The sequence below is a fragment of the Micrasema longulum genome, unplaced genomic scaffold (assembly GCF_059751315.1).
Source record: "Micrasema longulum isolate JH-2025_06_02 unplaced genomic scaffold, ASM5975131v1 h1tg000091l, whole genome shotgun sequence".
Taxonomy (NCBI): Eukaryota; Metazoa; Arthropoda; class Insecta; order Trichoptera; family Brachycentridae; genus Micrasema; species Micrasema longulum.
The window spans coordinates 311031-383119 of record NW_028277297.1 but is presented as its reverse complement, the minus strand read 5'-3'; the positions used below and the strand labels follow the sequence as shown (position 1 = coordinate 383119).

Genomic DNA, 72089 nt, shown 5'->3' with positions numbered 1-72089 from the left:
AAAAAAAAAAATATATTGTGTTTTTTTCAGATATGATGGCTGTCTTAAATAATTGTAAAGATTTTTATTTTAACTTTACTTGTAAAGTGTTTAAACACGATTGTTGAAAATGCAACATGTTTTTTTTTATTCAAAACAATAAATACACAAAAATATATATTTTACGCGTGTTCACAAAACCTCTCACAATAATACAAGGCTAGAAACAAAATTATTCACTGTTCCCCTCTACGCAAGGCATTGATTTAATTACCTAATCAATGTTCTCATATACACGTAACGAGGCTGGGATTCAACCAGGACACGACTGACAATACCTTCATTTGACAAGGACAACTTTATCTACTATGTCGGATGTCGTACATACGACAAATATATGAACTTTAGGAGTGTCTATAGAATTGGTAAACATGTTTTGTCGCACGAGTGCCGTATCAAGCTGACACTGCGTCATTTGATGTAACCTTTGTGTGATTTGGGTATTGTGGTAAAATTTCAGATGATTGTCAAAAACGAATTGTGTTGTAGAACTTTGTTTCAATACAAATGTAGGTACGATGTTATCAATAGTAAAAGCGGATAACTTTCATCAACAAATATTTAAAGCGAGACCATTTTGAAGGCTATTTAAGAGAAGTAATACTTCTCATTTAATCCACCCGTTCATGTGATGTAACCGACGCGCGGCGTTGCAAATTGCACTTAATTAAAATATATCTTGGCAACTACTATTTATACCACCATGATGTATTTTTGTAATCTTCAAGTTAATCTTAACACGTAAGAAAAAAATAATGACCTATTTTAGAAAATTTTCATTTTAATATTTTGTCTATTAGGATCTTAAAAAATTACAAAATATCAAGTACCCTGAGACAAATATGTAAAACATTCTAAACTAATTAAATATGTTATGATGAAATACTTCAAGATGTCCTTCACCTTTTGATACATTGCCCCTTTTTAGCTTTCGTTCCTGATTAGTCCACCATAAAATATTCCTCCTGATCCCAATACTTTATGATTAAATAGAAGTTTATCAAAAGCAGAAAAATCCAGTTTTATGAATTATAAACTTTAAATAATTAATGCAACTCCCATTTAATAAAAAAAATATATATATATATATATTATGAGATTATTTAGCAAGATATACGAGTACGTATAATTGAAAAAAATATGAAAAGAGAAGGTAGTTATCAGGCGATCATTTCCTAACCTCAGGTTGTCACACAGTGACTCGAGGGAGTTTTTTCGCACATATGTTAAAGGTTAACTCTATAAAGCGGTTAAAGGTGAACTCTAAAAAATAACAATCAAATTCATTAGACGTATTTGCAATAATATTGCAACAAAAATTTTACACCGCCACGTGATCGTCACCGTCCGCTTCGTTTCCTTTTAAAAAATTATCTTATAATCACCTGTAGGATTTTGGTAGTTGAGAGTTGGAGCTCCTACCCCAGTAGAGATTAACATAAAACATGAGGTTGCTGTTAGATACGTATTTATTGCATGACAAATAAATAGTCAATTGTATTGCGCGAGTGTAACGACGATGATGGTTCGAAGAGACTGCACTTGAACTACATGCTGGAACTGTTTATTCAGAAAAAAACACTTTTCAATGTTTCCCATAACGTAAAAAAAAAAACAATTCTTGTGTGCATAATGGGGTGTGACGTCTTACAAAAATGTGTTTATTTTATTTTCATTAGTAAATATTTTCAGCATCAAATGTTAATTATATAAAAAACAGTGTTTTCAATCAGCTCTACACAAAATAGTAAAAAAAGTGGAAATTAGTCGGCCACATGGTTTAATGGTTATTGCGTTTACCTGCTACTAACACTAGCGTACCAGCGCTTAAATTTTTATCGCAATTCTCGCGCGGCCTATTATAGTAGGCCAAAACTGTGTACATTTTTTTTTATTGTTTCGGGTATTTTTTTTAATAAAAAGTATACATATGCGAAAACATATTTTTATTCGAAGTAAAAAAACAAAACATAAATTGTTAAGAAAATTAAACATAACCTCAAATTCTAGGAGCATGGTTATAAAACCGCCAGCACCTGTAAAACTCGTAATTAGATGAATGTTGTGTCATTGTGAATTGAACATATCATTTTATATTTATATTAGGATACTTAATTAAACAATCACTTACGTCATTAAAAAAAATTAAACAGGGATTGAGAACATTTACGAGGTGGGAATATGTAAGTCTAGGCATTTACAGGGCTTTTGACTTGTCGTTGGCTGGTTAAAATGGCCACTTTACACACTGTGTAACATTAATTATTGTTCCTGTATTCGAACACCAATATTTCTTCGATTCTTCTATTGTTGATTTTACTAAAGTTGAAGAGCTGAAACCTTTATTTTAAGAGATTTGTTTGATCAAATTGTTTCACATACTTTGCCACAACTGAACAAAATTTTCAAATTTTAAACTTCTTCTTGGACCAGTTGGTGGTTCTTCTTGAAAATGTTCTCCATCCTCGTTGTTATTTGTTATTTTTAATAACTCCCTAGGGGGTGAAATCCAGTCTTTTGTCCACAAACAATTGGGCAAACTCAAAATATTGTAATAAAAATAATCAAATCGTCCGTTCGAAGAATTTCGGAGATTTGAAGTCTGGCTGACCACACAACATAAAATATGCATTTGCAGAAAAAATACATATCTAATATTAAATGATAGCTCAATATTAAATGCATGAGGTGACATTCTATATTTAAACATTTTTTTTTACAGCAGGTATTTTTCAATTAATGAATTAATAAAACTAATTTACTTACGTATTTATCCATTTTTATTTATTAAAGAGAATCAGATTTCTTGAAGCATTAATTTTCCCATAAACATCTATGCCGTAAGATGTTTCTAGTGCTGTAGGTTTTTTTTGCAAATTGAGAAATGCCGTTTTTGTGATCAACACTATTTTCAAAAGGTGATTGTTACAATGTTTTGTATGAAAACAGCCTGACTGTTTTTATCAGAACATAGATTGACTTTACTGCACCCCATAACACTAATATCTCATTATTTTTAAATTGTCAACTGTTTTCTGTAAAACTACATTCATTTTTCCTTGAAGAATATACCGACGCTTAATTCCTTATAAGTAAATGATCCAATAGTGTACTGTCAGTTCCAGGATGCAGAACTAAGTTCGCACAGACGCACTCCTTACATGTTGGTCCAAGATCCTTCAATCTTCTAACTAAAGAACTATAAAACATTAAATCACTGGTACAGTTTAAAGTACATAGGTCTGAGATCTTGGATTAGCATGGAAGGATTAGATAGACACATTAAAAAAAAAAAATGCATACTGCAAATATTTTTTTCTTTTCTTTTCATAGTCATGTCATATCATATATATATGCTATAATTTTTTTTTAATTAAAAAAGGAATGGCCCACGCTCAGACGCTGAAGTCATTGTGGGCATTTTTTCCAATTCATGTTATAGCTTAATTTTAAGATGTATTTTTCTTCATTGTATTTTTGTAATTATATTTCTGTGTAAATAATAAATGTTTGGAAAAATAAACAAAGAAAATAAAAAAAATGTCTACAGTTGGAAAAAATATTGGTAAAAGTGCCACCCTGGATTATTATAGTGCTCCGCGCAAGTACTCTAGTGTAAGATAAAAAAATAAAAAAATGTTTAAAAAAAAATTAATATCAATCCACCCTATGTTATTTTCTCGTGCCCTGTAGATTTTTGCCATGCTTTGAAATGGGCTCGAAGCTGGCGCGTCAAGCATCGCGCGTCGGCTTCAATTAACAATAATTCATGGTATTGTGTATAGTCTGATTATTCAGAATAGCCCGCGTCAAGTGACTGCCTGTGTTACGGATGAATAAATCAACTTGCATATAAATGTGACTATTGCTCGTGTTTGGTTTCAATAGCTGATACGACTACAACAGGCCTCCGAACAAAGGTAAACTGTACTTTGTGCCAATGACAGAGTCAGATTGATGCATTAATAATAATTATAATTAATACATTTTAACATTACGTCGGCATTCAATATAAAAAAAAAACATATGATGCGAAATAAATATATTATTTTTATCAAACTGTGATATAAACATATTTTTTCATTTTGAAAACCACAGCCATTACAAAAAAATACATATTTTACAAGTAAAATAAAATATTAAGCCAATTAAAGGTTTATGTATATTACTAAATGAAATACCATAATCGAAAAAAAACAAATAACGTACTTGTAATGAGCCATCTGTATCACTGCATTCCAAATAAATAAATCTTTTAATCTGTGTTAATTTTGCGGAGTAAAAAAAATGCCCTGCGTGGAGATGGAAAATGCGGATAAAAATAGTCAGCGGTCAAACAAACTACAGCAAACAAAAAAATATGTATTTGAAAAGTCAGAATTAAATTCATAGCTTCCCAAAAAAATTAAAGAAATGAATCGTTTTAAAAAAACCTGTTAACTGTGTTTGTAATATATATTGTTTTTTATTGTATAAATTAATATTTAGCAGATGCAATTGATACAATTTAAATGCATGAAATGGAAATAACGTAAGTAATTGACACCATAATTGTATATTCTATTTATTTTTTTATTTACTGTTTGTATTTTCTTAACGGTTTATTTATTAACTTCATTATTTCAATATTTATTTTTTAAATTTTTTATTATTATACTTTTTTCAATGACTGAATGAATATTTCCGTTGTAAATTACATTATATATCAACCAAAAATTTTCCCTAGGAACTCGAATAATTTAGAAATATGATATACGACGTTAAGTGGTATTATGCAACAAATAACCAATAGATAAAATATGCAACTGACTAATCACGTTTTGTAGAGAGAAATCAGAGTGCAGCAACTCCCAAATCCACTAAACTCCCTGATTGACAGAGTTTGAATTTGCTACGCCACCATTCTCCGCCCGCAATTGGCACATACGAGGTTTACTCCATCGCTTCGTTATCGACATTGGCCATACAAAGGGCTTAATTTAAATTGAACTAACAATGTTCTTTTTCAGTGGTCTAAGTCAAAATTGATACGATTTTTAACAAAATTTTATTCATATTCTGATGTTATTTTATTTAAGGAATAAATCAACCCGCTTAGTTTCTATATTCAAGGCTTATCAGCAAGAATTAAGAAAATAGAGGATAAGAAAAGAAGTTTTTAAAAACTGACTTTACCTTTGTACAACAGGTCAATTACAGTTGTAATTACAATATGGTATTTTAGGATGGGGTGGTGCATTTGCCAATATATTCGAGCATCTTAAAATAGTTCAAAGATTAATTTATAAATTAAATAATTGATTTATTTATTCACACTTTTTATCAAAATACAATTCCATGTTCACTTTGCCCGGCTAATAAGGGTACATTCCCCGTTCCAAGCTAGACAATTACATTTTAATATATTATAATAGTCAACAAATTAATATAGATCAATCTTCTATAACTAACTTATACAAAAAAATATTCATTTAAAAATGTGAATTGAACAGGAATGTTGCGTCTCATAAAATGAAATAATACGGACCAAAATGGACACCAAGTCGTTGGAACAATAGGCATAATCCCCCAGTCTACACACGTGCGTTTCCAGAAATTCTCCAGCAGCCTAGTGGACCACATGGTGACGATATCTACCTACTGTCTATAAAAGATTCTCTTCGGACATCTATCTCCCTTTGTTAACCATGGAGTTGATACAGTGCTTTATTTATTTAGTTTTTTATTGCTTAGTTCTTGGCATGAACACTTGACAAACTTACTACTATTCTCTATTTTTTATAAATTTATTGATATCATTCTAACTTTGCTAGAATTCCACTCGTCCATGCGCTTTGTAGCTGCACGATGATTGGTTATCTAGCTTTCATATACCAACTTAAAAATACCTAAATTTTATAAATGGGGTCTAGGATTCCAATCATCTATGCGCTTAGTAGCTGCAAGACGTGTTGTAATCTTACTCCTTTTTATTATTCATATTATTTTTTTATTTTTTTAGTATCATTAATACACAAAAATTATTTGTTAATTTTTAAAATGTGTAAATAGGGGCTAAATTTCTAACTGTCTATGCGCTCTGTAGCTGCAAGACGTCCTGTAATCTAGCTCCTATCCGTGTTAATTTTTTATCGATCTTAATTGAAAACGAGGAACTAGAATCCCAACCGTCCATGCGCTCTGTAGCTGCAAGACGTACTGGGATATTTATTAATTGTACAGCGCCCTTGAGGTGATTTTCACAAAAATGGTGCTATATAAATTATCCATCTATATATATATATATATATATAGAACACAGACAAACAAAATATAAACTTATTCGGATACACGTTTTGATATATGTACATACAGACAGACACATATATACACACATATATATATATATATATATATATACACATAAATACACATATACCTACACACACACGTACATACACTCATGCGCATACACATACATACTTTCATAAAAACATAGACAATTTATTTATGCGAAACTTCATGGTTGTCATCTATAAATATATATTTTTAAATTATTCCTTATTTTTTATATTTCATTTTTGACATCCAGTAAGAATCTCTAATCCGTGGCATGCATCAACTGTTCTGACCCCCTACGACCAATGTCATGAAAGAACGAGGTCAACACCTTCCCTTCCGTAACTTGACTTCCGTAATTATTAAAGTAATTTTAAAGAAACCCTCAACATTCAATACGGAAAGTCTACATTACGTGTTTAAGGTTCATACAGTAGACACTCTTTATAAAATAAATTCCATTATACAAATTTATAAAGAAGAAAAAATAAAATAATTTGAGATGAATAAGTCACTCAGATACCAAAATAATATTAGAAATTTTTTGAACACGTATAAAAACTGCATTAAATGTTAATTAGTATGGATGTATTGTTATTTTATATTTTTTTCTTTATTTAAACTTTTTTTTCTCATAAACTCGTATATTCAAAATTATTTAAACTCTTATAAATAACAACTACAACAGTGTATGTCACTCTCCAAGCACAAGAGTAAGTCTCTTTTTTTGGAGAGTTACAGTGATAACATTTACTCAATGTATAAAAGTAGATCTGTATCGAAATTTAAAAAAACATGTACCTTTCATGAAATTAATTAATAATAATTATAATAAAAAAACACTGGACAGAAAACTCGGGTGTAAGAATTAATTTATTTCACCGGAAATCGAACCCGGAACCCTTCGTGCGTAAGACAAGCGTCTTAGTCGCTATACCACGAGGGCTTGTTTCGTTGAATGTTTAGTTTATTCCTATTGCGATTTATCAAGTGTATTTTTGGATAAAGTGATTAACTGATAGTTATCACTTCTACGTCACTATCATCATCATTTCTTTAACGGAACCTAATGGTGCGTAAAACACTGCATTGGTATATCATTGCAGCATATTTTTTTGTGTAAAAACTTTTGCAACTTCTACAATAGCTGCCTAATTTAGTCATATTATCATTATCAAACCCTTAACCACACCTGATGATGCATAAATAAATATTTCATCTTGACTCTCCCAGGAATCGAACCCATGACCTCAAGCATGGTAGACAAATACGTAACCATTATACCACGTGGCGGACTTTTCTTCATTCTCAAGAAGAGTTTAAATACAAAAAACCACAACCACAAAGTTTAAAAAAAAAAAATATTCGTTTATTTCATCGTAAAAGTAGACTTGAAAATTAAGATACATAAAAAAGGAATACACCTAATGAATTTAAAAACCTCACCAAACCACTTTTTGTGTCTTGTTGGTGAAGTTTACTTAAACAAAAATAATCCTACTTAAAAATAAATATATTGAGTTTTTCTACTGACATTTCTTGGTGGAACTGCATTTTAACTATAATAATAAAAATACTTTATAGTTTTATTCCACTTTTAAAACTATAAAGTGTTTTTATTATTATAAATAAAAATAAATATGTTTACATAAACAATTACAGTCAAAAGAAAGATTGACATATTGATAAAGAACATTTTAGTGAAGGTAATATAGAAGTCTGGGCATCTACAGGGTTTATGCTTTGACATTAGCTGGAATAATTAACACTTTACACATTGTGTAACATTCACCATGTGCTTTTGCTTGAACATCTATACCCATTCAACTCTTTCATCTGTTGATGTTTGTAAAGTTAAAGATTTTAACATAACCATATCATTCATATCAATAGAACTAAGTACGTACACAAACAAAATTGTAACAGTGATATAAATTTCACCCAAAAAGTGTTGATTAAAGTAATCCATTATTTAACGAAATAACGTTTAAAAGGATATTAACTAACAGAACAAAATATTGAATGATACACAATGGAAATAACGATAAGGAAGGAAAGCAAAGAAGGATACAAATAATTAATTTATTGAATTAATTAATTTATGTGTTTAAGAAAATTTTAACTTTTCCTGAACCTCAAACAATTTAGTAACCTCGTCTTTATTATCAAAAAACTTTGATTAAAGCACTTTTTGCAATAGTTACAAACATAATAAGCAAAAAAATCTTCTAACAAAAAAAACCTTCTGCGATCTTTAATTGCAAATTGCGCATTAATTAAAAGAATGTTTTATTAAGACATCTTCATTTATTACCCATGAATGTTTCTTTAACTTTAATTACTAAGTTTATAGTAAATCTAGATAACAGAGAAAGATAACCTTACCATTTTATTGTATTATTAAGGAGTAAATGCCAACGTTCATTCACGAATTCGTAAATCTTAGGCCCCTGGTATTAGTACCGTTTTACGGCTGGATATAAAGAGAAAATAAATAAAAAAAACGTCAAATTTCATTAGCTTCGCCCTATCTACCGAAAAAGATAAAAAAAGCGTTATTTTTATGAGACATAAATCATTATAAATGCCTGTTTATTTAACGATATAAATATTATATGGAACGAACAAAAGTTCTCAACTTTTGAAAACATCATTTAATAATCATGATTAAATTATTTGGTTTTGTGACCAGACAATATTTGTAAAAACTTTACCTGTTAAAAACATTTAAATTAGGCTAAAGTTTTTTCGTTTATTTACAACCAAACGGAAGAAAATAAAACAATTATCAATTAATCGGGTCCGGACCTCACTTTACCCCGATTTGATTCCAATTTTCTAACTCTGGCTTATTTACAACTCATAAAAAATGGCCTTAAATGTTGAAATGTTTGGGTAAATCATATAAGAACAGAAATATGAAAATTTTTTTTTTTAAATATAAATTATAAAAAAAAATACTTGCATATAATCACTTACTGACCTTTCTACGATTACTAGTTTCAACAAGCCCCCGTCTTTTCGTCAGGGCACAAATTACTTTTTATACACCTTCACCATTATAGTTGCCCAAAAATATAAAACCGATGCGACATGATGGTAGGACGCATGCTACTAGAAGCTAATACCTACGTGCATGTCTTATCAACATGTTGATTTTATATTTTAAAAATGGTGATTTTATTTTTTATTTTTTCCTCTTTAAAATCTTAAAACAATTTTATCGATAGTCTATATCTCTTGGAGCGTATTTCAATCAATTGTCCCGTAAAGTCAACACGACAAGTTCATTTTTTTTAAATATTTCATTGCCCCAAAAAAAATATGTTCAAAACTCGTTTATTTATCGTAGCTGCTCCAAATTTAATTTACTGTGTACCCCTTTAGGTATTTTTAATACAAAATTTTGTGAGTTCAAAAAAAAACTTCTTGAAACACTGTAAAATGAAACATTTGTCAGTGTGTAATAAATTTTTGTTCCTTTAATTATGTTTATTTTATTATAATACCAAAATTTTTAATTGGTCATTTATATTATGAAAATCCTTTTCCTCCACTCCTTCACTCTATTTCCTCATCCCTTAACCTTCTTACGAGCTCTTTCTTTCTCATGTCTCAATATATTATTTTTCTCTTTACTGGGTAACATGTTCTCTCATTATATTTGTGTAAAATTAAACTGAATGTATGTACTTTTTTTTATATTCTTATATAACATTTGTTATTTTTCCTTAATAAAAAAAGTTAAAATATTTTTGTGTTACTTCTCATTTTTGGATTTGCATGTTAGTGTTATTATTGTCCTGACAAACAGACGGCTTCAACTGAAAACCGTTAGGAAAAAAATTTGGACAAGTGGTTTTATAGAAATATTTACTATTGAAAAAAATATTTTTTTAAAAATATTTTTATTACTGTGCACACAGGCAGCGCTATATTGGTACTATACTATAAAATTATTACAAAATAAAAACACAAACATAACACAGCACCAATTACGTTCACAACACAATATATAATATTCTTTTCTGAAAAGGACAACAAGATGTAATGAGAATGTGAGTAATACGTGGTTTGATTAGTGTTTTTATTATTGTGAACATGGAGTATGGTGTATGGAATAATGTGTGTAATATTGGGTGTTAATGTTATGTTTATTATTGGAGTAGATTTAGGGTTTTCCATTTTTAATAACATCATAATATATGGAAATATTTGACGCAAAGTTTGATAACACTTCAACTTTTTGAAGCACTTAGCGGGTGATGTAAATTTTTCAATTGTTGATTTCTAAAATGTTTGTCATTATAAATCATTATTTATGTTTTTTGAATCCTAGATATTTATAATTCGAATCAAGTCGTTTTAATCTATTCTATTACATAAATCAATAATATGAACTCTAGTTGCTTAGGTATAAGTAATTCAATTCTATCCCAGAAACATTGTATAATTTCGTGCTTTCTGACAATTCCCTTGAAAGCGTAACAAGAAGAAGATTTATTCTATGCCTTAACCATTCTAATCGTGAAATATGGATCCGTTATATATAATATAGAGGGTGCTCTCCTAATATACTCACAGTTCACAGATATTTTTTTTGCATTTTCGTGGTCTATGGAACTCATTGAAGTAAATAAATTAAAATTTATTTTCTTAAGTACGAGATCATAATTCTATCACATAGATTGAAATAAATAAAAAAACAGTGAGTTATATATTTTTGGCACAACCTTCTAAATACTTTTTTTTTTTTTAATAAACACAAAACATCACTCAACCCTTCCGGGCCTAAGTGGGGTATCTAGGGTGCCCCAGATAGCATATTATATTTTAAATATTTTTTTATAAATAATCATATTAATTTCATTCATTTATTCATTCCATTCTAGTTTTTTTCTCATTTTATGTTTTTTGAGTTATGACGATGAGTTTTTTTACTCTGCCTATTCTTGATTTTTTCTTTTTTTTTGATTTTCTTTTTTGTAAAAAAAAAATTTGGCTGATTTTTCTATTTCGTTATGAACTACAAATACTTAGATATCTCTGTATAACAATACTATGAGTTTGTCTAAATTTTTGTAGACAAGGACTGGATTCAACTCCCTGGGGAGCTGTTTATATTAACATATTACAACAGAGATGAAGAACATTTAAGAGAAGGTAATATAGAAGTCTAGGCATCTACAGGGCTTATGACCCGTCAATGGCTGGTTTAAGTGGCCACCTTACACACTGTGTAACATTCACCATTCTGCCTATATTTGAACATCTATATTCCTTCAATTCTTCCATATGTTGATGTTTGTGAAGTTAAAGAGCTGAAACCTTTATTTATGCGGATGAGATTCATCTAATTGAATTATTTCACCTACATACTACCGATAATAACAACATATTGTTGATCAATTACCTGGTCCATGAAAAAGTATAGAAATTGAAAAAATAACATTTTTAGGCATTCCTAGTATGTAGGTAGAATAATTCAATTAGATGAATCTCACCAGCATAAATAAAGGTTTCAGCTCTTTAACTTCACAAAACATCAACAGATAGAAGAATTGAAGGAATATAGATGTTCAAATATAGGCAGAATGGTGAATGTCACACAGTGTGTAAAGTGGCCACTTAAACCAGCCATTGACAGGTCATTAGCCCTGTAGATGCCTAGACTTCTATATTACCTTCTCTTAAATGTTCTTCATCTCTGTTGCAATATGTTAATTTCTGTATGAATTTGTTTTTTTATAGGCTTGTTGTATCATATACACTTTTTTAGAGCCAGACCGTGAAACTTCAAAGGAACATTCCTCAAGGAAATATTTATTTATTTTTTCCTAAAATTCAAAATAATGTCAAAATGGAGTTAACCTTTAATTTGTACTAGCATTTCTCCCGCAAACACCTATCCCTCCCCTACGAAAAAATGAGACAAAAACGTATTTGACTAACTAAACAATAGGCACCAGACGCGGATAAGAAAAGCGGCTGGGTAGGAGAATAGTAGGGGTTTGTGAAGAGACTGTTTGTCCAAGAAATTAAGGATTTACTCCATTTTCAGGTTTTAATTTTTAATTTTCTTTTTATGGTAGATTTTTTTCCAAGCTTACCATGAGGAATATTCCACTGAATTTTCAGGGTCTGGCTCTGAAAAACCGTATTAATGTCAAATATATTTATGTCCTATAACTACAGAGCAATAAAAAAAATACGGCAATCGCCTCCGCTCAGACGTCGAAGTCTCTTCATCAATTTTAAGACGTATTTTTTCGTTCATGATATCATATTGTGGATAACTTGTTAGGTAATGTTCTTTGGAAAAATATATAAAAAATATTTTTTGTAATCCTATCCCATAATGTTAAGAATGTATCAAAATCATTAAAATATTTGTGTGCTAAATTCTTTCAAAATAATAAATATTTGTTATTTATTTCCCTCGTGCAAACGGCAGAGATAGCAGCACGATTAGAGCATTCTTTCGCAACACTATTTTGTGGATAAAGTAATGTATCATACACCACTACCTCTGTTATTTTTTTGAACTGGAGAGAGTGTAGTATACCCCTAGGCAAATAATAAAAAAAACATCAGCTCTATATTGAAATGTCATTTTTAGTAAAAATTGACATGACGTTTTATGCCTCCCGGGTACAAATATATATTTATATACATGTGTATATATTTCTAAATATAAAGGATGATTAATTTAAGACATCAATAATGGCTGTGAATGTTATTCGTTTATATATATATATATTATTTTTTGAATGGATTGCAAATATGTACGTCAAAGTGACGAGTACATCTTGAAATCGGTAATATATATATATATATATATAATCGGACATACAAAGTCGGTAAGTGGTTATGAACTAATGTTTACTTACCGCAGTGAAAATGTTTGACTACAGGGTTAATGCTTTAAACAATATATTTTTATTTTTTGTTTTTTTTTATTGGCGGGTTATCTAAAAATAACTATTACGAATAAAACTTCTTTTTTTTTCTAATAACTGGGATTAGGTTTTAAAGAGTTTCAAAAATTTGGTGAAGTTAAACTTATAAATGATGTATTAAGCAGTAATCAACTAGCCAAAAGGGTTGAGTGGTTGATTAAATATTCAAAATGTTCACCCAAACTTTAACTTTAAAATTTCGGGGATAATAATTATCTGAGGGCTGACTAAGAACCTTTGCTGTATATTTCATGGTAACACAAATTATACAAAGTTAAATTTTTAAAAAAAACAGGTGATTTAAAATATATGGTCAGAACTCAGAATGCTTGGCGTGCGTGCATGATAAGATGCATGAATGTTGAGAAAGTAAGGTTTATATGAAAAATCAGTCTGTTTCCTATAGCGTTTTAACTCGCAACATTAGAAATAATAGAATACTGTTTCTCGGTCGTCACAAAACAATCAAACTGAATTTATTGCAACAGAGAGAGAAAAGACTTTTGAGAAGGGAACGTGGAAATCTAGGCATTTTTATGGCTTATGACCTGTCATTGGTTTAAGTGGCCACCTTATACACTGAGTAACATTTACCATTCTCTCTATATTTATATGTTTTTTAACAATTTATGTATTACTTTTTCGCACACATATTCGTTCAAATCGTCCTTCTGATGACTTTTGTCTAGTAAAAGAGCTGAAATCTTCATTGACGTGGATGAGATTCATCTGGCTGAATCATTTCACATACTCAAGAGCAAAATATGTAATGCAAGTTCAGGACCACATGCAACAAAATCCTTCAGGTGAAAGGGTGAAAGGATTTTTTTTTGACAGCAAGAGGATAAGACATTTATAAATTATTAGGAAAAAAAAGAAGCCTGATCAGAAAATTATTTGCGAACCAAGTTCGATTACTTTAGACCATGCTACATCAATATCTGGAACAGGAAAATCTATTTCATGTTTGGTTGTCAATTATTTTTTTGACAATAGTTTAGAATAACAAAAAGTACATGGGTTGCGATGGGACTGCGTGTAATATTGTTTGGAAAAATGGAATAATTTGAAAAATATAATCGATATTATAAAGGTTTACTGGGCCAATAAGATGCTAAAAAATTACCATTAAAGCATTTGTTAATCCACCTTGATGGTAAATTATATTCTAATTCACTTTTAAAAAAATTGGTGCTTTGTTAATGCTTACCTATAGCTTTTTTTTTTACCTGTACCAAGAAACCAACCATATATTGAGGAAGAGATTGTAACTGGTTAAAACTGGAACTAAAAATATTTGTATGATTTTGTTAATCTATTAATATTGGATACTGTTCGCCAGAAATTACGAACCGTCAGCCGGAAAAATTGTTCACTTTCGATGCCTTACAACTTCATTTCATGTGTTTAGGCTCTACGTTTGCAGTTGAACTTCATTTAATAGTTTAAAAATACTCGTTAGCTATAAAGTATAATTATTTTCTCCAGTTATGGTTCAGTATTAATGAAAAACATTGTGTGAGAATTGAGAAAAGCATGTTTATGAATAAGTTAATTTCTCTGGGGGCTTTGTGACGAAAGAATATCAATGTATGATCCTGTCACTTATAGAAATATATTTTTGGGCATATTAAAAATTTACTTTCAGCAATGCTATCGGGTTCCAGAACCCACATACGGGAGCTTAGCTTGAGAAGAATCATCGAGGCTCGAAAGAAATTAAATAAACAAACAAACAATAGTAAAGGTATTGAGACTACCAAAGCCTAATTTTCAAGCTACAGACTATATTAATATAATTATTACGATTAAATCCCATCTTCACTTTGAAATTAAATATCAGAATGCTTTTTGGGGAAAATTTGAATAAATCAAAGACCTTTTCTTAATTGCTACCTCTTTCTCTTACCACACGCAAAATACGCTACGTAAAGATGGTGACAGGACTTTTGATATCAGTAATTTGGCAGAATGCAAGATATGATGTTATATGGACAAAAATAATACTAAGAATTATTGCCGTTATTTGAGAGTATGAAATAGTACAAAGCGTAAAAAATGCTTTCATTACCATACTCTCCCCTATGTTGATAGATACGTGTGTAAATTTCGTGTTTTTATGATAATTTATAGTTAAAAATTAAACACATGGTACAAATCAAATATTCTAAATATCATGCGTCTTTATCTGAATATAGAAATAAATTGGAGCATGTATATAATACTTGGAACACTAGTTTAGATGAACTCGCTCTCCCTAAATTCAATAATAAATACGAGAAAAGAACACTAGAGTACAATATAACAAAAATGTATAATATGCTCCCATTAAATATAAAAAATCAAAAAAAACTTATGCGGCTCAAAAGAAAGACGTCTGCTGAGAATTTGGCCTTTAGATCGTGGTTTTTTATGTTTAATTTTTTTTAGTTTTCCTTTTTTTTGGGCAATTTTTGATTTTCGAAGTACATTTTTTTTCCATAGTTGTAAGAGTTTTTACATTTTTATAGAATTTATGAGATAAGATTATGTATGTATAATAGAGCTTAACTATAAGCACCTGCTGACGAATTGCATTTTGTGCAGTTCAGTAGGACTTGATAATTTATATGTTAATTTTTGTATGCTTTTGATATATTTTATTTTTTTAAATGTTTTTCCAAGGCAATTGTTGTTTTTCTTACTAACATCACTCCTTTTATTTCCATATCAAAGTGAAATTTGATATTTTGTGATTACTGAAAATTTAATTGGAAAATACCAAAATTTATAAACTTCAAACCTCGGTTGAGGGCCAAAGAGAGTTTGGTTTTTTTTTAAAATAATGTTTTCGTTCAATGTGATCCAAAATGCGACTGTTTAGAAAATAAAAAAAACTTCATACATCATCGGCCCACTAATAAACATGGCCTCATTTACTGTATGGTCTAGTGGTCTCCGTCTTACGTGCCTTTACATTGGATGTATTGATAAATTAATAAAAATTTTGAATAACCTAAATAATACAAACGCCTATAATATTTTTCATGGGCTCGCTTATAATAAATGCCGTCGTTCATTCATTTCCGCAGTGCTCGCGTTTGAACTGCAGCCGAATTTTCGTATTATTCCAACGTTCTGTTCTGCGTGGCAGTTCACGGACCTGGGATAAGACAATATTATCTTATTAATTGTATTGTTCACACGTAAACAATACTTAAAAACGATATATGTATTTTTAAAGACTATGAAATAATATTTATGTCAATAATCAATGCTTATACAATGCATTAAAAAAATAAAGAATAATTACATAGCAGTGAAATACATATTAACAGTAAAAATAGAAAACAAAAAAATGCCTTTGTGGGATTTTTTAGTTTACTATTCTTACTATTAATATGTATTTCATTAATATGTAGTTATGGTTTATTTTTTTAATTCTCTGTTTTATCACTTATGTTTATTGTAAAATAACTAAAAAAAAAAATTGTAAAAAATGGCCACTTGAACTATTTTGAAAAAATTTTTTTTTTGCACTTTTGTCTACAAGTACGCTTTCATTAAATTAATGATAGAGATATAAAAAGTTTCATTTTAACTCTAAACTGGTGGGTAACCTAATTTGGTGAAGTAAATAAACGAATAATGGTGACATGGTTAACAATGTCCTAGCGTTTCTCCACACAGGTATGCAAATATATGTATACAACTAGTGTCTGTATTAGTACCGGTATGGTGCATAAAGCAAGGGATGGTTGTCCAATGGTGGGTGAAATTGCTGCGCATCCCGCGGGTGCCGTACCGCTGATTACGTCACCGTGAGATGTATTATTTTATAGACATACTGTAGACCAGAGCTTCTACTTAACGCTCATGAATAATTCGATTTTGCGTACACAAAATGTGATCATCATAATTTCCTATTCACACCCAGTTGTGCATAGGACACTACATATGATGGACGTGAAATATTACTTTTAAAAGTGGCTGGCCATACAGCAATATTTTATTGTTCCTGAACTGTGCCTCGATTATGAACGCTATCTTTATATGTATCTATCGAGACGGTATCCTTAACTTCTGTACTATCTGTATCTTACCTCGGTATGTTCTACCTAGTTGTCATATCGGCATCATATTATCGAAACAAGCCAACGGAATGACCGCAAACAAGTTAGTCGGCGTTCCTTACGTCATTAACATTAAAAATAGTTCTCATTTATGTTCTAAATAGGCTACTGTAATAAAAGGTGATCAGTTCAAAACGATTGTAAACTCCAATAAATCCCAATTCAAGCAAAATATACTAGCTTGAACATGAATTTCGCATGACTTTTTGAAATCTCCTAGACGTTACCCTTAACGATCGTCTGTATGCATCTACCTATTGACTACAAAGCCGGCTCTTATAACGTCTCCATACATACACTCGGAAAAATTGTAAAACAGATGAAAAAAATATAATAAACTTATTATTTTTTTAGAGTGGTAACTTTCTGATGCATAAAATCTGTGTCTGACGCCTAGATACTCTTATTTGTTAATAGGAGAGAACCTAGCCACATTATTTTCACATCTAGGCGTTTGTTTTATTAAAGCGACAGTTATATCGAAATTTAATTTGACTTCAAAACTTACTTGTTTCTCTCTCATATTTTTAATTGGCTTTCAAGAAAAAAAGGGCCAACCTTAAAACGATTAAAATTTTTAATTAATCATAATTAAAGGAAAAATTGCTCGATGGAACAAAAATTTTAACACTTTTAATGCACAGATAAATGTATCGACCGGTTCTAGACCCGTCGGTATAAAATGATGTACTTACATCAAAACTTGATGATGGGCGGGAGTATCCGTACTTTACCTTTGTAGTCGGTCGGGAGACTTTTTTCTTCAAGTATGACGTCATACTGAAGCTATGTCATTTAAGAGCGTAAATATGTGTACCGTGACGTACGCTTCCCCTTGATTTATATCGATAAACCTTCCCAAAACTAGAAGGTGGGGGGTCGGTAGTATATCTTTACAATCGCTAGAGGGAATTAATCTTCCACTTTACCGTCAAGGTGAAGGTATGACGTCTTTATCTTCCCATCATAATCGAGGCCCTGGTACCTGAAGCAAACAACGACCTTCTTTGCCTATCAAGCAATTAAAACGATCCATATACGCAGCAATTAGAGTAACGATAAATTGCCCTATGAACCACTGGGTTTGGTTTAGAAAATGGTGATGATAAAACTTTCACTAATTTCGGGCTTCTCATACTTCATCAAGATATGATTTTTTTCAAAATTAAAATATATCTTAATAGGCAAAAAGTATTTAAAGAAATTTGTTTTTCACGATTTTTTTATTGTGATACATGTAAACAAAGTTCAGTTATAGTATGAGGTATGTGAGGTATATAGTCTTTCAAATATTTCAATGATTTTTCAGGAGTTTAAGTGTATTTCAAATTTCTAATTATTCATTTTCAGTAAAAAATGTATTAACTGGTTAAGTGCCATCAGCGCGCTAATGCGGTCCACGTTTTCGCGTAAAGACGCGTGCCTTTGTACGCGCTTTACTCGTCGACTTCCGTAGTATTCCGTCAGAATTCCGAACAATTTTAGATTTTGTACACGTAGAAACATCTATTGGAAGCTTAATGAAATACTACGACACGAGAAATTATGAAAATTATTGACACGACATCTATATTAGGGGTATTCGACCTGAAAAGTAGATTAAAAGTCGAAGTTACCTATTATCAATTTCCAAGAAGAAAAAAATATAAATATAACGTCGCGTCGTTCTGTAGTACATTTTTAATTTGTGTAAATATTTTCATCGGGAGTTTCCGCATTTCCAATTATTTTTTTGGAAATAATTTCATCAAGTGTTTCCGTGTTTTTTTTTTTTTTTTTAATTTTTCGTGTGTTTCTGTGTTCAGTAATGTTTCCTAATAGTGTCTCTGCATTTTGTTTAAAAAAAAATTTAACATTTTATTTTATCGTGCTTTCTGATGAATTGTGATTTTTGTAAATATGTATATAGTTGATTGTGCTTTCTGAATTTTTATTTCATATTTTTGTCATATTATAATATATCATATAAGCATATTTTTCTTTTTTCAATATAGGTTCCTAGTTATGATGTAATAACTTACATTTACATATAAGTTATTAATTTAAAAAATACTTGGTACACTTCCACTTATTTATTTTGACCAATTAGCGCTTTCACCCTCTAATGGGCATCTTCAGACTGGTGAATATTATACAGTGTATGGATAATTTATATAAAACTAAATATTATCTTAAGTGTAGGTACATTTAAAAATAAGTTGAAAAAATTACAATACGCAATATTTCAATCGAACAGAGTGAAACAAATGATCGAAACACGTGTTGGCGGTGTACTTTAAGAGGATATTCTATGTTATGAAAAATATTTATTGTTTTATTACAATGTACAGGGTCTAACTAAGAGGGCTAAAAAGGGTGAGTTTTTAAATTCCATCAGCTGATTTATTCAAATTCTATCGCTATTATTTTTTATCCTATTTATTTCTAAAATTTCTAATCTATCTAACTTTTGACCTTTATGTCCTAAATGTAAAATTTTTATGTTTTTTACTTTATCAAAAGTATGTTTAAATTTATTAAAATGTGATGCATAGTTTGATAAGTCGTTATTTAATCTATGTGAAGCTAAATGTTCTTTCACTCTTTATTTAATAGCTCTCCCGCTTTGTCCTTTATATGAACCAGGACAAGTACATGTTAGTTCGTATATTAGGTTCCTAGTTGTTATTTTATTTTTGAAAATAAAACGAGAGTACATTATTAATAGTTTTTATCGACTTTTTTGGCCAAATACTCAGCGCAGCAATTCAAATGAGTTTCTAATACCACTACTACTACTTTTACCACCACGCCATTTCTTCGTAGGGGTAGGCAGAGAAAATGGACCCCCACACACGTCTATCCTGGCATATAATCCGTGCTTCTTTAAAAAAATAAAAAACCTATAATTCAATTCATTTATTTAAATATAACAAATACATAACAAACATACATTTAATACCTACATATTATCAAAAAGGGAAAAATACATGAAAGAGACTCATGTCAAAGTAGTAGGAGAATCCTGCTCCGGAAAACCCCTTCGGACACATGGAACACATCAATATCCAGAGCGATGTTGTTCAGTATAGCGGTAGTCCTCCTAACAGACATAACCATCGGCAGGTTGGTCCTGTATATCTTACCTGTCTATGATAATTATCAGTAATATACAAACCAATGCTCATCATAATCTTAGGATAATCGACAATACCACGCACGTTCATACATCTTGTCATACACTCCCTTCCGTTTTGTTTGCTTTTGACATGACCAAACTTAAGATTTTGATTGACCTGATCATGCCACGTCTTCTTTGGTCGACCTCGTCTCAGGTTACCGTTCATTTTCGCCATATGTACTTGTTTTACCATTCTTTCGTCGTCCATTTGTTCGACATGACCAAACCATCTCAGAGACCCTTTCTTAATTCTATCAATTATACTTGACTCAGATTTACACTCTCGCTTAATTTCATCATTTGTAACCCTGTCATGCATGGATTTTTACATACATTCGTCTAAAAATCGCAATTTAACCGCATTTACTCGGCTTTCATCCTTCTTTTGCCAGTTCCTTGTTTCAATTCCATACATTAGTGTTGAGACTAAATCTCCGTTATGCACTGCCAGTTTAACTTCGATTGACAAAATTTTATTAGCCGTTACTGTGCTTAGTGCGCTGTTTATTGAGTGAGTTTTAATAATTGTCTTAAAATTCGCTGAGTGCTAGGAATTGCCATAGCACTACCTTGTGGCATAAAACACTTTAAAATAATGCTTATTTTGAAGTTTAAAAAAGGAACATCGATATTTTAATAAAAATGCACAAGAGTTTATATTTACTTTTATGCTAACACACGCAATACATTTATTTCAACGTGTGACTTACTTTTAATATATTAACATACTTTATCGTGTTATGTTTATTCATACCACACCTAGTTTTTGTTTACACAATACCTTAGGCAGGCCTATGCATAATATGTAAACACAGCATAATTAATACAGCCACTTTGTAAAAATGGTTAACCCAAGTGTGCGGTTAGAAGGTATCCTGAATAAATAATTATGCGTTTTTGACAAAATACCTCCATCTTGTCATGCGGTAAATTGAAAAAGTTTTAGAGAGAAACCATCAACGTTAATTAAAAATTAAAAATCCACAATCATTCTAACAAAGTTTAATATTAAAAATTAATGATATGATATATTCATCATCAGTTTAAAAGTTTATAATATAAAATACCATATTAATAATACTCGAGTTCTTTGGATTATCATTTTGGTCTATTGTTGTATTTTACTATATTTTTATTTTATTGAAATAAACGGCACTAAGTGCCTTTTACATATTAGTTACAAATACAATTAAATAAATATACTTGTAAGCATAATTATAAGTAACACAGAGCATTTAAAACAATATTTTTAAATAACAAATTAAGAAAGTCTAAATAAGATAAACTTACATAAAAGAATGAAATATTACCAGTTATAGAAAATATTACCAGTATCGATAAAAAATGTGATTCGGTATTAGATATACTTTGCATCAGTTAAAAAAAAAAAAGAAAACAATTTACATAAAATTAAACGGAAAAATACATAAAATATATGTATTTTTATTTAAAACTAATGCTTAGGTAAATCGTATATATTTATGTATAAATATATATAATGACGTAAAAAAAAATTATGAAGAGAAATATTTTGTACTTTTAAATTAATTCAAGAAAAGAAACGGAAAAAGAAAAGAAAAAACACCAATAAAGAAGTTTTTTAACAATAGTAACAAATAGTTATCTAGAACTATTACCAATGAAATACAGAAGAAGAGCCGTTCTATATGTACTAAAGTTCATGTGAAATAAGTCACCAACGTCCCGGTACTCATTGCCTAGAGTGTGAAGTCTATTGATGACTGCATTAGATCATATACGTTTTTTTTTTGTATACGCCTCCACTCGTGTTTGCGAGTTATTTTGGCTCTTAAAAACAAGATTAAGAATTTTAAAGAACATACGCTTCAGTGAACGAGAAAAAAAACCATACCCACAAAAAAACATAGTAAAATGTGAGGTATTTAAAATCAGTATGAAAGAGTGATGTGACAATAAAAAATAAAAATCATTACCGTCTAAATTAAACGTAAACATAACATGAAATTCTGGGCTAAAAGTAAAGAGGGACATTCATTTACGTTTTGGTTTGATCATTAAATACAATAAAAACCTATTGCTACTGAAATTGCAGACTTTAATGTTCTGTTGTGCTTTTCTTTCATTAATATTAAAAACATAAAGGAAGCTTTACAAATCGCAACAAATTAAATATTGCAGGACTTAAAAATATTTGATTAATATTTTATATACGCCTTGAGGGCTTTGAAATTACAAGTGAAAAATCACAACTCAACTGTTTAACTGTAAAACAAGATAATATGTAGGTCTAATAAAGATATTTTTAAAAACCAAAAAGTTTTTTTTCAATTCTTTTAATTTTTAAGCATGAAATTATAAAACTCTTATAGATATACATGTACGAGTACATTAATAAAGGTAAAATACTGCGTATAATTGTTAGACACATATTTAAATGATTTTGAAAAATTATGACAATTTTAGATTTTTTTTAAATGTTTACTGTTGGTTTTATTTAAGTGTAGGTAAATAAAAAAAAGTCAAAATGATTTTTACTGCATTCAAATTAAGTGATTTTGAATTTATTCCATAATAATTTCCTATGCTTATTTCCAGGCCGGAATTGGGGAATTAACAATAAAATTATATCCACCAGACGCCACAACAAAGGTTGACTGTAATCTTGTATGTATAAAAAAAATAGCACAAGCAATGAAAAAAAGACATTTCAAAGAATATTAATCATACGATTTCTATTTCATAAAATTTACGATCACATTCCTACCATTATAATTGAAAATGTTACCAATTTCGTTCACTTTTTTTACGATTTTTTCATTGTGACATTCTGTTTTTTTTAAAAAGCAAAATGTAAATATTCTAGTTCAATTTGTTTTCTGGGCTGGAACATATTAATTATTTATGTGTGGCATATTAATTTATTATAATCACGTGTGTTACTTCAACTATAACATACTTAATTATTGCTTGCTTTTAGAGAAATTTATTATGTATGTACTACATAATATGCATGAAATTGCGGTGACGTATCTTCAGCGCATTTAGTACAAATTGATGTTTTACTCTATACTTTAAGTATTCAAAAAAGGAGCATCATAAAAGAAGCATCAAATTTTAGACTTCTTTCTTCAGAAAAATCTTTATTATAATATTTTGTATAACTTTATATGCCCCAGCTTACGTATTTTTACTAAAACAAAACCAAACGTTAAATGTAGTATGCCAAGAAATTAATGTTTTAGGACTGCAGGTTGAAAAAATGTTAATTCTTTACGAGTACATAACATTAAAATGTAACACGTTAAAATTCGTTTGTTAACCTTTACGGATTACAACATTCATTTTACAAAAAAAGTATGCCTTTTGTTTTCATACTCTGCTATTGAAAATAATATTTTTTACACCGCCTAAAGTTTTATTGTGTTTAGATGGTCTTAGTCTTTTGTTTATTTTTGTCTGGTAGTTTTTGTTTAATTTCAGTGATTTACTGATTTAATAGTCTCGATTGCCCTTGTCTTGTTTTGGAGTGTTGTATGCAATATTGTTTAGATATTATTGTATAATTACAATTAATTTCAAGTTTCAGTTCTTTGTCTACAACGATATCAGTGGCTAACTTATGAATAAATTTTAGAGATTCTTTTTGAAAAATTTCATTAACATTTGAAAAGTATTTAAATCTACGTTCCAGCATGATCTTTTTTTTGCTTATTTTTAAAGCCTGGACAAAGTATTGAATTTGGTAGACATATTAAATTTATTTAAATGATTTAAAAAAAAATAAGTAATATTATTTTACATGAAAAATCACTAAGCTAGTGTTTCAAGTGTTAATTTTATTTGGCTTCTAATTTTGACGAAATTTTAAATAAAAACAGTCAATCTTCTTCTTCAAATTCAAAATTAATTCTTCTTGAGTTTTCTGATATCTAAAAATATTATCTAAATTTTTTGTTAATATTATCTAAAATTTGTTTTATTTATGTTAACAAGTAATAAACAATACATAAGACCAAGGTTTGGTCACAATTCGTAAACTTCGGATATTGTTCACTAGTTTTAATATTGTGTGACGACGTGATGTACCTTCAAATAAATTTAAAAACGTTTTTTAATGGTCAAATTTATTTCAATTTTACGAAGGTGAGTATAACAATAAATATTCCTAGAAGTTATTACATTTTTTGAATTTTATTTATTTATGATATAACAGTAACACATAAAATAAAAATAGTACAAAAAAACACAAAATGAAACCAATAACAGATACCCATAAAACAGTAAACATAAACAAGTATAGAATAAATTAGAGGGTGTACGTGAGTGTGTAAAGGTGTGTATTAGAGTGAGGGTATGTGTGTATATGAATAAGTATTTTTAAAGCAAAGCGCATAAGTATTTTATAATTTTATTAAATTGAGAGCTTTAAACAAAAAATCTGTAAATAGGAGTAGGGTACCTAAGCAAACATAAACAAAAAGACATTTTATAGCTAGACTTAAAGACTAGACATAAATATTAAATTAAGAGCTTGCATTTTGAAAGTTTTATTACAATTGAAAGGGTTAAGAGAAAAGGTGTTTGAATTATTCTCTTGAGTGAAGCATACAAGAGGAGAGTTCTCAGCGTAATTTGTTAGTTTGTGTTTGATTTTATGAATTTAGTAATATTGTTTATATAATTATCAAAAGTATCATTAAAGATGCAAATATGAACATTTATTTCTATATTATCATAAATTCTTAATATACGAGAAAATGCATTAAAGTGCATAATTTTAAAGATTGAATGATACAATTCAATATAATGTACAATCTTGGCGACTGAAAACATTCAGTGGTACATTTTCTGAATCAAATGTCAAATCAATAAAACAATTAATCATATTATAAAGATACATCAAGTTTCTTAAATTCTAACTTGTCCTTGGTCATAAGACTGAAGGGTTCCTGTTCAGGTTAACGGTTAATTTTTTTTTTCTGTGCAGATTCAATTCAATTTATGTGGGTTATGTAATGTGGTGTCCTAGAAACACACCAAAATACCAAATCGCGTCGCATAAACAAATTACGGATGATTTTTTTAGAATCCGAAAAAGTCAGCTGGATGGGGTTCTAAAAATATGAAATTAATCTTGTCTTCAATCTTCAAAATTCAATGTGTATTTTTTGATTGATTGTTAGTTGCCAATTAAAAAAAAAAATTATAAGTTTTAATTTATTTTTTGTCATATATTTTTTTATATTTTTTAATTCATTTTATTTTTTTTTTTCTTTTCTTTGTTTTTTTCGTATATACGAGTAATGTACATATATTATAAATGAAGCTTTAGACCAAATATTTTTTTATCCAATGAAGCTGCAAGGATTATTTTCTTGCAATGTCTAATACTTATTTTGTATTAACTTTTTTTTGCCAATAAACGCCGTTTTTGCACTGAACCTGAAGGTTTTACATTTTTTGAATGGTAATATCATTAAAAATATTTTTTTTATGGTTTATTAACAGTTTCAATAAAACTGCTTTTTTTGAGTATTTTTATTTAATGAAGCCGGCAAATAAATAGTTTATGTTTCTATTTTTATTTGTGAACATTTTATTTCATCACTTCGGGAAACCTTTTTTACAAAAATATTCTTAACTTTGAAGTGAAAACTCACTGAGGAATTTAATCGAGCGATTTAAATTTGTTTGAAAAGGACCTTTCCAATTGTAAAAGGCTCTGCTACATTCTTATTTTTAAGAGCATTTTTTGAAACAAACAAATCCCGATTTGTTTGAGAAGAAGCTATTATTTACTGAAAACATTTCTTTCAGAATTCAAATCGACAAACAGGAGGAAAGTTTTGTACAATTCAATTATTTGATACATTTCTCAGGAATGCGTAGTAGGAGTACGAAGCTTTAAGAATCTGAAATTAAATAAAATAAAATAAAACATTATTATCAGAGCCATCTTGGAGGTAGTTATACAGAAAACAGCCAGCTATAGAAAAGTACAACTGAGATAATAGCACCTTTGTGAAAATAATAATCAAATATACTCAACAATGGGAATATTTTTAACTCTGATAAGTGATAAACAATGAAAACATTACTTTGTTATTTTATATAACAAACAAAAATCTTATTTCGTATTTGACCAGTTTTAATGATTTTCAAAGAACCATGATATTTTTCTGGTTTTGTGGGTATTTTTTGCCAATTAAGAAATGCCTTTTTTGTGATCGACACTATTTTCAGAAGGTGATTATTACAGATTTTTGTTTGATTTTGGTTTAGACGTTTTTAGCAGAACATAGGATTGACCTTATTGCACCCGATAATACCAATATCCTAGTTTTAAAAAATATTGAATCAGTTCAACATTGATTTTTAAGAAAGATAGGCTGGAGGTTAAGCTTATCCAGAGACCAATATATGTAAAATGAGTATTTAAAATTCTCAACTCATTCTTTGTTGCGCCTGAACTACTGAGCTCAATAAAATTAAATATCCCAACTAGAAAATATTAGAATAATGACGATATTTTTTCTTTTGCCATGAAAACATTTTTTTAATAAATTAATCAATTATTAAAATAATGTCGCAAAAACAATTGAACTATTTTTATAACCTATAACATTTTGCTTTTTTTGTGTACACATTTTTAAATTTAATTTTTTTTTTTCAATTATCATAGCATATCAGACGTTTTACTTAACATTTTAATTGCATTTCCTCTTTAAACTAATAAAAAAAGCACCAAAACTATTTTACCAATACATAATTATCCGTGGATAAAAAACGTTCCTTAATATTTACATATGAATATCAAAAAAATATTATTAAACATATTAAAAACGTGAAAATCGTTTGTGTGTTTTTAATGTTTCTATATAAAAACTTAATAAAATGAAATAAATTCTGTACATTTATACCTTTAAAAATGTTTCCAATGAGAGGGGTATAAATCTTCCAGCAGTAATCACTATTGGTTGTTGAGCCCTTGCCATCATAATGAGCATACTGGATTTAACTTTATATTCCATTGAACACCATTGACTCATGTAAACTGCAAGGGATAATTTGTTGCTCTGAAAGACAATCCGACCAAATAAACGCAAGATCAAACTTCATCGAAATAAATAATTACTGATACTGCCATAAATAAATTCTGCTTTAGTTGTTTCACATAGCGATCTTAGTAAATGTACTGAAATCTTACAGAAGGACTTTAATATATTATCAATTTGGTGTCATGATACAGACCATTTAATAAATGCTCAAAAAGTCAATTAATGCATGTTAGATCGCCACAAGCCAAAATAAATATCTGACCTATTATAAAATCAAACAATTTTAAATGCCCTCATAACTCTCATTTTGATAGAATTTGCTTATGTAAACACATTGAACATTGTGGACAAATATGCTTATTTTGATTTAACGATTTATTGATTTTTTAAATGAAATATACATGTAATAAAAACATGCAAACGGTTAAGATCCATTCTTTTTACGGTTAAGTTTTTAGTTCCTCTCTCCACCCTAAGATGAGTATATTTGTCTCTGGCCAAATCCAAATTAAGATACGGGATCATCGCTTGAGGACATTCTTGTGCAACAGACATTACAAATGTACAAAATATTCAAAATAAATTTCTCTAATTGTTTGCGCCAACAAATGTTTACAATCAGAGATATAATACTTCATTCATGTATAAATAATTTAATGTTTTACCAGTTAAGGGTACTTTATGGAGCAAAACTAATATCCAAAAGATGCTCAGCTCAATGTATAAAAATAAATTAGAACATAGATATCTTACAGTTATCGGGACAAACGTGTTTTAATATTTTATTTTTTCATTCTTATAATTGTTCAATATTGTTATAACGTATTGAATAACGACTGTAATAATATGATAAAAAAATATTAACTTTTAAATACAAAAAAATTACAAAATAAAACATTAAAAAGGATTCTCACACAAAAACTAAATATTTTCGTAGGTGAGGAAATTAAGTTTTTTGTCTTTGGCAACTAAATAATATTAATTAAGTAAATAATATGCACTTGAGCCCACTATTTGTAATTTCGATGTTATTTGCATTCAATAAATTATTACTTTATGCAAGAATTAGTGTGGATTTTGGCTGTAGACCAATACACCAGTTTTTATTTTTACCAGTACCATAAACATTTCCGTATCAATTTAAAAAAAAAACTAATTATTAATATTTTTCTACGTTTATCTCGATCATTAATTCAGAAAAGGTTAATTTCGATTTAATTAATTCTATCATCTCCCATTTTTTTTCCTAGATATTAGTTTTTACCTACATGCATGGTGCTAACAATATTTTATGTATATTTTATTTTATTTATTTATTTTTGAAACCAACACAGTCATAGTAATAAACAATCTTCTCTTCTCTGGTCTCAATCCTGGGATTGGCTGGCAGCAATTACTTTCATCCTTCTCCCCCATTCCTCCTTGTCGTGTGCGGCTCTTAAAGTCAACATATGATGAGCAGCGCACGTCCTCTAATAGGTCCTCCAGGTACTCTCAGCGTGGGCGTCCCCTATAATTTGTCCCCTCAGTCATCCCCTCCATTATGACATGCAGGAGGCCTTCTTGACGTATTACATGGCCGATCCATCTCGCTCGCCTTTCGGACAAGGTTCTGAGCAGGTGCCTTCCACCTTTGATTCTTTGGAGAACCTCCTCATTTGTAATGTGGTCTCTCCGGGAAGTTCCTAGTAGTTTTCTATAGGACCACATCTCAAAAGCCTCTAGTCTCCGTTTATCTCTTTCGGATAGGCACCATGTCTCGCAACCATACATCAAGATACTCCATACATAGGTCTTGATTAGGAGTATTCTTAGTTTTAGGTCTTTATTATTTGATTCTATTATTTTTGACCTTTTATTAAATGCAAGTCTAGCTTGATGTATACGGCTGTCGACCTCGCTCTTAGACCAACCATCACATGTTATTTTGCTCCCGAGGTAGACAAACTCCTTGGTGTTCTTTAGTGGTATTCCTGACATCACTACTCTCATCTGGTGTTGCATTCAGCCTACAGTCAGTAGCTTTGTTTTGTCTTTGTTTATCTTCATACTGTAGTTATTTTGAAGAATGCTTTCCATAGTTGTTAAGGCCTCTTGCAGTTTTTCTTCTTTTTCATCAACCATAGCAATATCGTAAACAAACCTTATCATATCCACCTTTTGCCTGTGTGTCTTTACACCTTCTCTGTGACTCATTGTCTCTCTCAAATCGTCAATTGCATCCTGTATGTAAGCGTTAAAAAGAACAGGTGATAGTGAGCATCCCTGTCTTACCTGTCCTTGTCTTATATTGGATTCTTTTTTATTATCGTCATATCTGATTATAGCGGCCTCATTCTTGTATAGCGCCTGGATTATTCGTCTATCTATATCAATTTTCTTTAAAATCTCGAAGAGTCTTTTCCATTCTACTTCGTCAAAGGCTTTCTCCAGGTCTATGAATGCAATGTATCTGTTTTGGTTTCTTTTTATTATTTTTTCTAGTAGTATTCATAAAGACAATATTGCTTCTCGGGTTCCTACACCTCTTCCGAAGCCAAACTAGTCTTTGGAAAGGATGTTCTCTACTTTTGGTTCAATTCTCTTTAGGATAATATTAGTCAATATTTTTAAAGCATGGGATATTAGGCTAAGAGTTCTATGTTGCTCACATTTTGTCGTACCTGCCTTATTTTGTAATAAACAATACATAAAATATAACAACAAATAACAGGGCCAATTAAAGGTTCCACATAGGGACAAAAAAAATATAGGGAGAAAAACCTATAGTTCACTAGGAGTGAAAGAAAGTGGGATGGAAAAATAAGGAAGGAAGAGGAGAAGAAAAAATATTAAATAAACATAAAACGATGAAAAAAGAAATAATAACGCATATAAATGTACACATTCAACATACATATACACACACATCCATATATATACATACATACACATATATATACATATATACATACATATACACACATGAACATGCACATATATATATATATATACACATGCATACACACATGAGCATATACGCATACATAACGCACATACATAAATATGCAACAGTTCATTATACCTCATAAATTATTTGGTTTCCAAAATAACAGTAGACTGATAGTTCCCACATACTACAAAGTAGAATAATAAGGCAGGTAACGCGACTGGAAACTGGAGAATTATTCTGGAAAAAAAATCATTAAAAAATTTAAATGTCGTAACTGAAGTCATTTAGTCAAACTGCGATACACGCAGCATTTATCCTTCTCCAGTACTAATTTTACATACATATCGACATCTTCTCACAATATGTTTTTATTTCAATTAACATAAACACTACAGCGCACCTCCCAATTACAATTATAAATATTGGAAGAAAAAAAACATTTAAAGAAAATGCATAGCATAATTTGAAAATCCGGACATATAAATCTGTAATCTATAAAAACAATAAAAAACAAAGATAACTAACTAGGCGCAGTTGGTTAAACGGCCAACTGTAAAAATAGCATCGCGGATTCGATTCCCGCCAGTTACAAGAAGAAAATTCAAGAACGATTTTTTTTCTCAATTGGTCTGTGTGTTGTGGTGTATTTTTGATTACCTCCTTCCATATCTCCTCTATCCCACCTGCTAACAAGCCTCAAAATAGAGGCTTAGTGGTTTAGTCTTGCATTAAGTAAAAACCAATGTTTTATGTTGCCTAGCTCTTAAGTAGTTTCTTAATATATATAATTTCATGTGAGGATTATAAATTAATCTTTTCAGATGTTCAAAGGCCGCCATAAGCAAGGCAATGCTCCTTCTAGGAACAATAATGGGTACTGCGATGGGAAGTATCCATACTCCTCCATGTACGAAAAAACCTCTTCTGTATTCTCTCCACCATGAGTGAGTGGCTTCTTTAGGCCTTCATACCACTATAACATCTCTTGAGTGGAATCTGCGCATGTGTAGAGTAAATGCTTCTGGTAGACACGCCTACTTTGTTTTATTAAGTTTGGTTTAGTTGCTTCCACGCTACGATAGGGTTGACAGGGTAAGCATCTCATATCTGCTATTAATATGGTCCAAAGAGGAACAACTATCCGTAATCTGCCCAATCATCTCATGACAATAAAAAAATATTGAGAATTTGGGTTTTGAGAACCCAAAGGACTCTCCCTACAGGCCAGATCTTGCTTTTCCTCTATAGCGGCATCAGTAGTGTAGTATTCAAGACGCTTTACTCACACACGGAAGGTTCCAGGTTCGTTTCCCGGTGGGGAAAAACTAAAATGAAATTTGTTTTTCCTAAAGCCTAGGTGTCCTTCGATTTAATTTACCACTGTAATTAGGCCTCCTGGCCCGTTGTGGTGCAAAAAAAAAGATCTTTTCATAACAGTCAAGCTTTAAGAGGTTTTAGATTTCCCTCAAATACAAGTTTGGAATGCGGTGTGGAAATGGTTTCAAGAACAACCAAAAACATAATTTCTGCAAAGCTTTATAAAACAATGACAAAAAATTGTATCAATATTGAACACATATCTAAGCTTAATAAAATTATAGAATGAGTCCCAATAATAACACTCATTTATTGTTTTAAATATTTTGAAAATGTACTCACGTTTGTAATAATCAGAATGGTAAAACAAATCATTAAACAGCTTACGAAAAACTGAAGAAATATTATTATAGAATACAGTTTTTGAAAATCTTTAGAGTATCTGAAATAAAATTTACTGATGAGTAATCATTACCTCAAAGCTGAAATTTTAAAGACAATTTACAACAAACATAAGTTTTCTACTTCATTTTTGTATAAGTCCACATGTTTTTGATTTTTCGAAACTGAAGGATTTCAACTAAAATATTACATTATGCATATAAATTTCGAGTAAATCAACAAACCGTCAACAAAACCTAGTTCAATAGAATGCATAGGTCAAGCCATCGTGATTTTTTGTTGACATTTATGTGATACTTTATTATGAATATGTGATATTTTTTGTAAAAAGCAAAATATTTGTATTTATAATATAAACACATAAATAAAAATTTAAAAAATAAATGAAATATACCGAAAAATACCAAACACGATTTTCAAAAAAAGTTTTAGAGATCTGAATCCAAAAAGAGCATTTTTTTGTCTAGATAGTATTGGAATTTTTTTAAAGTGTTTCAATTTCGTTTGTAAATAAGACCATTTTGTTTTAGATGTGTGGAATTTTACGGTCTACTGAACTGTATTATGGATTGATGGTGCTTTGCGCATTGTCGAAACATTCTGGCGATTGTCTCATTTATTTCAGCTTCTGATGAATCTTTGTCTGAAAGGTTAAAAAAAAATATTGAACCTTTTTTTTTAACTGAGTAAACGAGCACGTTGACCATTTATTTGTCACTCACCAGAATCTTTTTTGCTAAAACATAGCTCTTTCGTTTCCAAAACAGCTCTCTGGCGAATAGTTCTTATAGCTTTGTTGAGAATTTTTAACTGCCCAGCAGTATGAATCATTAGTCCCATACAGATCTAAAAAAAGATAAATAGAAACATTGTTACGATCATCATATGGGCAGAGATAAAATATATTTGGCAAACTACATTCCATTTCATTGAAAAAGTGCTCATATAAAATGGTTTAATTACTTTATAAGCTTTTAATTTGGTAATGTATCCAAAATAAAACAAGTTTATTGGATTATAGTTCTACTTTATTTTTTATAAAATATACAAAGGGTACATTGTGACGCGTTTCGTCTTGTTAGGACATTTTCAAACAAACTAACTTAAATATTTACAAAGTTTCCTTATATACTAAAAATAATTGCTATTTTATGTTTGTGGATTTCTATACAAGCCAAAATAATTAGAGTAATTAAATTTCAATTAGGGTATACTGAGTATATTAGAGGAATATTTTGGTTATATTGGGGAAAAACCTTCCATTATTTAAAAACATTTGTAAGGGTATGACTTTAAAATTAATGTAATAATTATAAAAATATTGATTTCATTTATACGGGTTTATTTTGAAAATTATTGTTGAAACTCTACATTGGTGTTTTACACAGGTTTCATTCATGTTTAATGTCAACTAAGGTAAAATGCATTCAGATATTATGATATTATTTCATTTTAATTAAGTTTTTATATATTCAGTAGGTATATATTTTTAAGAAATTACCTTAGTTGACATTTAACATGAATGAAACCTGTGTAAAACACTAATGTAGAGTTTCAACAATAATTTTCAAAATAAACCGGTATAAATGAAATCAATATTTTTATAATTATTACATTAATTTTAAAGTCATGCCTTTACAAATGTTTTTAAATAATGGAAGGTTTTCCCCAATATAACCAAAATATTCCTCTAATATACTCAGTATACCCTAATTGAAATTTAATTACTCTACTTATTTTGGCTTGTATAAAAATCCACAAACATAAAAAAGCAATTATTTTTAGTATATAAGGAAACTTTGTAAATATTTAAGTTAGTTTGTTTGAAAATGTCCTAACAAGACGAAACGCGTCACAATATACCCTTTGTTTATTTTATAAAAAATAAAGTAGAATTATAATCCAATAAACTTGTTTTATTTTGGATACATTACCCAAATTAATATGGAATTCTAACAATTGTCTGCATACACAATAAATACTTTATAAGCTGTTTAAATAATTTACGGAGTTTAATAGAGCAGTAATTTTAGGTACGCCATAAAAACTTCAGAACCAAAAAATGAATTGAATTTTTACTTTTTCGTAAACTCTCCAAAAAAAAGCATTTTATTCTGTGTGGTAACCAGTTGATTTGAAACAATAAAAAAGTTTTATAACTTTAGTTATTTTCCTTTTCTATTGCTACATAGTTCAGTATGCTAAAATTGAGTTTTTTTTTTTGTTTTTCTGGAACAATTTAGTTATTTTCTTTAATAATACACATTTTATGACTATCCTAATTTTTTTTAATTTTGGCGCTATTAATAAAATAGAAAAAAATACATTTGTATTTTGTTTGTATTGTGAAATCTTTGCACTACAGATTTTTTTACGTGAATAAAATTACGATTTTATTTATAAAATTTTACTTTTGAGAAAATCCAGCCTGTCTACGAATATTTACACATACCCAAAATATTGTTGATTTAAATTTGTTGCAACAGAGAGGGAAAACATTTTTGAGAATATAATATGAAAATCTAGGCATTTATGACACTTTACACATTCACCTTTCTGTCTTTATTTAAACATTCACATTTCCTCAACTCTTCCATATTAGATTAAACTGACTGGTGTATTAAGAATAATAACAAAAAAAAAAAAAAATTCGGACGTTCTCTAGTAGGTGAAATGGTTCAGCCAAATGAATCTCACCCCACGTGATAAAGATTTCAGCTCTTTTACTTCACAAAAGTGGTGAATGTTTTAACATAGGTAGAGTGGCGAATATTACACTTTGTAAAAAATGGCCAATTAAACTAGCCAACGACAGGCCATAAGCTCTGTAGATGCCTGGACTTATTTATTATTTTGTCTGATGTTCTTCATCTTTGTTGTTATATGTGAATCTTAAAAGCTCCTTAGGGAGTTGAAACCAGTCCTTGTCTACAATTTTTTTTAATAAACTCAAAATATTTTTGACAGAATTGGATTGAAATTCTTCATAATGTAATAAAACTTACCGTATCGTAAACAAATATGACATCAGCAGACACGAAGAACCAGAAGTTCACTAGACAAAATGAAAGTTCATAACTTGGTGAATAGGTATAGTCAAAAGGTAGCCAATTGATGAACGGCAGAGCTGGAGCACTTGAATTGTCAGCATGAATTATCTGGAAAAACGAAAATAAAACATTTTCCTCAATTTTTGATGATACTAACACGAACTGTCAGTAGGGCAGTGGCGAACAGCGATTTTGTTTGCAGGTAAGCCATAAAAAATATATTTTGTTCGTACCTACATAGTAGGTACATAATATAATGTAAGTTATATATACTTTAAATTGCAATTTTTTTTGTGGTTCTGTGAGATACAACAACTCTCATCGATGAAATCAACTCAAACGACGTAACTTTGTGATATATTATATTGTGTAGCTATATTATCCATTATTGTATGCATAACCTATATAAAAGTTTAAGATTCAGGCAGTATTGGGTATTCTCATAACGATTGAAATGTCAACTAGCCGATTCGTTCTTGAAATGAATATTTCCAAAAACGGCCGCGTCAAGCGCCACGTGTGTTGTGAGTCATATATCAAAAGTACCATCTCAAAGAAAAATAGTACTTAAGCAATAATGTTTGAAATACTGTTTTCCAAATCAAGAACACGCCTTTAAACTTTTTATTTTCTTGAACTAGATGGTTCAGAAAGATAGAGAGGAATTGCCCTCTGGCAATATTATGTCCTCCCTTATATATGATTATAAAGTGATAAATTAATGAAACTCATAATTATCTTTTATGCTTACAGGGTCTTTTAAGTATGCATCCACATCCGTCATGATAAGAATACCAATCAATCCAAAGCAAACTGCAGTTTGTATGTTGTAGAGCCAAACGCAGTTCCGAATTACATCGATTGGACGAAAGAATGGCGTTGTTTTATAACTAAAAAAATGGATATTCAAAATTAATAAGACACGCATTAAAAACATACAAATCGTAATAATAATATGTAAAATTTAATAAAGCAATAGAAACGCATTACCAAATCATACATGTACCTACATAATAAAATTATATGCACCGAGCAAGAACCGAAGAGCGAGGCAATACAGACCATTTGTTCTTACTGAATGCAGGATCTGAAAACCATTGATGATGCGTCTAGGTAAGATGATTAGTCTGTTGAATAACCTACCAAGAGAGGTTTATCTTTTACGCATTAGAATTGGTAGTTTTAGACTCTTCTTCTCTATTTACTTATGTATCTTGATGTGTATTAGTGATTTAGTTGTCGTTAAAAAAATATATGTTTTTTATTGATTATACATCTTTACGTTTTCTTTAACGCATTTTTTTAACATTTCTTTTATGCGTATATATTATATATATATATATATATATATATATATAGTTGGATAATTTATATAGCGCCATTTTTGTGAAAATAACCTCAAGGGCGCTGTACAATTAATAAATATCCCAGTACGTCTTGCAGCTACAGAGCGCATGGACGGTTGGGATTCTAGTTCCTCGTTTTCAATTAAGATCAATAAAAAATTATAACAGATAGGAGCTAGATTACAGGACGTCTTGCAGCTACAGAACGCATAGACAGTTAGAAATTTAGCCCCCATTTACACATTTTAAAAATTGACAAATAAATTTAGTGTATTAATGATACTAAAAAAAAATAAAAATAATATGAATAGTAAAAAGGAGTAAGATTACAACACGTCTTGCAGCTACTAAGCGCATAGACGATTGGAATTCTAGACCCCATTTATAAAATTTAGGTATTTTTAAGTTGGTATATGAAAGCTAGATAACCAATCATCGTGCAGCTACAAAGCGCACGGACGAGTGAAATTCTAGCAAAGTTAGAATGATATCAATAAATTTATAAAAAATAGAGCATAGTAGTAAGTTTGTCAAGTGTTCATGCCAAGAACTAAGCAATAAAAAACTAAATAAATAAAGCACTGTATCAACTCCATGGTTAACAAAGGGAGATAGATGTCCGAAGAGAATCTTTTGTAGACAGTAGGTAGATATCGTCACCATGTGGTCCAATAGGCTGCTGGAGAATTTCTATTGTATACATGTATATTTTATCTTTATTTAAAATTTAAATAAGATAAAAATTTAAAATCATTTGTTTAAAAATGTAATTATTTCAATTTTAGTGGCCATTTTCGACGAGTTGTAAATAACTCACTATTAAAAAACGGAAATCAAGTTGGGGTCGAATGGGGTTCGAACCTTGGACCTCTAATCTGTGAGTCCGCAACACTAGCCACGGAACCACAACGCGATTAGAAATTCTATTTTTTTTTAATTTTCAGCTTTTTTATTATTCATTGAATATGTTTTTCAACTTGAAAAATAAAAAATATTTTTTGTTTTATCGGTTGATTGGAAGAAATTGCCAATTGGCAATATGCCCGCCAATGTACAATTAACATTATTTACAAACGGTTAAATAAATAAACTATAAATTCTGTACCTTAAAGGATAAAATTACAGGAATCCTAACCGGGAAAAATATGGAAATAGTTTTGAAATTAAAAATGCAGAAATTATCTTAATTAGCCATTTTATACGTGAATAAAACAACCCTCCACAAAAGTTTACTTTCGTCATAAAAAAAAGCACTTTTTCAGTTGATATAAAAATTTTAAGTTCACTTTGTTTTACTGTAAATTTCATCAGAAGTTCATAGTTTGCTATTTTTGTGTAATTTTATTGTAATAAAACATTATTTTAAATGAAATATTCTCTTTATATTGAAATTGTCTCATTTGGTTCAAGACTTGTTTTGGAGATTTCTCAATCTCAAAATCTTGTTTCCTGAATATTTCGTTCAATACGACTCGTGGTTTATCCTTTAAGGTACACATGTTATTCCTTTATATCATTAATATAATAAATACAATGTGCTGCTCGCCCCCGTGATATATATATTTTTTTAAGATGACGAATGGTTAAACGAGTCGTTGATATCACGCATCATGCAGCAAATTTAAATAGTAGTGGGCATGACACTTAACGAGGCAAAATGATGGCAGGTGGACACCCATAATAATATTGTGGAGACCATAGGCAAACAAAAAAAGTGTTGGAAGGCCTCAGAAAAGATGCATCAATGACATCGCCTCCATTGCCGGTAAAACATGGATGGTGAAAGCGGGTGATAGGAAGGAATATAGACGTTTGGAAGAGGCTTTTATCCAGCAGTGGAGAGTATGAAGATGAAGTAGAAAAAGAAGTAAAATGGTCAAACAACCTTAGATGCTCAAACAAAACCATGACCCGTAGAAAGTAGAATTAAAAAGGATCACATAAAATCGTTCACCCAAATAATTACAGGGAACCAAGAAAAACCAAGTCAAACAAAGTTCGTAACTTCTGGACCCCACGTTCAATAGATTCTGATTAACGTCAAGAATTAACTTCAAGTAACCAAACTGCTCGTGACAAAGTCTTAAAATATTCTAAGGTTTAACATCGGAGCTTTTCAAATTTAGATAAAGTATTTTTTCGCAAATTGATTAAAGGATAGCATATTAAAACGTAATTCATTTAAATATTTCAAACTCCCCTCAGATTCAAACGTACTTCATTAAGGTTTTTCAAATTAGTTAAGGTCCCAATTTGAATTATTTTATCGTAATTGTAATCTTATTGCTTAACTTTTTATTTTTGTATCATTTAACAGGAAAATTAAAATAAATAAGTGGTGAAAACACATTTTTTGTCATTTGATTCATATTTTACGAGATGAACCCGACTGTGCTTTGCTTTTGCTTGATTTAAATATATCTTATATATATTCTGAATAAACACAGTTGAAAGTTTGATATAAATATGCATTTTGTTGAAAATAGATATGTACGTTTGCATTATTATTAATATGGCGGAAAAGTTTCTCGGTAAAAAGCAATAATTTTTCTGCGCATTTGTCGATATGCAAAAAGTATTTGATAAGGTTGACAGAGAAAAATTATGGAAGGTGTCATCGGAGTATGGAGTAAGCGGAAATCTTTAGGTTATATTCAGTTGATTTCAACATTTTTCATCGTAGATAACAATAACAAAAATAAAAGCAGAATAAGAATAAACCAAATTAATTCTAGAGTTTTTACATTTACAAATAATAAAAAAAACAGTGGTAAAAGTTGGACACGAAAAAAAACAAATGGAGCTAAATGCCAGCATTAAACAATTTAGCCTGCTTGATTAGACTCGAAGATATAAAAATACACAAAACCATTTAATTGAAAAATTATCTCGACTTCGCTCAGCAATTGTGAACTATAAATTATATGTATATATCGCACCTTTAGGACGAAAATGTCTCAACTCGAAAAATCTACTTTTTGGAAAATTGCAAAAGAAGAATGCAAATTGTGACACCTTCGTATTCTTTCGTAGATTGTATCGTATTTTTCGAATTATGCACCAAATTTTGAACAAAGATTTAAAGCAAAGGCATTCAGCTATGAATTTATGAAAAAAACGCATAGTAAAAAATAAGTTATTAAAAGTTTTAACAAGACATTTATTTATTGAGTCATTATAAGATTGAAAAAAAACAATTAAACAAAAGCACTTTGATAAATAAGAAAATGAGGTTTTTTTCATAAGGTCAGATCAGGTCACCAAACACACGATTTGATTTATTTGCGAAATGACATTAACGTAAATAAGTTACTTAGATTATCGATAAGTCAAAACGAAACAATCACAAAGCTAAATTGGTCGTTTTAATATTTTTAAAAATTGTAATTTAATCGAGTCAACCGGCTTCGGTCACTATATTTGTCTGCATTTGTCTGCGTTGCGTCCTTCATACAGCAATGTAAACACAAATTTTATAGCGTCGCTTCCGTACTGACTGAGAATCTAAATTCTCTGCGTAAAAAGAGAAAGATGTTACGGTTTTGACCTATTCCCACCCAAATATTGCGTCTTTGTAAATACAGAAAGATGGATAAAGTTCATTCAGTCATTTTATGATACAAACTCATTTTAAGCTTTTTTAAGTTAAATTATTTTCATTCTAAAGGTGCAATATGTAGATTGTGTTTATGGTTCTGTTTTTTTTTTCGTATAGGCAGCAAAAAATGATCTTATTTCAATGTATTCAATAACATAATGCACCAATAATTATTTTCTTACACACGCAGATATTAACCGTTTAATTTTAATTTTAAAACAACAAAAATACTCAATTAATTTGACCTACACGAAAACAGAATTCTGAAACATTTCCATGAAGCCATTGATGGAACTCGTGTTGTACATACACACAGCAACTTTGACACTTCCCAAGAACATGGCCAGAGCTACTGAAAGACTTGGCATTATTTCCATCCACCTTCCCAACTGTATTTGCACAACGGCGTCAAATGCTGAAAACACGTTGTATGGCACTAGAGTGACGAAAATAATCTAAAAGTGAAAAAATATTGGTGAAGATTGAATTAATATAATATAATTTTTACAATATTCTGAGACTGTCGAAATTTTTGTAGACAATAGACTGGATTTCACCCCTTAGGGAGTCATTAAAATAAACAAATGACAACAAGGATGGAGACCATTTTAAAGAAGGGAATGTGGATGTTCAAACAAAGGCAAAATGGTGAATGTTCTACTGTGTGTAAAGTGACAACTTAAACCAGCCAACGGACATAAACCCTGTAAATTCCTAGACTCCCATATTCCCTTTTCTAAAATGTTGTCCATCTCTGTTGTTATTTGTATAATACAATATTTAATTTACATTTCCGCATAACGTCGCTAGCTTTCTAATATTATAAAAAAGTTCTTGTGTGTAAACAGATCAAGGGGTCGTTTTACATTTTTAGGTTCTTCTGAAAACTAAAGACAATAATTGAAAACAATTATAATTGTATGTAGTATAGAAATAAGTGAAGAGTGATTTATTGGTGTGGGGTGATGAAAGGGAAAGTGAGGTTACTGACTGCATAATAAATGTAAACAAAGAATGTCTCAAACAAGTAGGAGAGTTTGTGTATCTAGAAAACCTGTTTTCAAGGGATGGATGAGAAGAAAAAAATGTTGAAAGAAGAGTGAATGCGGGCAAAAGAATGAATGGCGCACTAGGCACAGTAATTGCTAATAAAAATATGTCAACTGAAGCTAAACTGGCATTGCACAATGGAATTTTAGTCGTTTAACAATTATGTATGGAAGTGAAACATGGAACTGGCAGATAAAGGATGAAAACCGAGTGAACGCGGTTAAAATGCGATCTCTTGGACAAATTTGTTAGAAATGAATGAATGACAGGGTTCCAAATGATGAAATTAGGCGAGAGGGTAAATCTGAGTCAGGAATAATTGACAAGATTCAGAAAAGGTCTTTGAGACGGTGTTGTAATGTAGAACGAATGGACGACAAAAGAATGGTAAAACAACTATATGTGGCGAAAATAAACGGTAACGTGAGACGAAAAAGACCAAGAAAGACGTGGGATGATGAAATAAACCAAAATCAAAAAAAAATAAAAGTACCTTATAATCTTGTACAGAATATTTTCTTTTATCTTTCTTATATTACAAAAAAAAAATATAACTGCCTATTTATTATAGAAGCAAACATTCTTAAACATTTCTTGTATACCCATAAACAGGTCATGCCTTTCTGGGATTTTTTGTTTAGTATTTTTACTGTTAATATATATCATTGCTATGTAATAATCCTTTATTTTTTAATACTTTGTTTTACCACTTATGTGTATCGAAAAAAAAATCTTAAGTCTGGCCATCTCAAAAGCAGGCAGAACCGAAGGGCATGTATGGCAATATGTATGAATGTGGAAGAAGTTAGAAATGTATGCTAGGATAGACGTGTGTAGTGGTCCATTCCCTATGGGAAAGTGGCGAGATGGTAGAAGTAGTAGTGATTCATAATATTTCTTAAGTACCTTTTGCTATCAAAATTATGCTATGTACGTATGTAATTATCAACAGTCAACAGATTAAGTGAGTGAAGCGCTACAATAGCGAAAACAGCTCCTCAATTGGACTGCTAGGCTGTTCACAAAATGCCGGCATTAAATTAAATGGCTAAGCCGTAGGTTGATTGAATTAAAATATTTGATTGATTGAATTAACTCAACGTTTAACGCGTCGGCTGATTAAAGGGTAGCCTTAAAAAACGCATGAATCAGAAGCCGCTGGGTTTTTTTTTTACTTAATTTGATTAATTTTTTTTTTTTTTAATTTACTTAAAAAACTATTTTTTTATTACATTTTAACCGAATTTATCCCAACCTTACCTAACTTCACTTAACAAAATAATTGCTTTAATGAAAACATGAAAAATGTAGAAAAATTACGACTTAACTAACAAATATTCCATATAAATTATAAAGCTTTTTCCAACGCGGCGACAGTTCTTTAAGCGGCCATAATCCCCAAACAGCCAGCATATATTTCCCAAATTTGAAATAATCAGCGGAAACGAACTCATCTCTTTTAGTATCAATCATATTTTTTGCATATGTTTTTGGTATCAAAAACGGTATAACTTTAATGATTTAATATGTTTTATTAATAAAAGTAAAAAGATTACTGCGACAAACTGTCATAACAAACTTATTGAGACTATTCTAAACAACATGTTTCCTTTTTGTTTTATCAAAAAGAGTCAAATGGAGCGTTATTTAATTATTTACCTTTGCACAGTCAAGTAATGAAAAATACCTTATTTTACTTTAAATAAAAAACGAAATATTTAAAAAATAAATTCAAATTAGTAAATTAAAATATTGATCTTATCATTGAATAATGATTTGATAAATATAAGAGTACTATTTGCAAACCCGGAAAAATCCAACATCTAAAAGAAGTGAGTTATTAATTGAAACTCATTCAGAATACAATTTTTTACAATAATTATAACATTGTCAGTTAAAAAATATGGCTTTATTTGTAAGAACTTGACTTTTAAATTATCGGGTTTGTTGCAAACATGGCAACCTCTACTTGAGTATTGTAAAGTTGGAATGTATAAAAATAAATTCACTATTTTACTACTGTTTTTTGACATAATCATACTTATACTCGTATCATCACTGCTTATGTATAAAATATTTACTGATTATAATAAAAAGTTGAAGTTGAGTATCGTATCAGCTTTTCGCGATTTGCTCGAAATAAAGAAAGATGGATTTTGCCGGGTTCGCAAATAGTACCCGCGTATAAGGGTTGTATAAATATTGAATTAATGTTAAAAATAATTTTGTGTAATCACCATCATCAAACCTGATACGGCATATATTGCATTTGTCAAGTAAATAAAGTGTATTTTGATCGTCAGTAATACAAAATAAAGTGATAAGTCGTACGCCTCGGGTACCAGTCAGTACAATGAAATATTGCGGTCAGAACAACCTTTAAAATCTGTATTTTACATTCACTCTACCTTCACTCGAACCCAAGACCTCAATAATGGTAAGTGAACGCATTAATCACTTTAAAACAAGGCTGACTTATTTTCACTAGAATTAATGATTTAAGATTTTTACCTGGGAACAGCCATGTAGTCGAAAACACTCATCTAAGATTCTGGTTTTATTCCAAATACACACCTCAAATTTTTTTAGTAAGTCAGAGCAAGTTCGTATATTTTTTAATTTATATTTTTTTATTACGGATTTTTACATCTTAATCCTAAGAATTAGTAGAACTATGTCAACAGTACTAGAACCAATTGAAAAATTTAATGATTTAAGTATACATAACAATAAAATAGTCATTTTAAATAATCGTAGGTGTGCAACATTTGTGTTCATGCTTTGTGGTGAACTGTTTTTGATTATTTTGAATTTTGAATTTTTACCTACCATAAAGTTGGTTTCACGGGAGGCGTGTATTGTGTAAGTGTTTTATTACTAAGTTATAACTTCACTAGCAGGTCCGACAAACGTTATCACTTTCAAACGTTTCATTGCCTGCTATTAGCTGGTTCAGAAAAAGTTTTTACGATTTTGGAATTTTCGGTTAAGTATATATTAAGTGACATTTGACATTGAGTTTCACATTTCAATAGTTTGTTTCGTCATTGCGTGATTTTTTGCTGCCCAAAGCAAAATAAAAAAATGTGCAATATCACCAGCCACCTACTGGATCTACATGTGAATCTAAACCATCCAGAAACCCACTCAAACACACTAAAAAAAAAACATTTAAATCGGTCCAGCCGGAGGAGTTGGTGACATACACAACTACAGAAGAATTAAATTGTGGCCAGCAACACCAACAGCCCTGAGGTTGGCAGGTCCAAACTCTGCTTTGGCCCGCAACGCGTTGTTCACTGCAACGTCAGCCTGGATGAGTCTACTAAACACCGCACACCGAAAGAATTCGAAACATTTCATCTTGACCGTTCGTGTTGCCTGGCCCCAAACTCTCCATCAGTGCTCGCTATTGTAAATTCCTTCTGTACGAAATAAAAGGATGTAACATGTGTGTAACAACTTGATAAGTAACTTCAATTGTAATCCATCTTCCTCACTCAAACTCAAATCAGCTCACGCGCACCCATCCTATAGTATTATAAAGATTAAATATAAAAACATTTTAAATATAATAAATAAAAATGAAAAATAATACTTATTGAATCAAGTCTAGTTAATAAACGAGAATTGAATTGGTCACGGGTCATGTCAGTCTCATTGACGTATCCGTTTCGCAAAAGTTGGTGTCCTTTTAGTTTGGTGTAATGGTGGGCCTTATACTTGATGTTGCCAGTGCCCATATATAAATTAGCATATTTTTTTATTATATTTATTTTCTTTTATTCGGGAAACATTCAGTACGGTAACATAGTTTTATATTTTACACAGTTAGACTTTACTCTTATGAACCAGTATCCATATTAAATTATATTTATTACTTTGGTTATCAATAAACTATCATTAATACAATAATAATAAGTACAAAAAGAAGAAGGAAAAAAAACGTAAACGGAAGTAGTAAAAAATTAAAATCAAAGGAAAAAATATTTTGAAAATTGTACTTAGTATTTACAAATAGAAATAATATCAAAATTAAAGAATTTTATTTGTAAAAGTAATTAAAATTTAGGAGTTAAAATTAATATATGTGTAGGTGCGTGTATACGGGTTCGTAAAATAAATAAATACAATAGTCTTAATGTTTTGAATGAAATCTTAGCGAATTTATTCACTTTATTTCAGAATCCTACTTTATTTTTATTTTATTAAATAAATGTGATGAATACATTAAAATATGCATTTATTGTTATTAATTCCGTAAACTGTACGATGGTATAAAAATGTAATTATGGCGTTGAACAGCTGTATGACGTGTTAACACCCCCAATGAGAGGTGATAACCCGATATTTGTTAATTGTAACCCTTTCATGTTACCCCGCCCACCCCTTCGTGAGCTACATTTTTACGTAACATACTATGTAATTTAACAGCTTTTTAAAACGCCTTCGACATTTTTATTTCCAGAGCTACAATTTATTTCATCCCCTACAACATTTCATATTATTATTACGCCTATCGTTTCATTTTAAAAGCTTTGCCTTGTAATTTCTTTATTAATATCAATGACGGGTAATAAAATAACCTTTAAATTTGCTAGTGAAAAGTATCAGTTTATTTGTTAATAAAAAGTATCACTTTATTTTATTATTGTGATGGTACTCGTATCAACGTAGGTCTACCAATGAATAAAATGACCCACCTGCAGTCTGTATTAAATGTTGTAGCGAGACTTATTTTTGTAATCTCTAAGTTCAGTCATTTCACATCACTACTTTGGGAATTACACTGGCTACAATTTCAACAGATTGTGGAATGCAAACTATGTTGACTTTTGTATAAGTCACGGCACGACTCTGCTCCGAAATATCTAAGAGAACTAAATATTCCAGATGAACTAGCTGACATACATCAGCTACATCTACGGTGATTGTAAAAGTTGTAGGGTCCATAGTCCATAGTCGATGACACACACGTGTTTAATTAGTTCACCTAAAATAGACCAATGACCGACTATGCAATGTCATCATGTTCAATCGAATCCAATACATTCGTAAAATGCAACTCTGAGTATTTCACATGAAATCGGAGGGCATCGTTTTACAGTACATTGACATCGTCCCTACCATGAAGAAATGAACTACAAAGGAACGTCGTCTGTAAAGAGACCAGAGGACGCAGCCAACGTCAGTCAGCACGTTCAGTCAGATTAACAAGATCAGTGCAGTTTGCTCAGCTCCAGCATGTAGTTCAAGTGCAGTTACTTCAACCCATCATTGCCGCTACGCTCGTGCTACACCAAGTGCTACCAAGTGCTGTATCTTATTTGCCATGTAATAAATACGCATTAAACACCAACCACGGGTCTTCTCTGTCAATCTCTAACTGGGGTAGGAACTCCAACTAAAACCCAACAACCTTTATCCTACAAAGTTATTCAACCTCTTTGCATCCAGTGCACTAAATTCAGTGAACGCGCATTTGCGGTAGCAGGCTCTATGCCGTGGGATGCTCCTGCAGCAAACGTGCAAAACTGTGAGAGTGGAGCGATGTTTCGGGAAAAATTTCAAATCCATTTTTCTCTAAATTGATAACTATTTGAATAAATCCGTAACATTGATGACAAACTGTTTATGTTTTACTTACATTATACATTTAAAGTCAAACTTAGATAAATATACATAGAACATTGAAATAAGAATAGTCCAGAAGGAGCGTAGAATCATATTTGAATACATCGGACTGGGTCCAAAATTGCCCCCACTATGCCCTAATTTCACCACACGCATTCGTGATGTCGCCGCGTAATGTTGCTTGATGGGGAAAAAAAATCATTAACACAAATTTAAGGTTAAAAAAAAGCAATCTGTTAATTTTCTCTAAAATTTTATTGTGCACGCGGAAACATTGATTAACACAACAAAGAAGATAAGTAAAGGGTCATTTTTTTTATTTTTTTTTAAAGTTTTATTCATTTTAACAAATCGGTAACATACATAATTGTATTTTTGTTCCCGCAAAGCCGAAGCTTGTCTGCGGGTTACATTACATTTTTTTTTTAAATTTTATAAGTAAGTACATAGTTTAATAATAAATGAGGAATAAAATATATGCACACTTAAGTTTCACTTGCTGTTTAATAATTTTTTGACTATTTTTTTTAATGAAATGAGGTTTTTTTCCTCGTGATTTTACCTAGTATTAAATTGTACAGTTTTAGTACTACACTACCCTTACAAGAGTACTTTAATAAGAGTAATTGAATGATTCAATATTGAAATTAATATATAAAACAAATTTTATTTTACATAAAACGGATATTCTTACATCATGTTAAAAAACATTTGATGTTTTAAATATAATGTAGGTCAAATGTCCACCACTACGTTGTTTAATCCGAGGTCTAATTTTCATTAGATGAGCAAACTATGGTAATAAAATTTACTACCTTGGCAACACTGACGAAATGTCAATTTTATTTTCATCGACAATCTGACAGATGGAAAAATAATTAAAATTTTAAGTTATGCATTTGCTACTTACGCATAAATTTGCTAATTACACATGAAATGTTATCTCGTTTTTTTAAGATCCCAGCAGTATTTCTACACTTTAAAACGACACAACACGGTATAGTTGAATTCAAATCAGGAGTTGCGTACTGAGCGACGTCCTTAAAGAAATCAATGGGTCCAAACGTAAATATACTCATTTATGAGTAGTTTAGTCGCCTTCTGTTTGATGCTTGTATGCGGTTTCTGGAGTATTTTTAATGCTATGGCAAAGAATCACTTTGCAAAGCGCCAATGAAGTATATTACATTATCAAAATCGCACTTCATAAGTTTTTTATTGTAATGCCAAATAACAATATAATCATATTTGTAACTTTGTAACAATTACCATTTTATTAACATAATTAACTGTACTACGTACAAACTTAGTCAAGAAATTACTTTAAAGGCGTTTTTGGCGTTGTTATTTCTTTTTAACGACGCATGTACAATTTGTTTTTGTAAATCAAATAGGTGATATTTTAAGCAAAAAGGGGTACCGGATAATTTATGCGAAAACCGCATGTTCGGATTCGCTTTACGCCCGTTACGTCGCTCTAATCCCGTTATAAGTCACCGTTAAACGGCTGAATCAGATAACGCCGGTGATTGCGCAAAGCTCGCGAATCCGTTAGAAAAAGCTCGTTTGAACTTGCGAAGCTTCCGTCCAATCAAACTCGTAATCGAGTCTGCGGCCTGATGACAGAATCGCCGAATAAAAAATAAACCCGGAGCTTTTGTGGCGCTTGGCGGCTTAAAGCTCGCAAAAACGGGCTGTAATCACTGATTACAAATTCAAATTTAAGCTGATTGAAGCGTCCAGTTTTATTATTGTATCTTAATCTAACGAATTTTATTGATCGCTACTGGTTAAGTGTTGTTTAGCGGTGTTTTCATAAACCAAAGAAATATTTACATTTTAATTGGCAAAATGTATTTTGCTCATATCCAAATGTTGGTTATTCTGTATAGTTTAGTCCTCTAGGAGTTTACCAAGATTGATATATATTTAATGTGTGATAGAGAATTTTTTTAACCCGTTCAGACAGATTAACTGTTTACATATAATCGATGAACAATATCTAAACATAATAAATTGTAATTATTATACCAATCTCGTAAGCATCGTTGATTATTTGTATACCATAATAAAGAAAATAAATTAATTAATTAGTTAATTTAAAAGCACAACAATTTTAAGATTTGAAAGAATAATTTTATTTTAAAAGATAAAAAATTTTACAAATGAAAAATATGCTTAGGCAAATAAAAAACGAAACAAAATACCACGCCAAAAAAGAATAAACCCCTTGCGATTCTTACGGTATTATGATATTAATAACTACAGTTATATTAATGTTTTTAGATAAATAAATATAAATCAAACAAACAATATGAATGATAAAAGAACCTTTTGAAATTAATAACCAAAATAATAATTATGTAGGATTTTATTAGAAAAAAAGTTTCAATTTTTTGTGTGACGTATTTAAATATTATTTTATAATAGAAAAATTATTTTAGGTAAAAATAAATAAATAATTTTGGCCAAAGCTTGAATTTAGTAAAATATTGGTAATTTTTTATTCATGAGGCAACTTGTTAAGGAAGTTGATTCCTTGATATATATACAACTGTTTTCGAAATATTCAGTGTTAAGGTTGAGCATTTTAATATTATTTTCATATCTAAGTGAAAAGTTAAATGCAAATACTATTTTAATTTTCTTTTTAAATTTGTAGAATTTAGTATATCTTTATTTTTTATTCAATTGATGGTACATTAAAAAATTAATTAATATATACACAATATTCTTTAAGGTGATTTTTTTTTGTTTTGACCTGACTGTTTTCTTGGTTAACTAGAAAATGTTGTTTTTAGTTATAAGCTAGCCAATGTGCATGTATTTTCGTACTTGATTTTCGTACAATAAATAAAAAAAACTTAATGGAATCGTTGAATGACAAAATAATGTATAATTGATGATTTATTTCAAGAATTATTATTGACGATACTCTGAATTATTATGAAGTACTGTGAAATAAATATACCATACGAATACGACCATGAAAATAACAATCTATGTATCTTCGTATTCCACAAAGAAAGTACTAAACAATATATTTATTTGCGTGAACAAAAGTCACTGAACTGCACATTTAACCTTTACAATGGTTTAATTCTTCAAATAAATTTCTCGGATTGAATATGTGGAATGCTTTTCACAATTTCTTCTTTTAAATAGCATCCAACTTGAAAGTCTACTCATCTAAATAATAATTTATGTCTTTGCTGGCCATTTCTACTAAATTTCACAAAATGCTTGAAGAATTCGCGATTTATTTGATTTTTTAAATGGAAAAACAAAAGCAAATATAAACAAATTATAATAGACATAAATAACATTTTACAGAAGAGAATATAGAAGTCTAGGCATCCACATGGCTTATGCCCTGTCATTGGATGGTTTGAGTGGCCACTTTACACACTCTCTCTGCCTGTATCTGAACATCTACATTCCTTTGGCTCTTCTATTTGTTGACGTGTGTGAAGTTATAGCTATAGTCCCTTCTGTAAAATGTTCTTCATATCTGTTGTAATATGTTAATATTAACAGCTCCCTAGAGGGATGAATCTAGTCACTGTCTACGAAAATGTGGAAAAACTCAAAACAGTGTTGGTAAGCAAATATGCTTTGTTTAGTTTTCACTAGCAATAAAAAATAATTAAAAGCGAAAATTAAGTAAATATTCAAACGTATCTAAAAAAACATGTATTGACAATTATTTCTTTAGACAGATTATCTCATCTCTCTATTAAAAATATTTTATATTCATTCATTATTTATTCATATTTTTTCTCTTACAAACTATAATTATTAATAAAAATAATGTGACCTCACTGTGGTTACCCGTGCCGAGAACACTTAACTATATACTTTTTTGAAAATATTTTTACATTTAATAATGAACAAAGAAGACTGACTTAATAAACAGAAATAATTAACAAAATGTTCAGACAGTTTTAAACTCTACGTATTTATGTTTAGAATTCATTAATGTACATCTTTATTATTTATAAAAAAACGCACTATAAAAGAACAAAATCCCTAATTGACAATGTTGAAAAAGAACAATCTCCTAATCTGTCTACATTAGATAAACGTAGGACGGAAATGGACGTTTTACATATTATTCATTTTCATAATACTTCATTCTATATCACATGTCCTATCTCTGTTGCAATTAATGCATTTTTATGTTGCCAACCATGTCACTTAAAGATGAAATTAGCTGTTTATCAAATCCTTCAAGAACAACTTGAGTTTTTATGCCCAAAGTTCAAAATGCGTAAATTTGTCAATCCTTTGCAAATCTTGGAGTTCTTTAGGATAGATCTTCTCGCTTTCTTTATCACTAATATAGCGTAGGATGAAGAAAGATTGCCACGGCTTAACTTGAAGTCTAATGTGTGGATTATTTTCTTTGAATATGTTGTTCGAGGTTTGATAAAAAATAATCGGAATATTTTAATTTAAAAACGCAATTGTAATTACTTGTCTTTTTCCTCAATATATTTGTCTGCCTTTATTTAAAAAAAAGTAGTTAAATCTATTTTACCAGAATTCAAATCAGCAGATACACGTACATTATATTAAATTAATTTATATTACTTGTCGGGTATAATTTCTGTCATATCTATATACGTATCTAAAAGACAATGCTCAAATATGTGTCATCGATGAACTGAATAACTACTCGTCCGATTAACGTGCGGTTTTCAGTGAAATGTAGATTTTTGCCACGAGCATATTTATAGCTGTTAAAATCTTCAATTTATTAAGAATAAGAAAGTTGGGAGCAGGTTTTTTTTTATCCATCACCAAAGTTGCATTCGACGAGAATGCTTATAATTAAACATGAAGAAGATATTATAAACGTTTGTTTTTGAATTTTTACAAATAATATTAGTTTTTAATGGATCCAAATCAGATTATTTACTGGATTTTTAGTAACATTAAAATAATATCAATCGACATTCGATACATTTTTCAATATCGCATTCCTAAATATAGTGCACCCCCGTTGGTGAGAAGAGAAGAGTTTGACATTTGCCAAAATAATTATTTATTTGAAAATTAATTATTTAAAGTTTTTAGATTCAATCATGAACAAGTACCTAGTTACCTATTTAGCAATGAGAAGTTACACTATGTTTATTACGTTTATCTTAACGGTTTTTAATAAAGATTTTTTGTAAGTATACTAAATAATGTTTAATTTTAAGAAGAAATGCGGTCCGACTCTTTTTTATAGAGACGTATTCTCGTATTTTCTTTCTGGATTATGGCACTAGACCAGTGATTTTTTTACACACTATAGATTTTTACCATTGGCGTTTTATTTTGTAAACGTACAAATCTTATTTGGAATAAATATATTAATTTATATCAAACATTCGATTGTGTTCATTTAATCTTTATACGAGAATGTACTCAAATTTAGCAGAAGCAAAGCATTGCCGGGTTTAGGTCGTTATAAAATATAAACGATTAAATGAAATCGTTGGAATTCGGAATAAATAGATTTACCTGCTTTTTCAAAAAAAAAAAAATTCAGATAGCCAGGGATTATGAGTGAAATATTTCAATATTGTATTTATTCGATTCTTTTTTTATTTTTTTTTATAAATCTGCAATAAACGGCATAAAGTCTATTAAAAAATGTCAAAAAAACGAATACAAAATTTCATGTAGCTAAAAGATTTGCCTTTGAATTTGTTTAAATGTGTTTTAATGGATTTTAAATCCGATAAGCTTTTTTTGGAAAATATTAAAAATACGTTATTGAAAATGTTGTTTACCTCCATTATATCATATTGGGGTACGCTATTATTATCAGGATATTGGATTCTATTCTAAATCGGGGTGTTATTAAATACTTTTTGGTTTAGTAATATACAACCCTTTTCTGGTACTTTTTTCCCCATTTTGTATTTTTTTCAGAATAAAACGTATTTTCAAAAAGATGGCCGAATGTAAATTGTATTATTTCTATTTTTTTTTTTGTGCTATGAGCACGCACTCTCGCGCATTTTTACCACTAAAAATACCGCGCAAGACTCTTTTTTTTAAGCCAATCAACATTCAACAATCAACAATCAAGTTTACCCTAATAGATTGGCATTAATAAGTTATACCTTATCTAAACATTCTTAAAATCTACTTAAATTAACAAAGTGTATAATTAACAAAAGGTATGTATATAGCATAATCTAGGCGGAAATAACAAGTGTGACATCGCGAGTCAAAAGAGACAACACCGCTTGCTTCTTAAATGCCTGCCCTTGATGTAGGAACACATTGACAGTACCGTTTAGTGAGATTTCTTTCACTGTTCTTAGGATCCTTGGCAAAAGGGAAAAGATTCCAATGTTTGTTTTATAATTTCCCAAAGCAAATACAGGATTGGTACGCAAGTTACGGTGAGGTACATTTAAGTTTATCTGAGCAAGAATATCATGGGCATGTATACAATTAGATATCAATTTGTGTAAGAATACCAAACCAGCCAAAATCCTTCTGAATTATAAATTAAAGATATTAGAGTACTCTAGACGATCATAAAAGTAAATCATATAGACTCACTAGAACTGCCCGACGTCGGCACAATCAGAGCTCGCCAGAATCTGCGTGTGCCCGGTCGGCTTCGGTTTAGTTGGCAATTACTCTCTCTTTTTAAAGCATACAAATACCCACATCATGTAAATTTAATTTAACTTAATGACATCTTTGTATATCTTGTATTCATCATATTCATATTATCTAGTAAATCTCAGAACAATGTAAGTTAATCTTTCATTTAATTTCACGCTTCCTTGCAACGAAACTGCGGTAAGTTAAACCAATTATTTCATTAACATATTACAACAGAGATGAAGAACATTTAAAAGAAGGCAATTTAGATGTCTAGGCATCTACAGGGCTTATGACCTGTCATTGGCTGGTTTAAGTGGCCATTTTACACACTGTATAACATTCACCTTTGTACCCATATTTGAAATTTTTTTATAAATATCTTTAGCTTTTAAATCTTTTTTTCTTATTGAATATGTTCTGTTACTTGAATTATAAAAATAAAACTTTTATTTTATTGGTTGGTTGGAAGAAATTGCCATTTGGCAATAAGCCTGCCAATGTACAAATAACATTATGTACAAAAAGTTAAATAAATAAAACATCTATATTCCTTCAATTCTTTTATCTGTTGATGTTTGTAAAGTTAAAGAGCTGAAACCTGTATTTATGCGAATGAGATTCATCTAATTGAATTATTTCACCTACATACTAGGCAACGCCTAAAATTTTTATTTTTTCAATTTCTATACTTCTTCATGGACCAGGTGGATTTATTAACAATATTTTGAGTTTTGTCCAAATTTTTGTAGACAAGGACTGGATTCAACTCCCTGGGGAGCTGTTAACATTAACATATTATAACAGATATAAAGACCATTTTAAAGAAGGCAATATAGATGTCTAGGCATCTACAGGGCTTATGACCTGTCATTATTTCATTGCAACAAAAGATTTCACTACAACGCAAAAAACGATGCAAGATTACTATGTAAACTTCCTATTAGTAACAGTCATCGGGGTTCTGGTATCAAATAAAGCCTGCGTACTAAGTCCAAAACAAAAATAAGCAAACCATTACGCCATTTTTCTGTTGGAGTTGGTATAAAATATAAAACGCAATATTAATCTGTCTTTGCGTATAAATTAGAACTGAACTAATATTTTGTGCCGTTCTTTCCCATCGAAGGAAAACAGTGTTAACCCTTCATCAAATTTTTTTTAATTTACGTTTTTACACATTTAACATTTTGATTAGTAAAAAAATAAATTAATAATTGTTCATAAAATCCCATAAGCCACTTACTTTAATATATTATGACCTTGGTTTTTAAAACAATAATTTTGTAGATGTAATTAGAAGCCAGACAGATCATTTATACAGACACTTATAAACTTTTTTTCCTTTCAAATACAAGAAAATATATTTTGAAAATTAAAGAAACATGTAAGCTAGTTGAATAACTCTTCAAATATAAACTTTTGAACGTATAGCCACTCTCTTACTTGGTACTAAAACTAAATAATCGATTTATATTACTATACTTATTACATATTTTTTAAGTAATCAAGCTATACAACGAGTTGAATGTGTTCGTGATCTTGGTGTGATTCTAGATAAAAAAAACTCACGTATGAAAACCACATCGAAAATATAGTGAACCGGGCACACAGAAACTAAGGTTTTGTTATCCGCACTTGCCAAGTTTTTAATAATATTGGTACTATTAAATTAATTTATTTCGCTTACGTTCGCAGTCTCCTTGAATATGCCTCCTCTGTGTGGTCTCCCCAGTATTCCATACACAAGATGAGGCTTGAAAATATTCAGAAAACATTTTTGAGACATCTCAATTGGAGATCCAGATTTACGGACCTTAACTATAAAACTTCTTGTCATAAACATAATATACTTAGTCTTGAGGATAGTCGTTTGTTATTAGATATGGGGATTTTACCTGACATTCTTAATGAACGTCTTGATAGTCCTGTTCTGGTTTCTGAGTTGGCCCTTAACGTACCTGGCTACCGCACCCGTCACACGAATCTATCTCTTTTCCATGTACCTACAGTTCGCACCAACTATGCACAGAACTCTCCTCTGATTCGCTTGACGCGTAATTATAATTTATTTTTCAATAACATAGACATATTTAACTGCAGTAAACTCACTTTTAAAACCAACATTAAAAAACTATTATTTGAAAAAAAATATGTTTCGTTATAAAAAAAATAATATTTTTACATTATAAATTTAAATTGTTTCTATTCACTCATATCAAATACACCATTACCCTGTCCCTAAACCTACCCTCACACCCATATACAATCACACATTCACATACCTACCAAAACCACACTCCACTTTTTTACACACGCATCCTCACAAAAAAAAAAAAAAACTCGCACACATGCACTTCTATGAATTATATCTAACTGAACTGGATTTTTATAATTGTATTTATGTGGAAAACTGATTTGGCTTTATTTTATGTTTTTTTTTATAATGTTGTGTATATTTTTTTGTATTGCTGTTGTTTTTCTTAATAAACAAAATTTCTTAAAATTTCTTAAAATTGTTGGTACTTCTCAACCATCATTATACGATACATTGATACAGTTAATTACCTTGCAATAATATGTGTGATTGTGTGATTTTTCTTTTGGTGACTTATATAAAGGGCGTTGGAGTTAAGCATTGTTAAAATAATGATAATAAAAATCTAATATGAGATTATAAAATATATAAAATTACTATAATGAACAAAGGTTTTTGTGATATAAGTAAAGACGGTAGTTTGTGTGAGGGTGCGTAAGTAAAAAAAATTAAAACATGTATTGATATTGAAAAGGGTATAGGAAAAGACTTGTAAGAGGTTTGACTCTAAAGAAATAAAAATAGTTTTTACCTACTTTCGAAAATTCTCAAAAATATTTTTTAAAAATAATTTTATGATGATTTCATTAAATTTTTTAAAATGCACAGAAAGTTTTAAAACTTTATCTTGAATAGATCAATTATTTATTTACATTTGTTTATTTGTAATACACACCGTGAATGCGGTAATGAACATGTACCTTTAATTATACAAATCAGGATAGTGTGCCTTTTATATGATTCTTTCATTTGTATTAGAGTAATCAGAATTATTATTATATAACTCAATATAAAAGTATGTATTCATTTGATGTTTTGAAAACATCACAGTAAAGACTACTACTCCTACTGCCATCACGCCATTGCCACGGATAGGCTGAAAGGACGGACCGCCACTCACGTATATCCTAGCATACATTCCTAGCTTCTACCACATTCATACATAGTATCATACATGCCCTTTGGTTCTGCTCGCCTTTGATATGGCCAGACTTAAGATTTTAGTTTATCTGATCATGATTTATCTTTCCTGGTCTTCCTCGTCTGACGTTACCGTTCATTCTCGTTATTTATATCTGTTTCACCATTCTTAGTCTTATTAATTAATAACTAAAAATTGTGTTGCTTTTAATTGAAAAAAATCTCGTATTGTTTTTATGTATATTTCATTTTTTACTTTCTATGTTTATTCATTTACATATGTTTTATTTTTCTTTTTAATACTAGTATTTTACACGTATCTTATTTAAAAAAATATATAAATGGTATATTCTGTAATTTATTTTTATTCTTCAATTTTTAATTACTAACGATATATTTTCCAATTTGAATTTAAGCTTCAATTTTTATTATTATCGGTATGTTTTATAATTTATAATAATTATGTCTTATTTCTTTACTATTAATGGCATATTCTCTAATTTATTATTGTGATTCAATTTTTATTATTATTACTTGCATGTTTTCTAATTTATATTTATATTGATTTTTTATAATGTTATTATTATTCTTTGAATTTATTAAGCATCATTTAATGAAATAAAAATAAAAAAAACACATGAAAAAAATAAGGTCCTTCCTAAACACAGGAATTTCCTAGCTAGTCGGGACCTGAAACTAATAAACTCTGTACATTTTAAAACTGTGAAAAAAAAAAAATATATATATTAAACCTGACTCTACTCTACTCTATTTACTACTCTCGCCTGATTTCATCATTCTTAACCCCGTCATACATTAATTTCTCACACATTCGTCCGAGAGATCGTATTTTGACCGCGTTCACTCCTTCCTCTGCCAGTTCCATGTAAAGAAATGAAGACACGTGAAAAATACAACAACCTCGTTAAAGTAAATAAATTATTTATGAATTTTAACGAACAACAAAACGTCATTATTTTGAAGTAGGTACCCTTAGCAAATATATTATAAGACCTGAAAAATATAAATTATTCACACTTTTGGCAATATTCAGATGTTACGAATTTGAAATTCAAATTTCCCGCAGTTCGAAATTAAAATCCGGCAAAAAACAAGTATAATTCTGTATCTAATGTCTGCAAAACTTTCTGGCTGAGGTTAATTTCAATATTTATGGCGTGAACAGATGCAAATTATTTAGCCTTTCTGGGTTATTAAATTCGGGTTATTTTTTCTCTTCGTAACTTCCAGACCTTCGTGAATCTAACTTTAGATTATTCGACTGAATTATCGTTTGATATTTGCAACAAACATCAGCTTAATATATCTAACTGGATTATTTTACAAGTTATATTTAAGCCATGACCAAAACTTTGTAGACAAGATCTAGATATTTATCCGACCGTATTGATATCAATATTAGATCGTTTTAAACAAACAAATCTAGAATACGAATACAATAATTTGGACTAACCCAAAATATATTAAATGAAAATCACATGATTCAAATCATCACCATTGTTCCCTTTCCGCATCTAATGGTGCATAGGGCCATGCATTTGACTAACTAACTGCATCACGGCGTCTGAGAAAGCTGTTGTTCATTAATTTTTAAAATATATGTATCAGGGCGGATGAAAAATATAATGATGTATTCTTCATCTTAATAAAGATTTCAACATCTCATAAAAGGAAATGAAATAAATTATAACTAAACCCTGAACCTAAAGCCTTAGACTTATTGATTTTTTGGCATGTAATAAACATGGCACAGGTACGCTGCAACTGTAGTAGTAATGCCGTGTCCTATAAACCACTTGGTGTGGAAAAAAAATGACGGTAATGAAAATGAAAAATCCATCATCATAATTCCCTTTTCCGCACCAAATGGTGCATAGGACACCGCATTAGTATACCAAACGGAGGGTATCTAAAAAAAAAAATATATGTCTACCATGTCGAAAACCGAACACGAGACCTCTTGCAAGGTAGGCAAACGCGCTGACCATTACACCACGAGGTCTACAAAACAACAAAAAAATATGTGCTCAAAAACAATTTTAGAAAAAATATTTCAATTTATACAATCGGACCGTACAAGGTCTGGTTGTGAAAGTTTGCCCAAACAGTTTTCCTTTTATAAAAAAGCTGTTATATCGTACAAATTAATGCATCGGTAGGTACGGTTTTTGCCTTTCCATAGAAGTGTCATTGTGTGATACAGCAGTAAGCTCCTCATTCTAAATTCAAAGTAAATTCCTTCAATGGCTGCGGACGTTGGCTTAACCGCCATAAGCTTAAAATAGTGGCAGTTTGAAACTGAGAGCACCACCTTCTATGAAACTTGTGTATTTGGCGAGTGACTGAAAAAAATTGGAACTTGCCATAACGAGGAAGAGTAAAAATATTTCGTTTATTATTTTTGTAAACAAGTTCTTACTGGGTTGAATCCCCAAGATATGACGTATGTATCAACTAGAGGCAAATCGTCGTCCATTAAAGCGACTATCGTATTTTGTGGACGATAAGATGCATCGGACCATGAGACGCATCCCAATTTTTGCTGAATTTTCATTTTATATAGGTATATAAACTTATAATATAAGAAATCAAACACTGATTTGGGTATACTGGACACTTTATTTTAGTTTTACCTATACAAAAAACAAACTTTTGTGACAATTGTTTCGCCTTGTTAGGGCATTTTCAACGAATGTGAAGATTGGATGGATTGAATGTCCTTATACTCTCAAGTTATATTATTGAAGGTACTAAAGTAAAAAATAAAAATTATCTTATGTACAAAATTCATAATTGTGGGAAAAACCAATAGTTAAGGGCATGGCTAAGTGTTTAATAGGTAATGGGGAATTTTGGTATTTATTTTTGAATTCCGAAAAAATTTACAACACAGTAAGTATTTATTGACATACATGTATGTATTGTAAGATGGTTAATGAATCTTTATAGTTTTATATCTTTAGATAATAGTTTTGGAAAATATAAGAATAATATTTTAATAGGTTGGGGGTTCTTTATAATTTTAATACATGATTGAAATATTATGAAGAAATTCTTAAAAACATAAATGTATGTTTTTATACAATATGTATATTTGATTAACAAATTACAACAGGAATGGATAATACCTTAACTAAGAAAATATGAAAGTCTAGGCATTTACAGGGCTTATGACCTGTCATTGGCTGGTTTAAGTGGCTATTTTACACACTGTGCAACATTCACCATTTTGCCCATGTTTGAACATCCATATTTCTTCCATTTGTTGATTTTAGTAAAGTTAAAGAGCTGAAACCTTTATTGTTGTGAAGAGATTCATCTGACTGAATTATTTCACATACTAAGCAACGCCGGGAAAACAATTTTTCAATTTTTAAACTTCTTCTTGGACCAGTTGGTTTCATTACAATATTTGAGTTTATCCAAATGTTCGTAGACAAAAGACTGGATATTACCCCTTTTTTACATTTTCGGAAGCTGCGCACTCTGTTTTTAGACAGTCGTGTCTTTTGCTAGTAGGCATATATTATATATTTATAAAAATATTATTTTTTTCGTGTAATAAACATTTTTTCGTTATTTTTTTTTTTGTTATTTTTTATATCATTTGTACTGTTATTAGATTGTCAAAATCACTTGTGCCGCATTGGTAATAAATATATAGATTTTTGCTATTAGATTTTTCTATTTATAGTGAAATTATTTTTGTTATTCTTGAATAACGTTCACACTTGTATACGTTTGAACACTTAAACAAATTTTAATTACAAAAAACTTTTTTGAAAAATTTAAATTGAAACTTATCTTGCTTAGATATTATAAAATACGTAATAAAATAATGTATAAGAACCTACAACATCTGAATTGCATACAAAAATAGAACTTAAAATATTACTTAATATGTCTTTTCTTCAATCATGGAAAACATACATTTTTTAAATAATATATCCTTTATTTTATAAATAAAATACATTGAGCATATTTTTAAAAATATCATAATACCTACGTCCCAATATTTTATGTTGATGTTCGCGATACCCTTCGTTTCTAATTAGCATTGTTGTGTAAAAGAGCGGCTGTAGGCAGTTATGCAAATGGCTACCCAGAAGACAAGATGGCGGACGGCAGAAATGTTGCGGACAACAAAAAATATCAACGCTAGCGGCAGCGTGAGAGGGTGGTCTCATTTAATTATTGCTTTCTAACGCTTTGACCTAAAGTATTCACATTTGAATATATGTTAAACTATTTGAATTATAAGCCATATTCATTAGGTACTTAACATAAAAAATAGAGAATGGTTTTAGTGCCGTGATAGTACTTCAAATCAGAGATCTGAAGTCCACTCCACGCTTCACCAGTAGACAAATAAAACAAAACTTAAACTATCGTGTTGTTTACCCGTTGCGTTAAGACAAAGAGCAGATAACGCCATATCACTCTGTTCTTGCATACGGACCTCGCTTCCTCTACATTAATACATCACTTATCATGCACGCACGTCTATTACTCCGACGTTCAACATGTTCATCTTCATGTATATATTAAATTTGATCATGCCATGTTGTTAAGGAGTGGACAAAGTGTGAAGAATATCTCGTCCTAGGAGGAGGAAAATTAAGTAAGTGGACTGGATTGTAAAGAAGGAAGGTCGCGCAACTCCGCTAACCTGCTGATAATGAGGCGCAGTGAGTGTTAGAACCTGGCTGGTAAAGCTGGCTGGCGATCGTGAGACGCTGGCACAGATTGTATGGAGCTAGCTGTCTAAATATACGCTGGCACAGCTCGCTTGATGAAAGAAAACGCACTTCACTCTTAGAAAGTTATTTGTGTGCTGCAATTTGTAATGTTGTTACCGGCACTCATAGGTAGAATTATTATTGAGTGGAGTGCGCTAGGAAAATGGAAAGGACGGATATGTAGATACGGATTCAGTTAAGAGTTGGTCAGAACACGTGTCTTTCTCGGTCTTCCTTGTTTTCTGCATCCATCAACATTTGCATCGTTAATTCTTTTAGCCGTTCTTTCGTCGTTTATTCGCGACACATTTCCAAACCAACGCAGTCCTTTTTTTTAATGTTTTCGATAATGCTTGACTCAGTTTTGAAAAATAAATGGATCTCGACATTTTTCTATCATACGTAGCACGTAAAGCGTTAAGCAAATGCAATATCAATTTCATAGCTTCAGTAATTTAAACTAACCTTGTCTTTCTAAACGGCGCATGATTTTTCATCAAATATTTATTTATAATTAATTTAATATTCGGATCGATTGTGCCGATTTTTCGGCTGATATAAATTTTTGTATTCCCTTTTCTCGCACTAAACGTAGTACACGTTACTGAGAAACGACCACTACAACACCAGATCAGCTGAGAATTCTTTATCAGCAAGCGCAATTAGTAATTTTTAAAATTTTGAGATGACATACAGTTTGGACATATTCAACGACTTAGTTTTCCACCACAAATGAAAGCTGACTCTTATTTACCATAATCTTTATATTATTTCTTAAGAAACGATTGATTGTGTCTGTCATCTCTCTGTATGGGCCTATTTCGCCCGTTGAACGTCCGAGTCATCGAGGGCGATCTTAGCCGCAGACCCTCGACCTCGGATTATCCACCTCACCCTACCACCTCATCCGATCACCGAGTTTTAAAAAAGACGCCTCGCTTCCAGTCAACAACGAAAACGAAAAAAATATTGTAAATTTGAAACGCCTTGCGATCGGATCTTCACACGTGTAATTTTATAGCATAGCACGATAGCCGACTGTTGCCTGCTAGTAATAAATAAAAAAATAATAAAATCAAAAATTACTGCATCTATTATGCACATGACATTTACACTACATTTTGCTCACATCACTCCATAAAACACATTCCATACTCTATATTCTTAACAATAAAAACACCAGCACACATAAAATCACGTTTAATACACACTTTTGTTACACCTTATTGTCTTGTTCAAAAAACGGTTTTACATATCGTGTTACATACGTAATTGGAGCTGTTTAGGTTTAAGTTTTTTTTGTAATAATTTTATTGTATTATACCAACATAACACTGTGTGCAAAACCATAAGTATAACCAAAATTGTATAACTTGCTCTACCTGTTATTCTCTCTTTTTTCTCTGCTGCATTGACATGTTTTTTTACTTTTAAACTGCTTTTAATTACTCATATTATATTTGTAAATACAATCAATATATTGCAGCTCTTACTATAGTGTGTCATTAATTTTGAAGATGTCTTTAAAATTGACTTAAATTTACTGTCTTATATTTCACTCAAAGATTCTTCTCATCATTTCTTTGAATCCCTTAAAATATGTATGTGTATATTTATGTTTTTCCTTTTTTTTTTAATGTTATTACTATTATATTTCATTTTTGCATCTGAGCATGTTTTTCATTCTTTAATTTAATTCTTAACTTTTAATTTCTTTTACAAATTTTCTTCATTTTTAATATTATTTCCATTTGTAAATACTAACAAAATACAAACTTCAAAATAACTTTTTTTACTTAAATTCTAATTGTTAAACAACTTACATTTTTGTTTTTTTTCCTTCTCTTTTTTGTACTTTAATTAATAACCTTACGTATAATTACTTTATAATGTGGAAACTTCACTGGTCCATTAGAGTAAAGTCTAACTGTGTAAAATATAAAACTTTGTAACTGTACTGTATGTTTCCTTAATAAAAGAAAATAAAATAAATAAAAAAATAAAACAAAATAAAATTATAGTTTCATCACACATTTGCGCAAGAGTTTTCATTTCAAATGTATTTTATTAATATATTATTTACCAATAAATAAATCGCTCTGCTATGTGAATTATGTTTAGTTTATTTTTTGTGTGTGCATTTGCAAACTTAATATACGAGTAGATACACATAATATATGTATCGACGCATATATTATATGAGCACACTAATACAAAACTATTGAATTTAAATTTTATTTTTTTATTCCTCATTTCTCTAGAAAAAGTGAACCTCCGCACAAACTATGCCTTTATGGGATTAAACGTAAAATGTATAAAAAATTGCGTGAAATAATGTGAATAAAATATAAACTAATTCATGAAAGACAAAAACTATTATTTTTTATTTATTATAATTGGTATTTGATTTAGAGGTTAAGCTTGCTCTTTACTTTCCATTGCTGAAAACAGGCTCCACAACTAACAAATACTGCCTCATAATCTTGTGTGTTTATTTCAATTTCCTACAATAACATGCAAGATTTCATTTTTATAGTAGAAAGGGAGGCAAGGCGTTTACCCAAGTGTCGTAGAAATTTCTGAATATATAATACACCCACTGTGTACCAGATTGTCTGGACGGGATACAGTTCCTGACAGCAGCATAAAGTGTGTCTTCTAACTACAAGTATATTGGCAATAACAATTACCAACAGATAAGTTCAACTAACAACTCCCACAGCCTAAAGTTAAAACATTTGTTCGTAGAAAGTATAATATTTGCGAACAAGCGAGCTCAAAACTAAAGAAGAATAATTATGTTTCCCAACAAATGCAAATTGGTTAAGTTGTGAGATTTGAGCATTATAACAGAAGTTTTTACTTCTGTTTGTTGGTAATAAAACACATGTCCTACTAAATTTAGGTATTCATTGATTGCTTGTTTATTTGATACGAATTATACTTCTCCATGAAAATACTGAGGTATAATTAATTAAAAATGATATATTGAATTCACTGCAAGTTATTGACCCTTTTACGCGGATCCATTTTAAAGATATTTTGGCCTCTTTTTAGATCCGTACATTGCAAAAACAATTTTTGAATAAAATGGCATTGCATATTTAATTTGATGCTTTGCCAATGTCAAGTTGTATTATTGTATAAGCAAACTGGTTTGTCAGTACGCAACCAGGCCCAACCATTGGGTCTACAAGGAACATAAACATAGGCAAGTAAAACAGTTTCGACAAAGTCTTTTCCTTTCTCGTTTAAAAACTAAAAAGGAGAGACCTTCCACAAAACGATTAATTCTTCATACATACTTATACTACTTTCATCTGTCACCAATCCAACAACAAACCCCAGTCGTGCAGTTAAAATTGATAAAAGAAATATAATAAAAAGCTTGTATACAGATGGACTCCTGCTCGCCAAGATGAGTTGGATACTTGTACGAAGATAAATTAGTGGGGCCAAAGTCTTGAAACAGGTTGGCTTTCGCTTTTATGAACGGTAAATCAGTAGACTCTCGTACAGTCAATTTGTTTTTTACCCTCAATCTTACTTTCCCAATTTCAATGGTGATAGGGTGTGTAAGTTCGTTAGCTTGTTTGTAAATCAAAAGAAACAAGTCATCGGACAAAAATGAAACGGAGACGACGTCCAAAGCAGTGCATGGGGGTCGAGGAAGAATCAAACCACCGTAATTTTCCGTGTCTAATGTGCTGGCTGCCTTCAAAAGATGTACCGAACCATGAGTATTACGCTGCAATCTAAAATTTAATTTCAATTAAAACAATTAGCAACTAAAAAGGGTTGTAAAAGGTGTTAAATATGGAAAGTGCAGATAGGTATAATTAAAATGCAGCGTATTGTTTGGCCAAAACAATATTGAAATACTTGATCCACAAATGTATAGTTAATGTTTTATTTTTTGAACGGTTTATAATACAAATCAATAGTTTTTCAACCGTTTTAAATACGCGACCCTCTTACAAGTAAAAAAAATGTATGGCCACTCCAACCCTTTTATGACTAGATTTTGGTCCTGGTTGGGTAAGTTTTGCTTGCTTGGGTCCATGACCCACAGGTTGAAAAACTCTTTTACTACGAGTATAACAAAACAACATGTTTGGTCAGCTCATTATCTTTGTGTTTTTGTAAACTGATAATAGTGGTGGATTGTGTGAACTATATGGAAATTATTCACCTTCAAGTTTTTCAATTTATGCCACTAAAATTAAACACTTTACAATTCAAAATCATCTGTGATATGTACCAGTAACGTGTTGATGTTGAGGAAATGCATGTTTAAGTTAATTTATGTAACACAAATTTTCACTTTGTCCGAAATTATGTAGATACTGATATGATGATAGTAAATTATCAGAATTACACTTGAGAATATGTGACTTGCTTACAAGATAGTAGTACAAACACTTTTTAAATTGGAAAGGATGCGGGTAGAATCAGGACATTAACAGTTTAATACGCTGCTAGTACATGGAATGATATTTTAGTATTCACACGACACTTTAAAATACACGATAAAAGAAAAATCATACATTTAAGGGTTAAATGATGGAGACAGTGAAACTTAAGGATGAAATAAACAGTGATCATTAAAGTAGGCATAAATATGTCAGTTTGTGCAGTTCAGCTTAGTAGATTCTTAGCAGAATTCCCAGTTGGGATTTCAATGTTTACAGTTGCAATTGCAATTTTTACAGAGAAAGTTTACTGCTTCCTGAAAATAAAACCAACGGCTTTGAAATTAACGACCCAGTCAAAGAGATTTCATCTCAGTCTTTGGACGTCTGCGTTTGTTGTTTAATAATGCATTCATGTGTGTTAAAAATACATCTAAAAAATTTATTTTAATGCTTGTTTTTATGAGACTTAGAGTTTTATTATTATTATTTAAGGTATAAAGTTTATATGTGAAGCACGAACTTTGTGGTTATTCATTATAATAAAATGAATAAAACAACTTTGTTTTTAACCAAATAAGAAAACAATAATTAATAACCGAATAAACAGTATTTCTTTTAGTCCTCTCCCGTCTTACTTCGAAAATAATGATATCAAATTACCACCCGTGAAAGAAAAATACGACTTGATTTATTGGGTCCACGTGTAGTTTTAAGTGAACATGATAAAAATAAAAAAGGAATCAATTCATTAGTGACGTAAACCTTGACAAAGAAGCTTGTTTGCTTTGCTTTGAAAAATAAAAAATAGTGGTTAAAAACAAAGTGGTTTTATTTATTTTATTATTATTTAAAGTATTTACTTTGTGATCAAACATTTTACTAAATGTTATAAGTTATTTGTATTTAACCACTTACCGACTTAAATGGCCCGTCTCTTTGTCAGGACACCAATTAGACTAACAAGTGGGTTTTGCGTGATAGTTTAATTGGCGTTTTGACAAAGAGACGGGTGCGTCTTGAAACCGGTAGGCATTTAAAAGTCGATTAGTGGTTATGTATAAGTATTTTATAACATTTCGACTAAGAATAATTATTTAAAATAACGTTTATTGTACAAAAAATGCCTTCAAGTTTTTACGAAAGAGCAACTGCTTTTACATTTTAACATCGAAGGCATATAGAACCATTAATCAAAAAGACTTTTATGATATATCAAAAAACATATCAAAATTTAAAATAATGTTCAAGACATATGTGATAAACAATTTATAAATTAAATATATTTGCAATGTTATTATTAGAACACACATAACAATATGTACGATATGTGTGTCCTACTTTAAGATTTAAATAAATATATATATTATAATATTGTTATTATTATTTGTGCGTAAATACTAAGAATTAAAATTTCTAATTATAATTAAAACGTGTAATAACTTTTTTTTGCTAAATTTTATGGTTATATACTACCTATTTTATTTAGAGAGGGGAGTTTCGGTTTAAAGATGAAGTAGCAGTAACAGTTGCCGTTTCTCAAATCAAACTGTTTTGTGTAACGGTTTCTAAATAACATACTCAAGCAGCGTTTACAAAAAATGGGTGCAAGCAACTAATAAAACAGTTTCACAAAACTAAACTAATCTATTTACTGTGAAGAAAAACTAGTCAGGATATGTGAAACAGTTTTTGAAATAAGAGTTTAGAGCAGTACTGGCAAAACCCGTAGCCACCCCTCCCCACAGCAATGGCTGTTTTTAATGACCGTGACTCCCAAAACAAAACAAAAATACTGTGATCTTTAGGGGAGGGCAACCACAATTTGCTCACCCTATTTTAAACTGTTATTTTTAGAAACAGTTTCACGTAGCAGATTAATTTATGAATTAGTAATATTGATTAATGTTTTCTTTATAGAAATCGTTTAATTTTTGTGTGAAACAGTTTCGGAAGAACAACTTATATGTTATGTATTACGGGTTTCTAATTCACCTTTTCAACAGGGTTCACCTATTTTAAAACAGTTAATAAAATAACGGTATATGACCCCATTAGGCGTTTCTTGTTTTAAAAATAAATTTATGCATTTAATTTTACAAAAAGAAACATGAAAATATGTTTATTTATTTAAACGCCTTGTAAGCTTTTACATTTATAAATTTAAAGGAAGACATGTTTTTTACACAAAAACAGCAAAAAATAAAAATTACTTAGGATGTTAAAATAAAAAAAATATATAAAAAAACATCTTACGTATTAGTAAAAAAAAATGAATAAAGTACATTAAATGTTACAGTGGAAAGAACAGAAGTGCATTTTTTCCTTTCAGTTATATTAATCGAATCTTAAAATTTTAAGAAGTACGAAAAATCATAAGTAATAATCCAGAATGATATAACTTAATACAAGACAAACAATCTAAATAAACAAAGTATTCTTTAGGTATTTAAATTTGAAGACAACAAATTTTAAAAATAAATTGAAGTTTATAAAATATATGCAACCATCGCGTACTTTACAAAATAGAAAAACGCTTCGGAAGTGGAATCGTTTTGCAAAAGAAGGATTTGGGTCCCACACCTTTTCAGGACATTTAAATAAGCGACGGTCACAATTCGCATAGTCCTCGCATCTATAAAAGGGAACAAACAGGGTCGGATTTAGATAAATATCGATTTGAATCTTTTTGAAAGGATTGTCCACATTCCATTACGATTTAAAATAGGTTTACTTTCGAATAACGTTTTAAAGACGCTATTATTTGACAGGCCTATAATTTTCAACGATTATCACGATTATTGTTTGTCCGTGTCCAGGCGAATGAAAAGTACAGTTCTGTGTGTGAAATAGAACCAGAATCCTGGATGACGTTCTCGACTCGGTGGCTTCTGTCAAGTCTTAGTGTAAATCATAAAAAGGACTTTCGAATGGAGATGAGTCCGTTTCGTAGTGCAGTTATTGGCGCTTTTGTCTGCCATGCTTGAGGTCGCGGGTTTGATTTGTGGTGGAGTAGATAAAAATATGGGTTTTACGGGTAGTCCTACATTGCAATATTTTACTGTCCATAGACTGGCACCTGAAATCTAAAACTGATTTCTTAACGTTTATATCTGTATGTATGTTAATTTGTATTTTCTTCAGTATATAATGAGAATATTTATGTTTTATTAAAAACTATTTTTAATAAAATTGTGACGGAAGGAGACTAGGTGTGTAAATAGAAAATTTAATAAAATTGTGTTGCTCCAAAAACCCCCTAAAACTCTACAACAGCAGCGGGTGGAGGTAGGTTTTCTCCCTTAATAACTCTCAGGAGGTTGAATCCAGTTCTTGTTTACAAAAATTTAGATACACTCAAAATATTATGAAATTAATAGTAATTACTAAATGTTATGAAATATTTCATAAATCACTTACCGACTTTTCTTTGTTTACCGGTTTTAAGACGTCTCTTCGTCGGGACTTTAATTTAACCAATATGCAAAACTCACTGTACACGTACACCTTCACCATAGTTGTGGCACAAAAATATAAAAGTACAGAATCCGCAAATCACTTTACACAATGAAAATCGTGATTTTAATAAAAATACACTTATATTAAAATAAATAAAACAGCTTTGTTTTTAACCACTAATTTTTATTTTCCACCGACCGGTTTCAAAGCAAACAAGCTTCTTCGTCAAGGTTTACGTAACTAATGAATTGATTCCTTTTTTATTTTTATCATGTTCACTAAATCCACAAAGTTAGTGCTCAAATATAAACTTTAAATAAAAAACACTTGTTTAAATCTTATATACAAATAATAAAAGGTTAAAAGTAAATAATATGAAAATATTTCTCAGTACGAAAGCTTTAAAAAATAATGTTCTTTTGATCAATAATCAAACAACCTTTCAATATAGCCAGTTAAACGATGTACCACTGTACTGGTTAACCTAAACCTATTAAACTCACGCCCCTTCCTTCACCCCTTCCTCTTTTTTTTACTATTTCTCAAACAACTTAAAATATTTTTATGTTGCTTGTTTTTCAGTGCATGTTTGTCCTAATCAGTGCATGTGCTTATGACAATGCATATCGTGTAGGTTTTATATTTTTGTAAGTGGTTATTTATAAATGTTTAACTCTTAAAAGACTGTGGTAAATAATCCCTTTGCGCACGGTGATGTTACATCGTACCACTAGTAAAAGATGGAATATTCTAAAGTTCAGATATTTGAAAAAAAAACATGGAAACATATACTGTTTAATAATTCTTTATCCATAATGTATGTAAATAAACATATAATTTAGCCTTGTTATTGAAAAACAAATTAAAAATCACAAATTCGCCGCTCATATTACGCGCGTGCGTCCCCCATCACTGTCATCAACCGGCTGAAGACTGAAACTGTTTTAGACAACACCCGCAGCAGAACAGCGTCCCGGTCTTCCTTGTTATAACTTCTATCTTCGTGCTCTCTCTCATATAAAGTATATGTATAGATGTGTCGCTGAATTAGCGAACATTCATTCGTAGCCAGGATAAATATGTTTTGTATGATCATTTAGCGTAGTTATAAAAAATTACTTTGCAAATCGGTGGTGAAAATGCTCATTGGAAGATCATCAAAGATAAAAGTTCATCTTTTTTTAAAAAAAGAGAGATATATCAAGTCTTGTGTCCTATGTCGACTAGTGTCATGACATCACAGCCACACAAAAGTTAATAACATTTTGTAAAATGTTTGGCCACAAAGTTGATGTTTTAAATACTAATTATAAATTCCTTCTTCTTTCCTTCCCATCCCCTCTCTTCTCTTCATAGTATTGTGTTAATTTTTTTTTATATATATATTTATTTTTGTTAGTCTTTGCTTTTAATTTTTGTATAAAATTGTAAGATTCAATATGTCCATGTATTTATAATTTTCTCAAACTGAACGGTTTGGGTAGGTAGGAAGAAATTGCCTTAAGGCAATATGCCCGCCCTTATATGTTTATTTATTGTATATGTATATAAAGTGTCAAATAAATAAATAATAATCTTTGGCATTGACACACGAAAGTTCTCAGTAGAATCAAAGAAGGGAGGCACCTTATCAAAACCATCTCAGAGAGGCGAGCTCAATAGATCGGCCACATTATGCCCCATTAGGGTCTCCTGCATTACATAATAGAGGGAATGGCTGAGGAGACAGATCACAGAGGGCGTTCCCGACGGGAGTATTAAGAGCAAGTGTGCGAGAATTTGAACTGCGCCTCACATGTTGAGCTGAAGATAGCTGCAGAGGATAGAGAACAGTGGAGGATGAGATGCAGGACTATGATGCGAATCTGCAGTCTGCAGTCTTGCAGCTCCTAAGCCCACGGACGAATGGAATTATAGCAACCCAAAAATGATTTCAATAAAATTTTACGTTACATTTTACATTTTTTGGTAATTCAAAAGTCAACGACCAAGATAAACCGTAAATCATAATAAATGAGTACCCATACTACCTAAAACGTCTAAGTTAGGCTCCTAGGACGGGTCACCAAATCGAAAGGGAATTTAAATTGATAACAGCGTTATGTTTTATGGGCAAAGCTGCTCAGATCTTCAAACGACTATTTGAAGCAGATGGACGACATAATATGCAGGAGACTTCGGACCCAAATCGAGAATCTACCCTTTCGACTGCTTTTCTTTATGGAAAATTGATGAAAGGTTTCGTTTCGTTTGATTTTTTGTGCCAGTCTGAATACATTTGCCGGCAATTGAATTTCGTTTTGCACTTTATTAACTGGGTGACTCAAAATTGTATCGTTTTATAAATTTTAGGTAATTTGAATTATAAGCTACCACAGTGATACTTGATTAAAAAGCTTTAAATTAATCAACATAATTTCATACTCGTATATAAAAACATCTTTCACACTCATACGAGTACTAATCAAATATCTATTTATTTTATAAAACAATTGTTAATTAATAAAAAACACTAACTGGAAACATTTAATTTGCTAGCAATGCTATATTATTGTGATTCTTTGTAATTATTTCTGATTATCTTTTTTGCATTGTATTCTTTGGAATTTGATTATTGTGATTCCATGTCATTATAATTTGATAAAATT

The 72089-nt window shown here is 30.2% G+C and overlaps 1 protein-coding gene across 4 annotated transcripts; it reads right to left on the bottom strand.

The window, feature by feature from the left end:
• Positions 1-25826: 25826 nt before the first annotated feature.
• On the bottom strand, positions 25827-61664 carry LOC148284772 (4-vinylanisole receptor-like). Of its 4 annotated transcripts, none has more exons than XM_088235025.1 (8): positions 61501-61664; positions 36081-36219; positions 35285-35437; positions 33002-33125; positions 32838-32922; positions 30693-30797; positions 27491-27646; positions 25827-26482 (listed from the first exon to the last, which is right to left on the bottom strand). In XM_088235025.1, the coding sequence occupies exons 2-6, from the start codon at positions 36111-36113 to the stop codon at positions 30701-30703; spliced, it is 492 nt and encodes a 163-aa protein (XP_088091151.1). In that variant the 5' UTR covers positions 36114-36219; positions 61501-61664; the 3' UTR covers positions 25827-26482; positions 27491-27646; positions 30693-30700. The 4 variants fall into 4 exon arrangements, with proteins under 4 accessions (XP_088091151.1, XP_088091168.1, XP_088091176.1 ...); XM_088235042.1 differs by lacking the exon at positions 32838-32922 and adding an exon at positions 32220-32319 and having other exon boundaries at positions 61501-61542; XM_088235050.1 differs by lacking the exon at positions 32838-32922 and having other exon boundaries at positions 61501-61540.
• Positions 61665-72089: the final 10425 nt, after the last annotated feature.

Coding starts and splice junctions, on each gene's coding strand:
- LOC148284772 (XM_088235025.1), bottom strand. CDS start 36,113: ATGACGGATGTGGATGCATACTTAAAAGACCCT. Junction 33,126..35,284: donor TCATATTTGTTTACGATACG/GTAAGTTTTATT, acceptor ATCTTTTTTTAG/ATCTGTATGGGACTAATGAT. Junction 32,923..33,001: donor TTTTAGCAAAAAAGATTCTG/GTGAGTGACAAA, acceptor TTAACCTTTCAG/ACAAAGATTCATCAGAAGCT.